The sequence below is a fragment of the Peromyscus californicus genome, unplaced genomic scaffold (genome assembly GCF_007827085.1).
Source record: "Peromyscus californicus insignis strain IS unplaced genomic scaffold, ASM782708v3 Scaffold_20__1_contigs__length_68692818, whole genome shotgun sequence".
NCBI classification, from domain to species: Eukaryota; Metazoa; Chordata; class Mammalia; order Rodentia; family Cricetidae; genus Peromyscus; species Peromyscus californicus.
In genome coordinates, this window is record NW_026294503.1 from 1,634,648 (window position 1) to 1,706,736 (window position 72,089).

The 72,089-nt window shown below is 40.4% G+C and overlaps 1 protein-coding gene across 5 annotated transcripts; it reads left to right on the top strand.

Annotated features, from left to right (window-relative positions):
* Nucleotides 1–5,426: 5,426 nt before the first annotated feature.
* Mtdh (metadherin) lies at nt 5,427–58,553 on the top strand. 5 transcript variants are annotated; one of them, XM_052747585.1, is made up of 13 exons: nt 5,431–6,084; nt 22,930–23,031; nt 32,222–32,306; nt 33,002–33,178; nt 34,550–34,615; nt 35,827–36,063; nt 38,965–39,054; nt 41,697–41,795; nt 48,650–48,774; nt 50,596–50,703; nt 52,551–52,691; nt 56,117–56,273; nt 56,854–58,553. In XM_052747585.1, exons 1-13 carry the CDS (start codon nt 5,707–5,709, stop codon nt 56,922–56,924), a joined length of 1,836 nt encoding a protein of 611 aa, XP_052603545.1. In that variant the 5' UTR covers nt 5,431–5,706; the 3' UTR covers nt 56,925–58,553. The 5 variants fall into 5 exon arrangements, with proteins under 5 accessions (XP_052603547.1, XP_052603548.1, XP_052603545.1 ...); XM_052747587.1 differs by lacking the exon at nt 52,551–52,691 and having other exon boundaries at nt 5,427–6,084; XM_052747588.1 differs by lacking the exon at nt 33,002–33,178 and having other exon boundaries at nt 5,430–6,084.
* The last annotated feature ends 13,536 nt before the right edge of the window (nt 58,554–72,089 follow it).

Consider the following 72,089-nt stretch of genomic DNA (forward strand, 5'->3'; position numbering starts at 1 on the left):
TCCTGGCTTCGCCAGGTGGTCATGGTGCACACCTTTAATCCCAACATTTGAGAGGCAGAGGCAGGAGGATCTCTGTAAGTTCAAGGCCAGCCTGGTCTGCAAAGTGAGTTCCAGGACAGCCAGGGCTATACAGAGGTCCCTTGTGGTGATATATTGTGTACCCCAATAAAGTTTGCCAGAGGATCAGAGGACAGAGCCAGCCACTAGATTCGACATAGAGGCCAGACAGTGGAGGCACAAACCCTTAATCCTATCACTCAGGAGGCAGAGATTCATTTGGATCTCTGTGAGTTCAAGGCCACATTGGAAAAAGAGCCAGGCAGTGGTGGCACACACCTTTAATCCCAGTACTGGGAAGCATACACGCCTTTAATCCCAGGAAGTGATGGCAGGGCAGAGAAAGGTATATAAGGCGTGAGGAAACAGGAACTAAGGCAGTTCAGCTGAGATCCTTTCAGGTAAAGACTCAGAGGATTTCAGTCAGAGGATTCGTGTGGAGTTGGTGAGGTAAGAGGTGGTGGTTGTGGTTGCTCTGCTTCTCTGATCTTTCAGCTTTCACCCCAATATCTGGCTCTGTTTTTTTTTTTTTTTTTAATTAAAAGACCTTTTAAGATTCACATGACAGTCCCTGTCTCAAAAAAACAAAACACAAACAAACAAAAAATTTTACTAGCTTCAAAGAGTATTTCTTCAGGCTCTTTGAAACAAACAAAAAATTGAAAGAAAATTTTCAAACTAAAAGCATTTAGCTCATTTTTAATATACTACTGCTTAAGCATTACAGTGCCAGGAATTCTACCCTCAGGGAAGTAATGATGGATATTTATGAAGATTTAGTTGCAAGCATGTTCTGACAATTATATTTGATGGCGACACAAAATCTATAAAGAGTCTGTCCGACAATAAGAGTGTATACAATCACAGTAGAAGGTGCTAGAGACGGCCAGCAGTTGAGGGCACAGGCTGCTCCTTCAGAGGACCCTGGTTTGTTCCCAGCACCCAGATAGTGGCTCACAACCGAACACCTGTAACTCTAGCCCCTGGGTACCTGGTGCCCTCTTCTGGCCTCTGTGGGCACTGCATACACACGGTGTACTTAAATACATGCAGGCAAAGCAGAACTGGACTGCAGGTTGGTGGCCCTGCTGTGGTTGCCCTGGGGATGATGCTGAGACTCTGGTTGGGAAGTCTGGGTCTTCTGGGCTAGGTTGGGAGGTTCTTGACTAGGCTGAGGGCTTTACTGATTGTCAGGTGACTGTGGGTGAAGAGTGCTTGGCCAGAGGAACTAAGGTATAAAACAGCATGAAACAAATAAAATGAAAACAAATCTTTAAAAAAAAATCACAGAAGAGATGGACAATATAACTTCTTGCCACTCAGTTGACAGCTGGAGGCCAAAAGAGAATAATTCTTTTTTGAGGTTGTTCCCACTGGTAGTTTTCCCATGTTTCAGTGGATAGCCACACATCCATGTGTTGTGGAATATTAATGAGGCAAAGATGTGTTGCATTTGTTTATGCTGCAGAATATTACTTTAACTGTGTAAAGGTGTGCTTTTGTTTATGCTGCATTTGTTTAATGATGTAACGATGTGTGTTTAATTATGTAAATAAAGATGTGCTGCATTTGTTTCACCTTCCTGCCTAAGGCACCTGATTGGTCTAATAAAAAGCTGAACCGTCAATAGCTAGGCAGGAGAAAGGATAGGTGGGGCTGGTGGGCAGAGAGAATAAATAGGAGAAGAAGAAGAAAAGAGAAACAAAAAAGGAGAGAAGGAGGCAGACACCATCCAGCCAGACACAGAGAAGCAGTGAAAGGGAAATACACAGAAGTAAGAAAGGTAATCAGCCCTGAGGCAAAAGGTGGATAAAGGCTCAAAGAGCTAGCTAGAAACGTGCCTAAGCTAGGCTGATCATTCAACCAGTAATAATCAGTCTCAAGTCATGATTTAGGAGCTGGTTGGTGGCCCCAAAGAAAAACCTGGTACCTCTATGTATATATGGGCAGCATTAGTGTGCTGTGGGATATTTGATCACACTGTGAACCCCAAGACTGCATTAATTAAATAAAATCAATAGTTAATAAAATAATAACAGAAAATAATCATAGAGAGTCAGAGGGAGTTTGGAAGATGGATAGAGACACACAGGAGGGAGGGACTTTGAATGTGGAGGTCTTTTTTGGTACAGGGCAGTGGAAGGATACTCTCTTGCTGGGTCACTGGCTAAAGAGGAAGGCCAGCTGGTTCCTTCTCAGCCTCTCTGAGTTAACAGGTATTCACCCCAGCATCTGACTCCGAGTCTTTATTGGTAAATAGAACAATAGAGATTTAGTTAAAAACTACACTTGGGGGCAGCAGCAAGAGGCGGTTCCAATGGGACACAAAAGTCCCTCCAGGCCTCCACTTGAGCATCTGGGCAGGGATTGCAGAGCCACAGTCAGTGGCTAAAACAGCAGTAGATTCAGGTGCAGCCACAGTACCGGTGATAAAACAACACTAGTGGGATACACACACACACACACACACACACACACACACACACACACACACACACACACATACACAGTGGGAGAAATATATAGACATGACGTTGGGGGGTACATGCTGAGAAGCAATATGAGGAGAGTTAGAGGGAACTGGTGAGTAGATTATGATTATATTTCATTGTATACATGTATGAAATTCTTTAAAGACAAATTTTAATTAAAAAATCTTGCCATTAAAATTTATAAATTTTATGTGCATATTTACTTCATATGACGATAAAATTGCATGTGCATTATTTACTATATAAACCTATAAACTATATAAACCTATGTTGTCTCCATAATAAACAATGGTATAATGTTGAGAAAGTGTTCTTGAAAATCATGGGTGGGAAAAAACTTTGCTTGGAATCCCATTTTTGTAGGACCTGAGCTGAGTTTTTGCTTGGTTTGGGAGGGGGTTGAATGAGAAATGTTCTCCATTCGCATTTTAACATTTGGTGGTGCTCCTTAGGGAGGTTATGGAGCTTTAGGCTGTGGAGCCTTGCTGGAAGAAGCAAGCCACTGGGGGCAGGGGTTGAGGGTTCTAGCCACCCCACTTCCAGTTCCCTCCCTGTGATTCTTGCTTGTGGCTGAAGACGTGATCTCTTAGCTTCCTGCTGTCATGACCCCAGGCCATCATAGACCCCGGCCCTCAGGAACAGGAAGCCAAATACATTTTCTGCCACAATTTGCTTTTGGTCAAAGCATTTTATCACGGCTATAAAAATTGTGTGAGTTTTTGTTTGTTTGAAATGGGGCTTGGTTATGAAGCCCAGACTAGCCTGGAACTCTGACTCTGTTCCTAAGTAGCCACTGATTTGTTGTCGCTGTAGATCAGTTTTCATGTTCTAATTATACCCCAACGGAATCATACACTATGTACTTTTTGTCTGGCTCCTTTCATTCAGCATTAACAGACACATTCATGCTGCTGTATGAGTTTATAGTTCATTCTTTTATATTATGAGGGACAGGCCCTTGAATAGGTCACTCTCAGAAAAAGCACTCCTTATTTCCGACGGAAATCTTCTAAAGGGTTTCAGACACAGTTTACATTGTATCTTTGTTATTCACAAGGAATTAGGACTCGTTGTCTACTTAGACTAGAGCTGGTATTCCATCACAGGCAGCTGTTTTGCCTTGATTCTCTCAAAGTATTGCTTCATTTAAATTTTAATCTAATCTCTGTGCTGTTGTAATTAATAAACCTAACTTTCTGGAAGTACAGTTACATTCTTACAAGTTTTCTTAACTGTCAGGAATGCTCACAGCTACACTGAATGCAAACCAGTAGGATGTGACTCACTTTTCTGTTTTTAAAATATAAATGCATGGTGGGATAAAGAAATAGTTCAGTGGGGGAATGCTTGTCTACGATGCTTACATCGTAAGGCTCTGAGTTCAATCCTCACCAAGACCACAAAAACAAAGTACACATACATGTGCATACACAAAGAGAAGAAGGAAGGAAGAGAGGGAGATATGATATGTCCCTAATATCAAATACAAAAAAACAAACAAGAAAGACAATATAATCTTACTAAATCATATTTACTTGCTAGACTGCAAAAGGGACTAGAATGCTCGCCTACAATTACTGTAATCATTTAATTCATAAATCTACAGGTGATCTAGAATGATCATACAACTTCTTAGGAAAACCATGACTCTGTGTCTGGAACCAACACGAATATGTGGGGTTATAGATCTTATTCCAAAAGTATGAAGGGAATTTGTTAATGTTTAGAGTTCACGCAGGCCCCACTCTAAGGTTCTGGCCTTTATAATTTAGTCCGCAATTATAAGTCTGCTTAAAGCTTAGCCAGAGCAGTTTCTTACAAAACTCCATTCCAACCATTAATCACAATACTCATTACAGCACTGATGCAAAGTAGGTCAAAATACATTAATAGATTTTTAGTTTGTATTTACTTCATTTGCTTACATGCTAATTATCATTTAATGATAGACACTGTTTCCTTATAGCAAAGTCAAAATTTAAATCCTAAGATAGCCTCCAAGCATTTTTATAATTAACAACTGAAGAAGCGCCTCATTTATTTATTTTTGGTGCTGGGAATCTAAGCCAGAACCTTGCATATGCTCAGCAAGCATGCTCTATCACTGAGAACATTACCCAGCCCACCTAGTTTCCTTCAATGCCACATTCAACTGTCGGGCAACACACGCAACTTTTTTTGTGTTGTATGAAAGCTTAAAATAATATGCTACAAGGAAGCTTCCTCTGCATATATATACAACCTAATGTGCTTCGTCTCAATATTTCCTATTAAGGCTACAAATTAGCAGGAAAATAATAGTGCCGCCCACGGGCTTGCCGACTTTTTAATTCTGGAGTCTGACAACACGCAGTAGGAGTGAATGAGCGAACGGACGCAAATGTTGGCAAATGTTAATGCTAGTCCGCCCCGAAGAAACACTCAATTGGGAATTACACGTGCCGCGGCCTCAGACTCCACGGAGCCCCCTCTGGAAGCATCCAACGGACCGGCGACCTTAGGGAGGAAAAGCCGCTCCACTGCACGACCACTGCAGGAAAGCGCGGGGAAAGCCTGCTCACACTCGGGACGGATTCGCCGGGTCGCTCGCGCGCACGCCTTACACCTGCGTCCCTCCCCGCTCCCAGAGCGCCCGGGCCCGCAGGGCTTCCGCAGCCAGGCCGCTCGCCCCCCGCTCCCGAAGCTCCGCGCCGCCACAGGCCGCCAGTCACTCGCGGCGCCAGGGAACCCCCGAACCAGATACCGGCAGGCCCCGCCCACCGAGCCCACGTGACCCCGCCCCGCCCACAACATCCACGTGACTCGCGCCGGCCTCCGCGCGCGGCGTGTATCGCAGCCCGAGCCGCCATTGTTCCGCCGGGGGAGGACAGCGGGGCCTGGCGCTGGCGCCCCGACGCCGCTTAGCGGCCGCCTCTGGAGACACTCTGTCCCCGCCGCCCCCTGTCCTCCTGGCGGCGGCGGCGTGAGGCCGGCTGCGGGGACTGGGAGCCCCTTGGCCCTCCCCGCGGCGGCGGCCGCCAATCCCCCGCTCCGGCGTGAGGGGCGGCCGCGATGCGCTCGGCCTGAGGTGTCGCGGCCCTCGTCGCCTCCCACGGCTCTTCCAGCGGCGTCCGTGCGCCCCGGCGTCATCCCGCGAGTGTCTCTGACGGGAGGGAAGATGGCTGCACGGAGCTGGCAGGACGAGCTGGCCCAGCAGGCCGAGGAGGGCTCTGCCCGGCTGCGGGAGTTGCTCTCGGTCGGCCTAGGCTTTCTGCGCACCGAACTGGGCCTCGACCTGGGGCTGGAGCCGAAGCGGTACCCGGGCTGGGTGATCCTGGTGGGCACCGGCGCGCTCGGGCTGCTGCTGCTCTTCCTGCTAGGCTACGGCTGGGCCGCGGCTTGCGCCGGCGCCCGCAAGAAGCGGAGGAGCCCGCCCCGCAAGCGGGAGGAGGCGGCCGCGTCGGCCCCGGCCCCCGAAGACCCAGCCCAACTGAAGACTCTCAGAAGCGACGAGCAAAAGAAGAAGAACCGGAAGAAGCTGCCAGAAAAGCCCAAAGTGAGTAGGGACGAGGAGCCGGGTGGGCAAGGGGGGGCCAGAGCGGTTAAGCGAGAGCTGAGGACGAAGTGATAGGTGAGCACGTTCCTTGAGTAGGGGATAGTCGGAAAGTGTAAGAATCCGTAGGAAAGTCGAGTTTCCTGGGTGGAAATTAACTCTAGGGGTAGGAATAAAAGTGCCCAAACTTGAAGCCTTCATCTGGGAACCTTGGCCGCACCAACTGCATACCCTTCCTAGAGGCCTGTAGAAGTAGGCTGCATGTGGAGGTTAGTGGAACCTTACGCTGACGTTGGGAAGTTCTGGAAAGACTGCCTGGGAGAGAGATGTCTATCTCTGGCCACATTGAGACTTGAGACCGTAGCTAGTGGAGGATATACGGTGACCTAAAAACTCTGGCTTAAAGAGGATTAAAAGGGTCCAGATCTAGACATACTTCCACCTTAGTTGGAAATGTTAAAGGGAAGTGGTTGCTCTGTCTTGATTTGGTGGGGGTGGAGGGACTGGCACAGGAGCTGAGCACAAAGGATCTGGCTATCTAATATTCCTTTGAGATATATGACCTGAGCAAAAGCTAAGGCAAGTTCAGCAAAGTAGTCTGTAGTACAGTCCTGAGTGGAGGCTTTTTTTTTTAAATGAAGTAAAAGGGGGTAATAGATTAGAAAGCTGAAGTTGAGAGAGGGTCCCAGTTTGCTGGACCACGTGTGAAAATGCAAAAGGTAACCTATTTTTATCAGGCCTTAGTGTTTTACTAATGTATTCTGTGTTGCCATTTCTCCATCATACATATAATTTTTATATTTCTTTGTTGGGGAGATCTTGTGCCATGGCACGCATGCGGAAGTCAGTCCTGTTGGAGTCGGTTCTCTCCTTCCACCACGTGGGTCCTGGGGACTGAACTCTAGTAGTCAGGATTGGTGGCTAGTGCCTTTACCTACTCAACTGTTTTACTAGCCGGTTTTACATTGGGGCGGGGGCAGGCAAGGGTGTTTCCGAGACAGAGTTTCTCTGTGTAACTGCTCTAGCTGTCCTGGAACTCCCCTTGTAGACCAGGCTGGCCTTGAACCCACAGAGATCCGCCTGCCTCTGCCTCCCCAGTGCTGGAATCAAAGAAAGGTCTGCGCCATCACGCCTGACTGGTTTTACCTATTTTTAAAATACTTTACAGTTGAGAATATAACAAATGTACAACATGAGAACGATCTATTAGCAGCATGTAGTGGCATATGTGTTTAATCCCAGCACAGGGGCAGGCAGGGACAGGCGGATCTCTGAGTTTGAGGCCAGCCTGATCTACATAGTATAGTGAGTTACAGGACAGCCAGAGCTACATAAAGAAACCCTGTGTCAAAAGAGAGAGAGACAGAGACAGAGGGGGAGGAGGAGGAGGAGGAGGAGGAGGAGCAAGGAACGAAATACTTCCTGTTTTTGTATCATCTGAATGTAACCCTTAACCTTTTTAGAACAATTCAGTAAGCCAATACCAGGTTCTTACCATGTAGAGATGCACTCTGATATGTTTAATGAGTGGTGCAAGGTGTGCACAGAGGAGTTAGTCAATCATGGGAGCTAGTGTGGGAGACAGATTCATAAATAGTGTATTCATGGGCCCTCGGTTGCAAAATAGAGTGTGAACACATGTTGGTGTGATTTGGACGGTAGAGACTAATTCCAGTTTGAGAAGTTTAGGGAAGTTAATTCAGGAAGCTGGGTTTCACTTCAAAAAAGAATATTGTTAGTAACAATACAAAAAAGACTGACAGCTCATCTCCTAAGTATTCATGTTTTGCTTGGTAAGTAAAAAAATAGGATAGGAAAGAAATGTAGAAGAGTATCAGTGTAATAATACTTCCTTAGGTTCAGAGAAAATAACCCACGTAGACTATGCATAATTAAAAGTTCAGAAAACAAAGGATTAAGTAATGTTCTGATGAAAGTAGAACATTTGGCTTCAGAGTAAAGGTGATCTTGAAACAAACCACATACATTAATCCTAAGGCCTGTGTGGATTGTGGCAGGTTATGAAAATTTCAAAGCCTCTTTAGAATGTTTAGAATTTCAGATGGACTTGAGTTGAGAGACAGGTACTCTAAGAGTCCATTTGAACTGCATCATGACACCAGATGACTCATCTGAAGGAGGAACACACTTCTGTGAAAAATGTACATCTTATTTGAGATTTGGCCCATCATCCTTTTCATTTGTTTGGTTTTTTTTTGTTGTTGTTTGTTTTTGGTTTTTCGAGACAGGGTTTCTCTGTGTAGCTTTGCGCCTTTCCTGGAACTCACTCTGTAGACCAGGCTGGCCTTGAACTCACAGAGATCCACCTGACTCTGCCTCGAGTGTTGGGTTTAAAGGTGTGCACCACCACCGCCCGGCATCCTCCTTTTCATTTGTGTTGAGGAAGGGGAAATGGATAATAAATAAGTCTACTGAGATCTTTGAGGAGTTGGATCATTGAATGTGAATTGGATGAAATGGGTAACTATTGAAGAAGTTATGACCTTAAAACTCGACTACAGCTCAGAAATATATTTTACATTCCAGCACAGGCACAAACTTACTTTTCTTTAAGCAGTTTGTGACCCACAAAATTGGCTTTTTGTTTGATTATAAGGCCTAACACCGCTCCTGCCCTCCCCTTAAAAAATACTGCTTTTTAGGGCTAAGTATTAACTTCATTACTTCCTGTTCATTATATTCCTTCCTGTTCATTATATTCCTTGTACTGTGCTACGTTTTTACTTAGGGGAGGAAAAAAACAAGGCCTAGTTATAAGATGAAAGCAGGAAAAATGAGTGTTTTATGTCATACTATGAAGGGGACACAAAAGTAAAAAGCTCAGTGACTTCTCAGGGAGCTTTATGCTCGTTATGGAAGATGTCTGTACATATCCACTCCTCGTGTGTGCTCTGCTTTCATGGATTAAACCAACTAAAGATCAAAATTTATTTTTAGGGACTGGTGATGTTGCTAAGTTGGTAGAGTGCTTACTTGGCATGCATGAATCCCTGGAATCAGTGGCCAGCCCTGCATAAACTGGGGTCTTGGCATATGCCTCTATAATCCCAACATTCAAAGTAGAGACAGGAGAATTAGACTTTCAAGGTCATCTCCTACAATTTAAGGAGCTTGAGGCCATCCTGAGACAAATGAGACCCCTACCCTCTCTGGAAAAAAAAAAAAAAGCAATGATTTTTTAAAAACTGCAGCTGTACTAAATTAGGTAGAGACTTTTTCCTTGTCATTCCTTAACCTATACGGTATAACAACTGTGTACATAATATTTACTTTGGACTAAGTATTATTAATCTAAAGATGATTTCAAGTGTATGGGGATGTGTGTGGGTGACATACCAATATAGCATTTTATTTTATAAGCTACTTGGCATCTGTACATTTTGGTATTCTTGAGAGTTCTGGAATCCCTCCCCAGTGGATACTGAGGGACTTTATCAAAACATTAACAGTACAGCCCCACTTTGTTCCCAGGGGGCACCAAATGCCTGATCACAGTGGTTGATTTTAAAGTAAGAGGTTGAATCGAATTAATGGAAAAGCCTGAGAGATTCCTGAGCCATGTCTCAGACCTTTAGTTCTAACTTGAGAACAGAATCCAGAGAATCTGCTTTCTTGTACCTGACTGTTCAAGCTGAACTTGGAACTCCTGGGCTCAAGTGGTCCTCCAACCTCTGCCCAAGTTTCTGGCACTGCAGATGTGCCCCACTGCTTGGCTTTTTATTTGTATCCATAACAGATTAATTTGAAAATCACTCAGTGGAATAGAGCTATAAAGTTTATACTATAAGTTTTTTTTGTTGTTTTTTGTTTTTGTTTTTCGAGACAGGGTTTCTTGCGCCTTTCCTGGAACTTGCTCTGTAGAGCAGGCTGGCCTCAAACTCACAGAGATCCGCCTGCCTCTGCCTCCCGAGTGCTGAGATTAAAGGCATGCGCCACCACCACCCGGCCTATACCAACTTTTGTTTTTCTTCTTTTTGTTTGTTTACTTGATTAGAGACAAGGTCTCACTATGTAGCTCTGGCTGTCCTGCCTCAAATTCAGGAGTCCACGTGACTCTTACTCTGGAAGGCTGGGATTAAAAGTGTGCACCACTATATCCAACTGACCTTTTTTTCTAAGCTAGTTAGAGTGCCACATATTTGTATGTAATGTCAGTATTGAGGCTGGAGAATTAACTGAGATTAAGGCTAGCCTGGGCTACATACTGAGGTCCAGGCCATTTTTGACTATGGTGTGAGACAAAACACAGTAAGGATCTTTCTAGCCAGGCAGTGGTAGTGCACCTAGGGTGCAAGCAGAGGCCCAGGGACCTTGACTTTGAGGTCACTCTCAGCTACACAGCAAGACTGTCCAAAAGACTCTTTTTTTTAGTTGAGCCACTTACTCAGGTGGATTCTGTGATATAAACTACTAGTTTCTATGACTCAGCATTCTATATTTCAGGATATTTTGCCTACATATAATTTTACTGTTATTGTTTCATTCCATTATTAATTTTCTCTTAAGTCATGCAACCCCTATTTTCAAAATGCATTGTTTGTGTGAATATGTGCATGTATGAGTGTAGAAGCCAGAATCAATGTTGGATATGATATCTTCTTCAATCTCCTCTTTCTTTTTGTCCTAAACATTTTATTATGTGTTTGAGTGTTTTGCCTGCACGGGTGTGCACACATTGACACAGAGGAGAGCAATGAATCCCTTGGAACTGGAGTTAACAGATGGCTGTGAGCCATCATATTGGGTACTGGGAATTGAACCCCATTAGAGGAGCAGCAAGCACTCTAAACTGCTCCTTCAGCGCCCCCCCCTTCTTTTTCTTAATAAGTTAATTTTCTTTCTTTTTTTTTTACTGGAGCTAAAAAGCGCTCTACCACTGAGCTAAATCCCCAACCCCTTATTTTCATTTTTATACAATATATTTTGATCACATTCCTTGCCCTCTCCAACCTCTCAGGTCCTCCCCACCACCCTACCCACCCAACTTCCATATTCTCTTTCATTCTCTGTGCTCTCAAAAACAAAATAAGCCAGGCAGTGGTGGTGGGTGGTGCACACCTTTAATCCCAGCACTCAGGAGGCAGAGGCAGGCAGACCTCTTGATCTCTGGATTTCAAGGCCAGCCTGGTCTACAGAGTGAGTTCCAGGACAGCCAGGTTTATACAGAGAAGCCCTGTCTCAAAACAAAAAACAAAGAACAAAACAAAACCAGTAAGACATACCCACATACATACATACATACCAAAACAAAAGGTGTACGAAAAACCATGAGTCTGTTTTGTGCTGACTAACTACTCCTGAGCATGGAGCCCGCCTTGGAATGTGGTTATTATACCTGGTAACACTCCACTGGAGAAAACTTTATTTCTTACTATATTATTTTTGCTTATTCTTTGAAACTTCATATATATATATATATATATATATATATATATATATATATATATACACACTTCATATATATTATATATATAAAATGTATTTTGATTATACCCATACCTACTACTCTCTGATTCCCTCTAAGATGCCCCCAACTTCACATATGCTCTCTTTTTTTCAGTGACCCACTGAGTCCAATTAGTGCTACTTTTATGTACAAAGGTACGAGGGTATGGAGCCATCCCATCCACCTTAATTTAGGTAACCTACCAGTAGTCACACCCCAAAGCAAAATGACTCCTCTCCCAGCTGCTGTCAACTATTAATAACTGCTTAGCTTAGAATGATTCCTTGTGAATTCCTGCCCCATCCATGAGGGACTTTTGACTAGCTTGATCTTGGCAGCTGTTGGGCAGGTAACACAGTTGCTGTTTGTTTTTTAGTACAGTAGCCATGTTGTGTCCAAAAGATGGCATTTCGCAGTGCTCATCCTCATCCTCATCCTCCAGCTCTTACGTTCTTTCCTCCGCATCTTCCACAGTGTTCTCTGAGCCGTGCGGGGGGTGTGTGTGTGTGTGTGTGTGTGTGTGTGTGTGTGTGTGTGTGTGTGTGATATAGGTATCCCATTTGGAGCCGAACATTCCTGTTGTAATTGGTCATGAGTCACTTCGTTAACTACTGCCCACTGCAGAAAGCTTCTGGCCAAGGTTGAGAGCAATACTGATCTATGGGCATAAACATACATTTTTAGAAAAGCAGTTTGGATATCATGTTCATTTAAGCACAGTAAGAATAGTAACTAGCCCCCCAGCGCCCCCTGCTGCCAGGGTTTTAACTAAATTGTGTAGATGTATCCAACCTTCCTATTAAATAATAAACACGGAACCAATGCAAAGAAGAAAGCCAAGAGGTCAGAGCTAAGAGCCAAAACCTTCCTCCTGCGGTGGTCCTACCTCTCCGAACCAGAGCTACCCCTGTGTTAAAGTCTTTATATAGAGTTCCTGTCCTGCCTTCTCATTGGTTGTAAACCCAACCACATGACCGCCTCCTCACGGCCTATCTGTATAGGCCTCCAGGTTTTCCATGATTGGTATTAAGATTAAAGGCATGTGTATCCAATAATGGCTGTATCCCTGAACACACAGAGACTTACCCAGCTCTGCCTACCAAGTGCTGGAATTACAAGCGTACGCTACCACTGCCCTGCTTTCCTATGGCTTGCTAATAGCTCTGACCCCCGGGCAACTTTATTTATTAACATACAAATAATATTTTAATACAAATAAAATATCACCATATTTCCCCTTTTCTATTTTAATAAAAAGGAAAAAAAAGAAAAAGCTTATAACTAATATAAGAAAAACTATATACAAAAGTACAATAACTATATACAATATATACAAGTAATAAATACCTAAACAATGTCTAGTCCATTTGTATTTGACAAATTCAGAGAAAATAATTTCATTATCTATCCTATTTTGGTAAGTCCAAAATGTATCCTAATAAATCTTCAACTATAACTAACTAAACTTCAACTATAACTAACTAATCTTCAACTCCCTCAGAGACCCAAGAAGGAAATAATACTAGCTAACAAAAATAAAAACAGGAAGTGCACATAAGCAACTTCCAAAAAATTTGTGAGTTGACAGAAACAGACAGCTGTCTGGACAGCCACCTGAGGTTTCTCCGAAGTGCTGGGGCATCATCTTCAGCCTATAGGCTTAGCATATCTGACAGACTCATTTGTGAAGTAGGATGTACACAAGGTCAACAGTTCAACCTCACATTGAGTGAGAGTAGTCCATGTTCCAGTACCAGAAACACCTGAATTCCACTAGTGTCATGTCATGATTCAGGATTTTAAATTCTGGAAATTGTTGATGGTTTTTTAATTCAGCTGTCCATTCTTCTTGGCTGTGTATATATGGCTTCATCTCAGCATCCCATTCTTCTCCATATCCCTCCATCAAATGCCAGTCTACTATTGAGAGGCGTGAGCTTAGTTACTCTTCAAGAATAACTGTTTCAGCTACTGTTCCATTGCACATCAGAAGCCAAGAAAAGGGCACTGTACCTTTTTCGAATTGCGAAGGCCACTTCAGGGATGGTGCCATATTGTCCTGGCCTCTGAAGATGCCTTTTGATAAAGCCATAACCACACTTGTTTTGGCAAGAATCAGTAATCCTTTGTTTTATGTCCTGTCTGTCCATTTTGTCCTGTTGATTCGAGGATACTTTGTTGTCCAGTGGCTAACTTTTGCCACAATGAAAGTTAACTCCATATGCAGTTTCTTCAATGCCCATTTTTTCTCTGAAGTAGATTGGTACTGCCAGGAGCCGACATGTCTCATAGTCATAACAAAAAAGAAAAAATTTCTAAGTTATTAAAACATTTTAAATGCCATATTCTGTAGATCTCTGAAGGGTTTGAAGATAACCTGTCTATCTAAAATATATCTACTCAATCTTGAAAACATACCTAATATAACTACAAGTTCTATTATAATATCTAACTACTAACTTTCATTTCTTTATATCCTAATAATTGGTAATAACATTCAAGGATCAGAAAATTGCATTACATTGTTAGATGAACGGTACAATTAGAAAAATATATATAACATTTTCTAACAATATCAATTTCAATATATATAATTTGTATGCAATATAAAACAATCCAATCCAATGTAAAGTATTTACATTTTTCTTTTCTTTCTTTCTTTTTTTTTTTAATAAGAACCTTAAATCTAATCTCCTTTGCTTAGCCTTTTTCCTAACCCTTGACAACAACTTGTAACCAACCCCCCTAATCAATGAAAATTATCCCAGACCCAAAACCCATTAAAAGACCAAAAAAAACCAAACGCCCCACAAAATTGTCTTACTGGTTTTATGTTTTGATTTTCTTTGTTGTTTTGTTTTTAAGAGAGTGAGAAAAGGAGAAAGAACATGGGTTGTTTGGGTAGGGAGGTGGGGAGGATCTGGGAGGTTGGAAAGGGCAGGGAATGTGATCATTTTCCAGCCGTGGGCTTGGGATCAGGTTTACAGTACCAAGCGTAAATTCTCCCCAATTGTTACCCCATAACAATCATTCCACAGGGGCACCAATTAGCACACATTGCCTGGCAGGTGGGTATTGTAGCATGAAGGGTAGGTTGCTAGGTAAGATCATTGATATTTTTCCTCTCCCAGGGCTCTACACAGCACCTTTCACATTATGGAAAGCTCCCCAAATTGATATATGTCTGTCTTATGATGTACCACAGTGAATGTACCTGATTTCATGTGATTTTTCCATGTTCTGCAACCAGTGTTCCGCCTTGTTTTTTGAAACAGGGTCTCTCACTGAATGTAGAGCTTATCAGTTGTCTAGACTAGTTGGCCAGCAAGCTTCAGGGATCCCAGCCTGTCCGCACCCCAGTGTAGGAGTGACAGATACAAGTAGCTTTCATGTGGGTGCTAGGGAGCTGAACTCCTGTCCTCACGCTTTTATGACTGGTACTTTAACAATTGAGCCGTCTACCCAGCACCTGAAGATTTATTTTAAAACTTTGTTTTTATTTGTAGAGTGGCTATATTGAGTCTTTTAAAAGATTTTTTTTCAACCTATATATTTTTAATATATCAGTTTGATTTTTATCCTCTGATAAAACCTTGCTTTTAGGTGTGAATTGCAGGTGCTCTATCTCCAAACCTGAGAGGAGGGGCACTTTTTTCTTTCCTTCATTCTTTTTCTCTTCTATTGGCATTTTTTAAAAATTTTTTTTAAATCTTTTTTTTTATAAGATTTATTTATTATGTATACAGCATGTATGACTGCAGGCCAGAAGAGGGCACCAGATCTAATTACAGATGGCTGTGAGCCACCATGTGGTTGCTGGGAATTGAACTCAGGACCTCTGGAAGAACAGCCAGTGCTCTTAACCTCTGAGCCATCTCTCCAGCCCATTCTATTGGCATTTTTAAAAATCATTCTTTTATGTGTTTTCCATCATGCTCCAGGTCAGTTCAGGTTTTAAATTTGATCCTTTAATCTGAGTAATGATTTAGAAGATTGTAGGATTTTAGGTGAGTGATCTTTAACAGTTGTCACTTTGAGTTTCAGTTAGAAGCACATAAGAATTAACTTCAAAGAAAACTCATTTTAGCTTTATTTACTATAATTAATGCATTAACATTGAAGTCATAGCTGATGGTACTGGAATTTATATCTGAATGAAGTTTGTCTAATATAAAGTTCAGTTGTGACCTTTTATAAATCACTTGTGAAGGCTAGACAACATTTCAGCTCCTTGGTGTGAGGCCTTTTTAAACAGTGAAATCACTAACAGAAAGCACAAAAGTGCAATATAAGTGGTTCAAGTAGGCCTTAAAGGGATACTTGTTTCTAATGATGAGAACTAAAATACAAGGCACAATATTACATTGACCTTGGCTAAGAATGTGCCTATGGAGCAACTCAAGTCTTTTGCAGATCCATGACTGCCCTCAGACTGCATGACTGCTGAAGTACCTCAGGTACTGATTCTGTGGCTATAGTTCTTGTGAGTGGGCAAGATCACCAGTGCAGGATTTATGAATACTAAGGATCAACTTCGTGTCAAAGTCTGTCCTTTCTCCTATTGAAACCTGGTGTTTATTTTCAAGCATTAGCATCTCCAAAGCAGAGCTCAGTTTCTTGCCCCTCTCCTAGCTTTCCCTATTTCTGTAAAATATAAATCACCATTCATTTAATTAGTCAAACTAAGGCTTGACAGTCATCCTTAACATCTGGGCATTTTAATCCCTTGGGAGGTGGTGGCTAGAGACTCAGGAGTTTGAAGCCAGCCTGTGCTTTCTGATACTTTGCCTGAAGAAAACAAACAAAAATCATCCACTCCAGTATCTAATCCATCAGCAAAGGGCCATCAGTTTTGTCTACAAAAAGTTTACTCTGTCTTTTGGGACTGCAACCTTCAAACTCACCTGTTGGAGCAATACTCTCCCATTGGCTGCTTCCAGTAATTTCTCAACACCTTAGTAAGGAGTCTTTGTTTTGGGGTTTTGTTGTGTGTTTGTTTTTAGGTTTGTTGCTTTAATTTTTTTACAGAAAATTTTGTTTGTGAGTGTTTTGCCTGCATGTATGACTGTGTGCCACATGCATGCTTGGTACCCAGGGAGGTCAGAAGAGGGAGTCAAACCCCCTGGAATTGGAGTTATGGATAGTTGTGAACTACCATGTGGATGTTGGAAATTGAATCCTGATCCTCTGCAAAAGCAGTAACTGCTCTTAACTCAGTGGTTCTCAGCCTGTGGGTTGTGACCCTTTGGGTTTGAACAACCCTTCCACAGGAGTCACCTCACATCATTGGAAAACACAGATATTTACAGTATGTCATGACGGTAGCAAATGACAGTTATGAAGTAGCAATGAAAACAATTTTATGGTTGGGGTCACCACAACATGAGGAACTGTATTAAAAAGTCGCAGCATTAGGAATGTTGAGAACCACTGTCTTAACTTTAACTGCTGAACCATCTCTCCAGCCCCTATTTTTTGAGATGGTCTTTCTCGTTAGCTCAGGCTCACCTGTAACTCAGGAGCTTCCTGTCTCAGTGTCAGTATGGTATTGGGTGTTCTGACTCTGAGTGCTGTGATTTCAGGTATGTGCCGCCAGCTTAGCTAGTAAGGAGTCTTTGAAACAATAAATCGCCATCCTGTCCTAAAACCAGCACTTTGTAGTTTTTGTACTCTGAATCAAAACCTCTTTCCACAGCCTATGTCACCCAGCGCCTGCTTTCTTTTCAAAGCCAGCTGTTAGCTTTTTCTTATTTGTTACTTTAAACTACACTGGTGGTTTGTTGTTTGGGGTAGTTTGGTTCTTCAGAAATGTTTTCATAGTTCATTTTTTTACTTGAACAAATGTTAAAGCTTCTAGAACAGTCTTTCTCCATTAGTCTTATCAGTCTTTAGATCTTACCCTAAAAATCACCTTAGAAAGCCAGACATGGTATCTTATGTCTGTAATTCTAGCATTTAGGCAGTGGAGGCAGGAGTGTACATACTTGAGGTCTTAGACCAGAGGAGTTTTCACAAACAAAACAATGTCCAAATTTGCAGCCTAAGAAGGTCGTGTTGTTTCTACTGTACTTCTGATTTCCATGGCATTTTCTAGGATATTAAATTGCATTCATAGAACAAACCCAACTACCCCAGTTAAGTTAACATTTTTATTGCTTTAGTTTTAGAATTAGAAGTTTCTACTGAAAAAATAACTTTCTAAAAGTGTCTTAGTTAGGGTTTTATTGCTGTAAAGAGACACCATGACCATGGCAACTCTTATTAAGGAAAACAATTATTTGGGGCTGGCTTAAGGTTCAGAGGTTTGCCGGGCGGTGGTGGCACATGCCTTTAATCCCAGCACTCGGGAGGCAGAGCCAGGCGGATCTCTGTGAGTTCAAGGCCAGCCTGGGCTACAGAGTGAGTTCCAGGAAAGGCACAAAGCTACACAGAGAAACCCTGTCTCGAAAAACAAAACAAAACCAAAAAAAGGTTCGGAGGTTTAGTCCATAATTGTTATGATGGGTGACTGCAGGCAGACATGGTGGGAGAAGGAGCTGAGAGTTCTACATCTTGATCCTCAGACAGCAGGAAGTGAACTGCGACACACTTCCTCCAGCAAGGCCACACCTCCTAATAGTGTCGCTCCCTATGGACCAAGTATTCAAATACCTGAGTCTCTAATGGCCATTCCTATTCAAACTACCACAAAAAGGCTGCAGAATGTTGGCTCCATTTGCTTATGTGACAAGATGTTTTCATCTTTTTACTTCATACTGCCAGAGGCCTAGGATAAGAAGACTATCAATAACTAAGTTCTTCTTAGATACCAAGAACAGATGAACCCTTTGAACACTCGTGTTTGTTCTATTTAACAATATTGATCAGTGTTCTACTTCTTGAGTAAGAATGCCTTGGATATATTTTTAAGTTATTATTCAAGCAAAATAGGAAGTTGTAAGTTTGTGTTATCTGGAGCGTTTTTTACATTTCCTGTTTTCTGTCCACCTCTACTAATAATTTTGAAACTGATACACAGAATGCTAAACTTCTAGAAGACATCATCAGGATCTAGGCAAGAAGTACATGGACATATGTCTACTGTGTTCTTTATCTCAGTTCTCATTGGATATCAGATTGGAGCAGGTCTTTGAAGTATTTGAAGATTACTTATCTATCTGAAATATATGTATACCTAGAAGACTTAACTAACATGACTACAAGTATGATTATCATAGATGACTAATTATTAATTTATTTTTAAATTATCCATTACAATTTTAAATGAGTTGTACAAACATAATACCTTAAACAAGAGCAGAAATATACACACAGCATAACAAAGTTAACTTTAAATTTGTATCAATAAATTAAAATCTATACCGATGTAAAACATTTAAACAAGTTGTTGTTCTTTAAAATAGGTTCAGCAAGCCTATACTATTTTTAGCCTTGGAGAAAAAATGTTTACCTATTAGTTGTAATTTGTTGACTTCTGAAAGAATTTATGTCTGGAGCATTGGGTCTGTTGCATGTCCAGGACCTTTTGACCACCAGGTCTTAATTTATTTTGAGATTGATAGTATAAAAATGACCGTAAGTCATTGTATCATCAAGTATTTGAATATGAGGTTAGGGCACATGGGCATCATGCCTTTGAAGAGGAAGGGATAATAGAAGTGAAGAAACTGTTTCTTGAACAGGTATGTTTTCATGTACTCCCATTTGATATATTCTAACAAGAACCCTAGAAGATAGGTACACAGTTTCCCATACTGACAAATCATGAAGTTAAGGGTAAAATCAAGAAAAATGCTTTAAAAATCAGTGATTAGGACTGATAAGAAAGCTCAGTGGATAAAGGTGCTTGCTGCTAACCCAGTGAGCTTTGTTCAGTTCCCAGAATCTACACAGCATAAGTAGAGAACCAACTCCCAGAAGTTGTCCTCTAACATCTACATTCACTCTGTGGCACACACGTGAAAAAGTACTTTTAAGTCACAGGGATTAACTGTAGCTGTTGCATCTTGTCCTAGTTAAGGTTTCTATTGCTGTGAAGAGACATCATGACCACGGCAACTCTTACAAGGAAAACATTTAATGGAGTGGCTTACAGTTCAGAGGTTTAGTCTATTGTCATCATGGTGGGAATGGTGGCATACAGGCAGACATGGTAAAGATCTTTCAGTTACATAGGAAAGTGGGGCAGGCTAAGTGCAATGGCACATGACCTTTAATCCTAGCCCTCTAGAGGCTAGAGGCCAGCCTGGTCTGTATAGCAAGAGCCAGCAAGAATTATACAGTGAGACCTTGTCTTGTGGGAAGGGTAAGTAGAGGAAGAGGAAGGAAGGACAGGTCAACCACAGGAAATGAGAACAGTTAAGTTTGGCTAGAGATGACAGTTAATATGAACTGAAAATAGTCTATGATAGTTGGATGTGGTGACTTTTCCATATAGGCTTAGTTTCCTGGGAGGCTGAAAGCAGGAACTTTGCTTAAACCCAAGAGTTTGAGGCCAATTTGAACAACTCAGTGAGATATTGTTTCTATTTTAAAAGAAAAGGGAGGGCCAGGCAGTTGTGGCACATGCCTTTAATCCCAGCACTTGGGAGACAGGGACACGATGATCTCTGTGAGTTTGATGCCAGCCTGGTTTACAGAGGGAGTTCCAGGACAGCCAGGGCTACACAGAAAAAGCCTGTCTCAAAAAACCAAAAAGAAAGAAGGAAGGAAGAAAGAAAAAGGAGGTCAAACTAGTAGCACACTCTTGAAATCCCACACCTCAAAAGATGGGTGAGAAAGATAGTGAGTTTGAGGATAGCCTGGGCAACATAGCAAGATTTCACCTCAAAAACAAAAGACAAGAATTAAAAGAACTAGCATATGAGAATAGCAAGTAAGACTGAGGTTGGGAAGTAAAACCAGCTGGTTCTGAGTACCTGATGTAGAAGTCCCTAAGTCTACTTTACCTTCTGAGATTTCTTACCTTTAACCAAAGAGCAGTAAAAACAGCACAGAAGAAAGAAAACCAGATCAAGAGTGAGGAAACTTGGTTTTGGCTTTCACTGTCCTATTTTAACAGGCTGCTTAAGATCCAGCAGATTAAATGTTGATTAATTAGACATTTATGCAGCTAAGAAAACAGCTTTTGTTTTGATTTCCTGCCACAAATCTTTGGAAAACTTACAAATTGAGTTTTAAAATGGAAATGGTCTCTTTTCCCAGCTTCATTAGCCTGATATTTTTAAAGATTTATTTGTATTTTATGTGTATGAGTTTTGCATGCATACATGGAGGTCCATCATGTGTGTATCTGTGTCTGAGTCTGTATGAGTCTGTGTCTATCTATCTGGAAGGACAGACGAGAGTATCAGATTCCCTGGAATTGGAGTTACAGTTGTAAGCCATGTGGGTGATGGAAACCAAACCTCAGTTCTCTGCAAGAGCAGCAAATGTTCTTAACCACTGAGCCATCTCTCCAGCTCCTGTTTGATTTTTGGTTTTTCAAGACAGGATTTTTTTGTGTAGTCCTGGCTGACCTCGAACTCAGAGATCCACCTGCCTGCACCACCACTGCACAGCTTGCTGCTTGATTATTTGTAAAAATGCATGTAAAATCACTTTATAGACACTTTTAAATTTTTAAATAGATTATTCTATTTAAAATAGATAAATTCTGATTCTGATTTCCCCTCTCCCAACTCCTCCCAGACCTCCCCCCCCCCCCCCCCACATACTTCCCCAGCAACCCAGATCCACAACTTTTCCCCTCCTCTCTCATTAGAATATAGACAGGCATCTTAGAAAAAAGAAAAAAGGAGGGGTTGGGGATTTAGCTCAGTGGTAGAGTGCTTACCTAGCAAACGCAAGGCCCTGGGTTTAGTCCTCAGCTCTGAAGAAAAAAAAAAAATGAAAAAGAAAAAAGGAAAAAAATTTAGAAAGGTAAATTCATAGCAAGCCAGAATAGGACTAAACAAATGGAGTGGGGTGAAGAGCCAAAGAAACATATAAGAAACACATATAGTTTCAACAATCTTTTTTTTCCCCCTAGTACAGAGCTGCACCATAATGGGCAGTTTGAGAAAAGTCTAATTTGCAGATATTAGAAGCAAATATTTTGAAACTAGTACATTAATTTACTGACTTTAATGTGTCAAATATGAGAGGAATGAATAAGTGAGAAGTGATGGGATTCAGAAAAAAGGGTAGATGGATAACATAGGCCCCTTTTATCAAACTCCTCAGTCTACCCATTTCTGTTAATGGGGCACAGAATTGTTTAAATGGAGTGAAAACAGTAGGAACAATCGTGATTACAAAGTAGACTTGGGGATCACTTTGATTCTGCCCACAAACACCTAAGTGTGGTCTCTTTAGAAATGTTAGGAACACTGAAGTAACTGTTTTGTTTGTGATTGTGGCAGTGGGTTGTAAAATTAAAAACAACACTAGGGTCTTCTAGCATGTATTCATCTGTATATCATCTTTGGCTGCTTTTTTGCTGCTATGGAAGATTTCAGTAAACACTATTATGGATGTTTTCTATCTGGCCTGCTACAGAAAAGGTTTGCTGAAGGGATGGACAAACAGATCACTGTTTAAGAACATGTACCACTCTTGCATTTGGTTCCCAGCATCCACATCAAGTAGGTTACAACCAGCTTGTAACTCAAGCTCCAGAAGGTCTGACATCCTCTTCTGGCCCTCACACTCACATGCCCAGTTACACATGTACACATAATTTTAAAAAAAGAAAGAAAGAAAAACTTTTAAAAAAAAAGTTTACTGACTCTTGAATGGAGCCAAACTCATCTTCTGTGGTACAGAAATAAAATCCAGAGATGGTGAGATGCTCTCAGATTACTCAGCTAATGGTCATCACAGAGTATACACTTCAGAGCACCTTGATACTACCTCTGTTTCGTTTCTTTTATTAGAGAAACTAATACCTGTGTGTGATCAGAAAATTTGTGTATGGAATTTTGTTATGAGTTCATTATAGTGGGAGAGATGGCTCAGTGGTTAAGAGCACTGGCTGCTCTTGGAGAAGACCTGGGTTCAATTCCCAGCACCCACAGAGGGGCTCACAGCCACATTTAGCTCCTGACCTCCACAGGGACCACACACACACGGCCAAAATGCAAGGCAAAACACTCATACAATAATGAAAGTAAATATATTTTTTTTAATTAATTCATTATATCACAAAACATTCTTTTTTTTTTTTTTTTTTTTTTTTTAAAGTCCATTGAGATTTAGATAATATGACTATACAAAAAGAGCCTTATTAGTTTGGGTCAGAGAAGAACTTGATTGTTGTATGTGTTATTTCTCAGGTAAAAATCTTTGGTCTGGCCAGCTAGCCAGTTTGATGATATGGTGTTTTCTTGTTACCTCTGCAGCCAAATGGACGTACTGTTGAAGTAGCTGAGGATGAAGTTGTTAGAACTCCCCGAAGTATAACAGCAAAGCAGCCACCAGAGACAGACAAGAAAAATGAAAAGGTAAGCTTGGGAACATATGACATTGTATGCAAAGTTTTTCATAAAGAGAGGGACATAAAAAAAGTGATGCTTTCGTGTTAAGATTTTTTGTGATAGGACTATGTGTCTTCCATTTAAGGAAACCCCAAAATCTAAAATCATACTGGATAGGTGGTTAAGGTTTCAAAGTCATTTTTAAAAGAAAACTATGTTACCAAATATTTTTAAATATTACAGTGGTATTATTAACTGTTCATTATGCCAGAAGTAATTTATGACTTGAGTATTTTTTTGTTTGAGTGAGTTCTGGCTTTATAGGTTATTTCTTATACAAAAATAGAATCATGTTACTCATGTTGATATTGTAATAGAAAAAAAATGCTTAGCAAAACTGTCAGATGATATTGTTTAAGTAGACTTCCATTGTTAGGGAAATTGAATCATCTACCTATTAAGCAGTTAACTTTATTTATAAACAAAAGAATTCTATACTGAGGTCATTTAAAAGGTTTGGGGATAAGGATTGACAGCATGACTAAGCAGGTGTAAAGGCATTTGTCACCACACCTGAAGACCTAAATTCTATCCCCAGAATCACCATGTTAGTAGAAAAGAAGTGACTCCTAAATTGTCCTCTGACTTCCACAAGTACGTGCATGGGTGTAGACCAGAGGAAGGTATTGGATCCCCTGGAGCTGGAGTTACAAAGAGTTGTGAGCTGCCCATTGTGTGTGCTGGGAACTGAAGTCAGGTCCTCTGGAAAAGTAACTATTGCTCTTATCCACTGAGCTGTCTCCAGCCCTAAGAAGCATGGTTTTTGTGCAGGGAGTAATTGTTTCTCAAGTTATAATATTGGCTACATTTCTTGTCATTTGAGTAAGCCTTATAGATAAAACTTGATCTAGAAAAGGAAAAAAAAACATATACATACATATATATTTTATATATAAAGTGCTAGAGTGAGCTTAAGTGTATAAAGCAGATTAAACAGCCTGCCATAGTTTTCTAGGTTGTTTGCTTTTTTGTTTTTTAATATATTTTAATGTCTCTGTTTTTATAGCCCAGACTAGCTTCAAACTTAAAATCCTCCTGCCTCCACCTTCATAATGCTGGGATTACAGCTGCATGCCACCACATCTATTAGTTTTTTAGATCTTTGTTTTGATACGGAGGCCAATCAGTGCCTCATTGATGTTTCTAGTAGAGATCATATAGGCACTGTGCTAATAATTACTGAAGGGGTAGAGAAATAATAATGTTTTTACCCTCAGAAAGATTACAGTCTAGGTAAGGAAAGGCAAACAGAAGCTATCTGGTATAATAGGGTATTTGGTGCTAGGTATTCAGTGGAGAAAGGGAATCCTACTTGGGTAGCCAGAAAAGACTGATTTGCTGGGCATGGTAGTGCTGCACACCTTTAATCTAGCACTCTAGGCCAAGGCAGGTAGATCTCTGTGAGTTCAAGGCCAGTGTAATCTACATAGTGAGTTCCAGGCCAGCCGGGGCTACGTAGTGAGACCCCCTGTCTCAAAAAAAAAAAAAAGAAAATACTGTCTTAAAGATGGGTGATATTTCAGTAACTGGAAAGGGGAAGTCAGTTTTACAGGGGGAGAATCAAATGAACATGGATGTTATTCAAATGAACATATTCAGACACACTTAAAGGAGAAAGCCTTAAAGTCATTTGAGGGATCAAGCAAGATTGGAGAGGCATATGTTTTGTTTGTTTTTTTATTGATGTATATGTAGAACCAGGTAAATTCGTGTGTCGGCAGCATTTATGATTAATGAATCCATTTTGTATCTAGGATTATAAAGATCTAAACTAAAGAGGAAAATCTGAAAGTTGCTAATTAGAAAACCAGTAATAAGCAAAATGTATAAAGGTTGGTTACTATTAGATTGTTAAAAGATAAAGTCAATTGTATCCACTGAAATCCTAGTATCATTCATTATAAGAAGTAGTAGTATTCAGAGAGCAAAATATTTTCACATCACTTCATCCTAACAAGCAACAGTGAGGGGGTGTTTTTATTTATCTTGAATAGCTGAATACAATATTTCTTCAGTTTCTCTAGGGTAGCAGTGCTCATTTTGGTTAGTGAGTCCTGAGAAAGGAGCCCTGGGGACCCTTTGGTTAGTCCCTGAAAACAAAACTATTTGTATGGTAATGAAAACATTTGCCCTTTTTTACCTTGTTGATGTTTGCACTGGTGCTGCCAAAGCAGGGGGTGAAATTGCTGACTCTACCATGGTTCAAGACAACAGCACTGAGCTACTTGCTGCTCTTCGTCCTTACTGCTGTCAGCTCCATTTTAGAAGAGTGCTTTATCAAGAATAATTGTGAATCTTAATTCTATGTATTTGTTAGCTTTACACACACACACACACACACACACACACACACACACACACACACACACACACACAGTATCCTGTCTGCACCACGCATGCCTGCACGCCAGAAGAGGGCACCAGATCTCATTACAGACAGCTGTGAGCCACCACATGGTTGCTGGGAATAGAACTCAGGACCTCTGGAAGAGCTGCCAGTCAGTACTCTTAACCTCTGAGCCATCTCTCCAGCCCCCTTACTCTGTATTATTTGTTACCACATTTATTTTGTGTATGTACATATGTGGGCACACGTGGTCAGGATAATTTGCAGGGAGGAATCCATTCTCTTGCTCTGCCTTGTGGGTTCTAGGGATTGAACTGAGGTTGTCAGACCTGGCAGCAAGTACCTTTACCTGATGAGCCATCTTGCCAGCCCTAAATCTTAAAGTTCTTGATTTTTAACTATTCTGCATGGTGAAATGTGACTGTATAAAGGTATACTGCATGCATACTGAGGAACGATTATCTTAAGGAAAAACACTTGTACAATGAGCTGTACAAGTTGTTCTGTTTTCCTTTGAAATATTGATTGATATACTGCATTGGCTTTTCAGACTTGGGTATCTGTAGGCATTTTCTCAGGAATAAACAAAATGATCCCATCATGTCAAGGAAAACAAGAGTGTGTTTATTCCCAATGATAAAAGGACTTTGTTGTCAAATAAAAATTAGAAATTTGAAAGATTTAGATTTACTACCATGATGTTAACTTACAGTACTTAAAGAATTTACGATGACATCACTAGTGGTATTATAAATATGACTTTTTAAAAAAAGAGTCCAAAATGGTGAATATGGTGGTTTGAATGTAATTGGCTCCCATAGGTTGGTTCATAGAGAGTGGCACTATTAGGAGGTGGCCTTGTTGGAGAAAGTGTGTCACTTTGGGGATAGGCTTGAGGCCTCATATGCTCAAGCTACACCCAGTGTGGGACACAGTTCACTTCCTGTTGCCTGCTAATCAAGATGGAGAACTCTCAGCTCCTTCATGGCACCTGCCACAGTGATAGTGGAGTAAACCTGAACTGTAAGCTAGCCCATTTAAATGTTTCCTTTATAAGAATTGCCATGATCGTTGCGTCTCTTTACAGCAATAGAAACCCTAACTAACCAAGACAGTGGAACATATTTTTCATGCCAGAATTTGGGAATTGGAAGCAGAGAATCAGAAATTCAAGGGCAATTTCACCTGAGCTAAGTAAATAGTTCAATTTGAGCCTAGCTTAAGCTACATGAGACCCTGTCTTGGGGGCGGAAAAAAAAACCTATGATGGAATATCTTAACATTAAATAAAATTTGTAGCCAGGCAGTGGTGGCGCACGCCTTTAATCCCAGCACTCAGGAGGCAGAGCCAGGTGGATCTCTGTGAGTTCGAGGCCAGCCTGGTCTACAGAGCGAGATCCAGGACAGGCACCAAAACTACACAGAGAAACCTTGACTCGAAAAACAAAACAAAACAAAACAAAAGTGTGTAACTTAACCATTATTTTGTAGTTGACCAACACATATATTACAAAGTAATATATAGGCCAGGTATGGTAGTGTAAACCTTTGCTGGGCAGTGGTGGCGCACGCCTTTAATCCCAGCACTCTGGAGGCAGAGGCAGGTGGATCTCCGTGAAGGCCAGCCTGGGTTACAGAGCGAGTTCCAGGAAAAGCACCAAAGCTACACAGAGAAACCCTGTCGGGGGGGGGGGGGGGGGGGGGGGGGGGGGGGGAGGAACCACTATTTGTAATAGCCAGAACCTGGAATCAACCTAGATGCCCATTAACTGAAGAATGGATTAAGAAAATGTGGTACATATACACGATGGAGTACTACACAGCATAGAAAAACAATGACAGCATGAAATTTGCAGACAAATTGATGGAACTAGAAAATATCATCCTGAGTGAGGTAACCCAAACCCAGAAAGACAAACATGGTATGTACTCACTCATAAATGGATACTAGATATAAAGCAAAGAACAATCAGACTGCAACCCACAGAACCAGAGAGGCTATATAGCAGGGGGGACCCTAGGATGACTGTGGCTTATAAGTTTTGGTTTTACTCAATTACTGGGCAAGCCTCAATGAAACATTTCACTATCACTATTAGAATAAGAATTTATACTGTATCAAGCTGATAATAGAAAAATAAATAAAAATGAAAAAAGAAATCTCACATCTTAATAATTATTCATTATTTCTCTTTTCCTTCCAATCATTTCTAACCGTGGAAACTTATCTAGTGGAATGCCAAGGGAGGATGCTCAAAATTGTTTGCAGAGAGAAAATTTCCCCTCTGTTCTCCATTGGATATATCTCTGTGTGGGCCAGTGATATAGCTCAGTAATAGATCATTTGCCTATCATGAACAGGACCCTGGATTTAACCCCCAGCACCACAAAATAAAACTTAACACACATATTTGTGAACATCTCTGGATTTTCTTCATGTGCCACAATCAAAACAACTTATCTCAAGAAGTTGGACAAAGAAGTAGATAGTTAAATTAAAGATATTTGAAATATATATAATGCTGTTCTCACAAACGTCATTTTGTTTTGAAAAATATTACTATGTAGATATAATTATGTACATAGATAGTTGTGGTTGTTTTTTGTTTTTTGTTTTTCGAGACAGGGTTTCTCTGTGTAGCTTTGTGCCTTTCCTGGAACTCACTTGGTAGCCCAGGCTGGCCTCAAACTCACAGAGATCCGCCTGGCTCTGCCTCCCAAGTGCTGGGATTAAAGGTGTGCGCCACCACCGCTCAGTTGTGATTATTTTTAAATGCATTAGCATAATTAAATAAGTAATACCTTAGTGTCTAAGAGTATTCTCTGACCAAGAGGTTTGAGAATGTCACCAAACAAAATAATTCCAAAGCAGCATACATTGAAATAAGCATCAACTAGAACAACTTGTAACAATGCTGAATGCCTCCTGAATGCAGAGTGCCTCCTGAATGCAGAGTGCTTACTTGCTTACATTTGTGGTTTTCCTTGTATAATGCATCTTAGAAATTATAGTTTAAATCAGAGCTTTACAAGTCATAGCTGTTTTTCAAATGTATACACACTTTAAGTTAAGTAAGTTTACCTGGATTTACAATTGAATGTTGAAACTACTTGTTTGCATATTTTGGGTAACTCCTAAGGAAATTTTTGAAACCAAAAAATGTGTTGCTAGAAAAACTGACTACTTGCACACAGAAAGTTAAAGCAATATTAGAAATCAGGAGGGTGCCAGGCTTTTTCTTTTGGGCCACCACCAGCTCTTATTAGTTTTGAGTGCTCAGCCTAAGGCCTGTTTCTGGCTAGCTTTTTTAACTTAATCTGTTTCTCTTTATCTACCTTTTGCCTTGCGGCTTATTACCTTTTACTTCTGTATATCTTTTACTGCTTCTCTATGTCTAGTTGGCTGGTGTCTGCCTGGTTTCTTGCCCTGGGCATGTCCCTCATTCCCTCTTCCTCCTCCTTGTTCTCATTCTTTTCAAGCCTAGATTTCTCCTATTCATCCTTTCTCTGCCTAGCTATTGGCCATTCAGCTCTTTATTAGACCAATCAGGTGTCTTAGGCAGGCAAGGTGAAACAGATGCAAATAATCTTTACATAATTAAACACATATCCTTACATCATTAAGCAAATGCAGCATAAACAAAAGTAACACACCTTTACACAGTTAAAGTAATATTCTGCAGCATCAACAAATGTAACGCATCTTTGCCTAGTTAAAGTAATATTCTATAGCAGATGGCCGAGTTTGTAAATACTTAACAGATAGACTATTTTATATATTCAGAAAACAGTAAAGGTCCTGAAGCCAATCCTCAGCACAGGTGATGGGTTGGAGGCCCAGGGAGAATATGACTGTGGTGGGGGATGTAATGGAAATGGAGCAAATGAAGTGGAACTTGAGCTGTGTCCAAAAGTTAGTACAGGTATCTGACATTGAACATCAGGAGACAAAAACAGTCACCCTAACACTAGCTTTAACACTTTGTTGAGATTCATGCAGCTTAGACAAAGACAAGAATGTTTGTAAAAATAAGTCTTACAACCAGATATTTGTATGTGTGAGTAAAGGACTAGAAATGCAGTTGAAATCTCTATAAAAGGCCTTTTATATATTATACAAGGAAGCTGGATTTTGCAGGTGGTAGAAAACATCTACATATGTGTGTTTGCATGCATGTATGTATGAGTACATGTATTCTTGCCTGTGTGAACATGTATGGAGACCAGAGGTTGACATTAGGATGGTCTTGTTCGATCACTTTTTCTCACTATTTTTTTTTAGGTATTTATGTATATTGCATATTTGCTTTTATGAGTTTATGCGCACCTTGTGCATGCAGAAATTCGAGGATGCCAGAAGAGGGTGTCAGATCCTCTGGAACTGGAGTTCAAGGAAGTTGTGAGCTTCCGTGTGGATTCTGGAACCAAAATCCAGATCCACTGCAAGAGTAGCAAGTACTCTTAACCACTGAATCACCTCTTAGCCACTCCACTGTATTTTTTGATGCAAGGTCTCATTAAAACTGGAGCTTTCTGTTTGGCTAGATTGGCTGGGTAGCCAGCTCTTGAGGTCTGCCACATGCCATTGCACTCAGCTTTTACCTAGGTGCTGGAGGTCTGGACTCGGGCCCTCATGCTTGCATAGCAGGCACTTTACCCACTGAACTCTCACCCAAGCACCACGTCTGTAGGTTTTTTAGAAATGAAGGTGAATGCTCTAGTATAGATTTGCTGGGAGATAAGCATTTAAAAAGTAGCCCCTACTCTTGAGTCTGTAAACAAGTAGGTCTCTTGATTCTTAAACCTTCTCTTGGGCTCTTCCTTCTGTTGGTTTGTTATGTTTTGTTATCTCTTAAAGCCTGTTCTTTTCTAATGAGAGACAAAGGGAATGGATCTGTATGGGAGGGGAAATGAGGAGGAACTTGGAGGAGAAAAGAGAGAGGAAACTAATCAGGATATATTGTATGAAAAAAATATTTTCAATAAAAGGGAAAGGTAGGCCTTGACGATGAGAATTTCTCCTAATATCTGTTTACTTGTGTATTTCACCCATTAGATTTTGGCACAGCTGATGTCCACTGAAATCTTTATTCAGTTCTCTAAGCTTCCAAAATAACATGTGACACTTAGCAAATAGCTTATAAATCTTGGTTGTGTGGAGACTATTCAAGAAAAGGCCGGTTGTTTTTTGTTTGCTTGTTTTTTTATTGACATACAATATTTGTACTTATTTGTGGAGTTGAATAATATGATCCAATACACATATGTAGTTGTCAAATCAGAATAATCAGCATCTTCCATCTTTTTAAGTATTAGCATTTCTGTCTAGTGAGAACCTTCAATCTTTTCCAGAAGTTGTTTTGAAATACATAATCAATTGTTGTGGACCTGTAGTTACCCTTCTGTACCAGAGAACATTAGAGCTGTTGTCCCCAATTCTGTGTGCCTGCTATTCACACTCTTAACATCTCTCCTTACCCTTCCTAGCCTGTAGTGACCTCTGTTCTAATTTTTATTTCCATGTTACCAACTCTTAAAATATCACAGTGAGTGAAAGCATGTAGTATCCCCTTGATAGAATGATTTCACTTCCTTGGATATATATCTGATCAGAGTGTTGCTGAGGATTGGATTCAGGACCTTTATTGTTTTCTGAATATGTAAAATAGTGTATCTGTTAAGTATTTAAAACTCACAAACTTGGCCATTTGTTGTAGAATATTATTTTAACTAGGTAAAGATGCGTTACATTTGTTATGGACTCTCCGTAATGTTTTTGGTATTGGCTGTATCAGTCTTCATTGACTAGCTAATCTCAATAAGTAGCTAAATGAGTGACTACAAAGTATGTTTAACTAGCCATTTAAGGCTGGGTGTGGTAGTTGCACAACTATAATCCTACTGTGCCTATGCTGTAATCCCAGTACTCTGGAGGAAGAGGCAAGAGGCTTAGGAATTTGAAGTCATCCTCAGCTATATTTGAGGTCAGCCTGGCATAAAGGAGAGCTTATCTCAAATAAAACCAAGTACCAAACCTTACTATAATTGTTAATGTTGTTTCTTTTCTGGAGACACCTATCTAAATGCAGAAATCATGTGGAGTTTTTGACAAGCCTTTGAAAGAACAATATAAAATCAGCAGGAAGGAATTGGAAGACTATTCCAGAATTTGTATCTTGTGTTGCTATTTTTATCTCTATTAAATTGTTAAACATACACAGTCTGAAATATTTTTTTCACATTGCTTTGAAACTGACCAAATTCTCTGCTTTATACAATTGATAGGTTGATTTGTTGTACATAGGGTTTGCCAGCAGTGCACCTTTATGCAATCAAACCATTATTTGGTACATAATTTTCTTCTGAAAATGGCAGTGGGCTTTAATTTTATGGCTCCTAGAGCCCCATGTTACAGTATTTTACTTATAGTATAAAACACATTATGTGTAAGAGCATAATGTGGTTTTGGAGCCAAGCAGACCTTGAAGTTTTAGTTTATTTACTAATTTAATGTGACCCAGTGGATCTTGTGTAATATTTAATTAATATTTCTACCTCTGTTTTCTCATCTCTAAAATGGGGTAATACCTTGTGTGAGTATTTTTAAAGAATAAATAAGAAAATTGCTGTAATTAGCACAAAGTAACCACTCAATAAATAACCTCTTATTGCCACTTAATATGCTGTTTTTTAAATCAAACTTAAATTTTTTAGTTGTCAGCATCTTACATTTCATTATGTATTTTACTGACAACTGCCTTTTCAAAAGCATAGCAAGATAATAAGTAACATTCTATTTTGCTATTTCAGTCAAAGAAAAATAAGAAGAAATCAAAGTCAGATGCTAAAGCAGTGCAGAACAGTTCCCGCCATGATGGAAAGGAAGTTGATGAAGGTATTTGAGCCAGGGAAGGCCTATAGAAAATATTTAAATTTTTTTAACTGAGGTGTATGGTATATATAAGCTGCATTTGTTTCACTTAATCTTGTATGTAGCTCTTTTTAATTGCCATAAATTTTAACATAAAGATCTGTGATGTTGTTAAGAAACACTTTGGTTATCTAAATCATTTAAGCATCCAATGGTGCTTATCCTTTAAATTTATGTTTGCTCAATATTCTGAGCAGTTGAGAGGCCATTCATCTTGTCTTTGTTTCCTAAAAATATGGTTTGGAGTTTCCCATTTTTCTTAAATTTACCATTCCTAAAAGGCTGTGTGCAAAATTCTTGAATAAGCCATTTATTATCATCACACCCTAAACTCATGTATTAGTAGCAGATATAACACTCTCCTGTCACTTCTACCCAACAGGATAAAAAGATAAGAGACAATTCCTTTCTGTCACTTTTTATAAACCATACTCAAAAATTTTATTAAAAAAACAAAACTAGAATAAAAAGTTTTTTTGCCTAAAATAACATGAGATTAGAATAAATTCTTAGGGCAAATTAATATAATCAGCACTCTTGGTTTTTAGCATAATATCTAAATTTATTATATTTGCCCCATCCCATATTTTTTTTCCCCTCAAAACTACTTTTTTGTTTTCCCCTTACTGAATAACATTTTTTTTCTCGGGCTATGTCAGGAGCCTGGGAAACTAAAATTAGTCACAGAGAGAAACGACAACAGCGTAAACGTGATAAAGTGCTGACTGATTCTGGTTCATTGGATTCAACTATCCCTGGGATAGAAAATACCATCACAGTTACCACCGAGCAACTTACAACTGCATCATTTCCTGTTGGTTCCAAGAAGAATAAAGGTATATTAGTGGAACATAAGAGTGGTACATCACATCAAACTCCTTTAAGTCAGATGTACAAATATTATGTCACAATCTATTTTGATCTGCTAACATCATTGTGCTGATATACCCTTCTTCATGAGAGTATTGTGAACCACATCCTGGTTTACCTCATAACAGCAGTGTTATTATTGCCTAATGAATGGCTTATTAAATTAAAATTTGCCTTTCTGCCTTGAGTCACATTAGAAAATGTTGTTGCTTCTTTCCCTCGTGTGTGTTGCTTTGCCCTAGTCCTCTTGCATCTCCATTTCTTAACAGTGAATAAGACATTGGTTAAATGGAATATTTATCACCATTCTGCATGTTGGGCACTTTCATTCCAACATGAAACAAGCATGTTGTGGTTAGTGCAGGTTCTGTCTATCCACCCCAGTTTTTTGTTATTGTTGTTGTTGTTGTTTTGGTTTGGTTTTTGTTTTGGCAATTTTGTAAGTATTGATAAAGCTAGACCAGAACTTCAAAGATGATTGAGCCAATGTTCTTCCTACCAAGAACTCAGCTGTGCAAACAGTATTGACAGCTACCTGAAGGTAGCACTTTGCATTGCTAGTGACCTCCCTGTTTTCTATTCCTTGGTTGTTAGCAGATCACCTTCTTAACCTTGTTGTTTTTACTTTTGTTCTTTGCTTGCTAATTTACTGAGATTTACTGCCATAGTACAGCAGTGAGTTCTCTTTATCCATTCTGCTGTCAAATAGTAAAAATAGTTATAGTATTTTTGTCGGTGACCCCTTTTTTCTGATTTGGGCATGCCTGCCTTGCTTTCGCCCCTCGTGTTTCATAGATGTTTTGAGTTAATGTGGTTTGGTTTGGGTATATTGTGATAATTATGCTTATTTTGTGCCGGAGAATTGGAATTTTTATGTTAGAACATATAATTCTCATTTTTTGCCATATTTCCTGTTATAATCCCAAATCTGGCAATGCTATTCTTAAATTGACATGCTTGCTTCTGGGATTATTGAAAAGGCAGCTCATGTTGAGATGAGGCAAAGTTGAATCCAATTTCAGAGCTCAATTCTCCAGTTCCTACCTAAAAGAACCTTCAGAATTTCGAAGCATTGCAGAATAACAGGCAATGCTTATAATAACTTATAATTAGGCAATTTTCCAGGACTCAGACATTTAAATTGACTAAAAATATGGTAACTAGAGACTTGGTTCCCGGGGGACATGTGAAATACATTTTAAAATCACTTTTTTCAATGTCAAAACTGGCACTTGAAGGAGCAATTTATTATAGATAACAATTGTATGTTCCTCCTGATTTAATGTGTATAGTGGCCTGTTTAGTATTAAATAAATCTTATTTCTATTTCAACCCAGGTGATTCTCATCTAAATGTTCAAGTTAGCAACTTTAAGTCTGGAAAAGGAGATTCTGCACTTCAGGGTGAGAGAAATTACATGTAACTTAAACTGAAGGCCCATCAAAATAGAAGCTTGTATACATGTCTCTTTCCTTACATGAATGATGTTGAAGGAAAGAAAGGGGGTTAAACTTACTTATACTTTCTACATTAATATGATCATAACCCAAATATTTTGAAAAATGGAAAAGGAAGCTCACTCACACTCTGGTTTTAGTATGTTCTAGCTCCTTCCCTTCCTGTATATAAAAACATTCAGTAATAATTTATGTGCAATTTTGGTTCTTGCTTACATCATTTAAACCAATACAGAAGGATCTTTGTTGGACATGAGTGTAATATGGACATAATGGGATAAAAAGTCTTTAATCTTAGAAAGTGTAGCTCTTATAAATTTTAACTGCTTCCTTGATGGTATCAAACATTTTGTGATAAATTAATATAGTTTAAAGTTATTGGGTGTTTCACAAACAAAAATAACCTAATTCACTCATTTCTCATCACTGAAGCAAGCAGAGCAGCGTACCAGCCTAAAGCAGAAGTGTCACAGAAAAAGAGAAGCATCTTCTCATTTCAGGCTTGTTCTTAACACTTCCTTAATGCCCAAACATCTCAGTCCTGGCTACACATCTAGGAAGCTGTCCACACACAGACTCTGTCCTCAAGGTCCTCACTTTAATTGGTATGGGCCGATGCCATGGAGTCTATTTAAACTTCTTAGTTGATTCTGACATGCGGACATTATACATAATATAATATACAAAAGTATATTTAAAGAAAGAACGTGTAACTAAGAAGTCTTCATTTCATAGTGGGTGAGTATTCAGAATATACTCAAATACATGTTTTCAGTTTGTCAGTTTGCCATTGAGAACATCACTAGTGTGCATGTTACATTTTAACCTTCTGTTGACTCTTAATAATAAATGATCTTTTAGTCAGGTATTGTGGTGCATGCTTGTAATCCCAGCACTATAGAAGCAGAGGTAGGAGAACCATGAAACTAATATGAGCCTACATAGTGAGACCCTATCTCAGAAACAAACTTTACAAGGGTCTGTGTCAGATCTCTGTAGTTTACTTTTTTTTATACTCAAGCTCCTTAAAGGACAATAAGAAGGAAGAGAGGACTTAAGCGTAAGCCGAGTTATCATAGAAACTTGAAAATGTTCTGTTTTTTTTTTTAACAAGAAATCATGTATCTATTTTTAATCTTTACTTTTTTTTTTTTAAGTTTCTTCAGGATTAAATGAAAATCTTACTGTCAATGGAGGAGGCTGGAGTGAAAAGTCTGTAAAACTCTCCTCACAGATGAGTGCAGGTGAGGAGAAGTGGAACTCTGTTCCACCTGCTTCTGCAGGCAAGAGGAAAACAGAGCCATCTGCTTGGACTCCAGACACTGCTGATGCTAATGCCAATGGGAAAGACTGGGGAAGGAGCTGGAGTGATCGTTCAATATTTTCTGGCATTGGTAAGAACTTTTAGGGGAAATTTTTTATTCATTTGAAATTGGTAATCTGAGACATCTTGGATTTTTCAGGATTGGTGACGGAAAGCAAACCATCAATAGAAGTATTGCTAAGCTGGGCAAGGTAGTGCATGCCTGTGATCCCAGCACTTGGAATGTGGAGGCTGGAGGATCAGGTCATCTTCAGCTGCATAATGAGTTAGAGGATAGCCTGGGCTACGTGAGATCCTGTCTCCTCCTCCCCCGCCCCACCCCACTCGAAAAAAAGGAGAAATAGTAGTCCTGCCATGCAGAAGTTATAGTGATAATTAAGTTATCTCAGACTCTGCATAGAATAAAACAAGTTGAAACTAGCATGAATAACATCATTTACTCTATATAGTGTTTTCATATTCTCTGTCATATTTTTTCCTCGGTATGGCTAACTGATGTAATTGTATATTCTTAGTGATGTCATAAATGCAATATATGAGTAGATGTGATAGATTTTAGTAGTTTTATTGAGTGTAAATAAAAATAGTAAATAAAAGTACTAGACAAGTTTATAGCATTCATATTATTTTATAGTCTATTAAAATGACTATTAGATGTATTTTTTTTCCTTGAATTTTAATGGCAAAAATTAGTAGTTTCCCTTTTGAGAGGCATTGCGTTTTAAGCAACATGTGCTTATATGTTATAGGAAAAGAAATCTTTATTAAATATAGAAAACTGCAAATAGGTAAGGGAAACATTATCACACCACCAAGTGGCAGCTATAATCAGTCTTTGTATTTACAGGGTTTTTCTCTACTGCATATAGTTTTTGGTTTTTACATAAACTGAATTGAATGTGCATTTTCGTGTTCCTTTCCTCATCGCCTAATTTGTAAGGAAAGTTTTACCTGCTCTTAGGAGCATGTTTACTTAATGGCCTAGTGTGCTGTCTTATTTAATAGCATAGTTTACAGCTATTCTGTATTATTGGAGACTGACTTTTTAAAAACTATTTTAGGTAATGTTACATTTAGTGTATTTGTCTAGGATAGATTCTTGGGAATGAGTTGGGTTAAAGAGAACATGAGTGTCTTCATCATATCGTCAGTATTCTCATACTCTCACCCACAGTGTAAGTGCCAATTAATCGTATTCTTACCAAAGTTGAGCTTTTTTTTTTTTAAATCTTTGATTTGATAAGCACAAAATGCATGAATTGTTTTGTTTGACTTTTAAATCACTGATGCAATTGGAAATTTTTCCATGAATTAATTGATCATTTCTGTTTCTTATACCAGTTAATTTATTCTATTCTTTGCCATTTGTCTAATGGCCTTATGCTGTTTTGTTGACTTTATAAAATTGATTTATAATTCATCATATAGTAAAATAATTGTTTCTTTGCTTTGGGGGTTTGGTTTTGGTTTTTGTTTTCTCAGAGTCTCACTATGTAGCCCTAGGTGGCCTAGAAAACTCTGTTGATAAGGCTGGCCTGGAACTTATGTATAGTTCTCCTGTCTCTGCCTTCTAAGTGCTGGAAATACAGTTGTGACCACCATGCTCTGCTTAAACATGCAGTGTTTTGTTTTTTGGGTTTTTTGTTTTGTTTTGTTTTGTTTTTCTGTTTTACTTATGGCAGGTATTTTTGATAACTTAGCTTAATTTGGGGAGTATTGGATACTAGGAAGTTCTTAGTTTGCAAGAAAAAAAAATACAGCCTCTTCTTTTACTCCTAGCTTTCCAACCCCTTTTAAAGACTAATGCCCTCAAGAAGCAAACTGCAGTTTATTCACTAACACTGTTGTTCTGAGTTTGCTCTCCTCCCCGCTTTGATGTCCAAAAACTGTAGAAATATCACAATTTGTTCAAAAAGATAGTCCCTAAATTCATACCATCATTTTCAACAGAGAAATTACTATACTAAAAGTTGTATTCTCTCATATTTAGTAAAAGGTCAGGTCTTATGGACTAGTAGTGGGAACACTGACCTTGTAATATATTTTTAGTTTACTTACAGAAGCTATGTAGTTTCACTATTAGAACATAGATTAGGTGGTATTTGCCTAGTGTTGTTACAGATAGTTAAGCAGGCAATTAGATGCATGGGCTTCCCTAGCTGGATTCAAGATTTTTTTTGAAATTGAAAGAGAACTGTATTAAATTAAGTTTGCAATGGATTGTTAAGGAAAAACGGCTATGACTGAAGACATGAAGAGGTGTGTGTGCTCCTTAGAATACAGTCATGTCGAGTAACAAGGCATCTTAAAAAGTGCATGCTAGGTGATTTGTCATTATGTGAACATGTACTTAAACTAAGATACCTAGGATGTAACTAGGTGAGAAAGTCTCATAGAGCCACACATATATGTAGGCTGCTATAGACCTAAGTGTTGTTCTGTTTTTAGAGAAATATCTTGAAAATAATAAAAAGGCAGCATGATGAAGTAGAATAAGGATAGACTAGTTCAGACAGACCTATTAGGAGTTTATGGACATTTAGTTATGTAACCCAAATGAACCTCATTTAAGTAATGTGACGATTGATTGTAATGAATTACTACTACGTTTGGTGTCTCATCTGGAGTAGTTGCTTAAATCATGATAGATAATGACATAGTTTTTATGGTGGAAAGAGTAGGCTTGGAAACTGACTTTAAGTTCCAGTTATAGCAGTAGTTTTCTAAGTATTAGTAAATCATTTGCTAGCTCGAAACCAGCCTAGCAGGGTTGACAGAAGGATTAGAACTCAGTGTATAAGGGAGCCACCCATATAGTAGACACTCAGTAAATAATAGCTATTGCTATATTAATTGGTTTTTTGTTTTTTTATGATAATCTTTAAGTATTGCTATCATAGTTTTAAATCTGTACATCTTTCAAGTTTCATTGCAAATTGAAGGTTGCAAGTGACGTTCTTTATTTTGCCAGCTGCTTGGTCTAGTGTGGCTAGGGGGATGAGTGCCTCTCAACAGAACTCTGCTTCTTTTGCATCTCTCACACTTAACTCTGCTGTCTCTGGTATGTGAAAACAGTCTTTCGTTCAGTTAACCAAAACATTTCTGTTTACTTTTAGCACTTGTTATTTTAAAAATTGATTAGCATCAAATATTGCTATCAACATAATTAATTTATGAAGTAACAAAAGCCTTTATGTTGTAGGGGACACCCAAGTCCTTATGTGCCAGTGACTTAGATTCTGTGGTCCACCACTGACAATTTATTAGCATAAATACTCCTACAAGGCCTTCCCCTTTAGGTTAGGACAGTGGTTCTCAACTTTCCTAATGCTGTGACTCTTTAATACCAGTTCCTCATGTTGTGGTGAGCCCAATCATAAAATTATTTTCATTGCTACTTCATAACTGTAATTTCACTACTGTTATGAATTGTAATGTAAATAATCTGTTTTCCAGTGGTCTTAGGTGACCCCTATGAAAGGATCGTTTGACACACACACCCAAGGAGTCACAATTCACAGGTTGAGAACCATTTGATTAGGACCATGCTCTTGTTACTAGTGCACCCCACCAAACTTCTGGTTAAATTTGCCATGTTTCTATTCATTCCTACTCATTATGAGTTTATAATTAAGCTTTTCAGATAATATGGACACACATACACAATAATGTTTTAGGACCTATTGATGCATATTATTCATACTGTCAATCCAGCATCCCTTAAATGGATAGGTCTTTTATTAATCAGCAAAAGCTACATATATTAAACAAATATTACTTAAGTAGGAGGGACACTTTCATTTATACTACTTGATTCATATAGCTTCCCATGGACTTCATTTGCTAATGATGTTATTTCATGGTATCTAGAACATTAGCCTAGAATGGGGGCCAGCAGACTCTTCCTGTAAAAGCACATAGTGAGTAGTTTATGTTTTTTGGGCCATACTGTCTCTGCTATAGCTATTAACTCAACTGTGCCATGATAACAAGAAAGCAACCAGAGATAATACATAGGCAAATGAGTGTTCTGACTTCAAAACACGATTCATTTGACTTTTTTCAACCATTAAAAATATGAAATTCTGCCGGGCGGTGGTGGCGCACGCCTTTAATCCCAGCACTCGGGAGGCAGAGCCAGGAGGATCTCTGTGAGTTCGAGGCCAGCCTGGTCTCCAAAGTGAGTTCCAGGAAAGGCGCAAAGCTACACAGAGAAACCCTGTCTCGAAAAACCAAAAAAAAAAAAAAAAAAAAAAAAATATGAAATTCTGTCCAGATGTGGTGGCGCACAACAGCACTTGGGAGGTAGAGGCAGGCAGATCTCTGAGTTTGAGGCCAGACTGGTCTACAGAGCGAGTTCCAGGATAGAGAGAGTTGTTACACAGAGAAATCCTGTCTCAAGGGGAAAAAAACAAATAAATAGATATGAAAGTCTTAGTTCATGGGCCAATCAAAATCAGTGGTTGGACTTGGCCTACAAGATGCAATTTGTTAACCCATGGTCTCATCAACCACATTTCATTTCCAGGAGTGCAAGTTAATTGCTTCCTTCATTTGATGACTATATAACACATATACATACATTCAGAGAAAGCAGTAGGGGCTACTGGAGATAAGTTTATGTTTATGTAGCTGATTGGCTAATATATATGCTAAATATTACCATATTTGTTGAGTAATCTGCTAAATTTTACATTGAAATATATTACTAATTTGAGTATATAATGAGACAGTAATCATCAAAATGCTAGCAAGCTCATCTATCTATAAGCAAGTAGAAATGTATAAATTAGTGAAGACTGTGAGGGGGAGAAATGATTGTTATTTTTATTTATACTAACCAGAGACCTATGCTTCTTAACCAGTTTTTTCTGTCAGTGACTCTCAATCCAAAGTGAATATCAGAGTCACTTAAGGACTCTTTACACACATGAAATTCTGATTCAGGTCTTCTGTGTAGGTGTTTCTGCGCCTGATAGAATGCTTTCATTTGCATTCTCAAATTAATTTGTAGCCGTAGAACCATGGGTTTTGACCTTACTTCCATGAACTATTATGCCCCAAAATGTATTTAAATTTTTACATAAAGTTCTGAACATTGGGCCACCACTGCTTTCATCAGGTTCCTAAGAGACCTTGTAACCCCCAACTCTCATCCCACCTATTCCTTCTCACTTACCCTCTAAGAAAAAACAACCAACTTAGAAAATAATATTCTGTTCTTTTAAATGTACCTGAACTTAACTCTCAACTTCGAGCAGCTCTTGTCTCTCTGACTTTTCTCTGTCTCACCTCTCTGGTTAATCCTGTTTCTTTAACTTTCTATGGCCTAAACGTTGAGCAGACTCAAACATTTTCTAATCATTTTTCTCAGGATGTATGCATACTCTGAAGCATCTAGCATTAAGATTTTGTGCTTTACTGCTTACCTTTAAGCTTGTTTTCAAAATTTTGACATTTACAGATAACAAAAATCAGACTCTGATTGGTATGAGTGGTGGTGTTGAATTAGATCTAGTTATTATCATACTTAATTTAAAATTGCCCTCAATTTTCCTTTTCCTTTTAATTTAACTCTTTTGCTATGTCTGAATTTTTCCTTTTAGGAGAAATAAGGTCCATGTGCAAAGTATAGAACTATTGTTATGAAACATCCTTAGGAAATTCCATTTTTAATTTTGTTGCATTCGTTTTTCATTTAAGGGTCTACTGCTGAGCCAGTTTCTCAGTCTACCACTTCTGATTATCAGTGGGATGTTAGCCGTAATCAACCCTATATCGATGATGAATGGTCTGGGTTAAGTATGTCCTTTTAAATTTTTTCAGTTACTTTCCTCAGAATTTTCTTTCTAGCACCCTGAATTCATGCTTTGTGTCTTAGTTCTAATCCTAATTTCTCCCCTTTAAAGGTCATAGTAATGTAATTTAACATCAGCTATACTACTTGGAACTTGATTCTGAATCCCTATGGAATTAAAACTAACTTTCTGTTATGACTGAGGCAGTTTTTGTTTTCTCATAGTTTTGGAGGATTCATTTTTAAATTTCACTGTTTTAAATGAATAATTCTATTTCTCTGGTTTTATTATAAAAGAAGGGATAGACTCTACAGCAGTGGCTTTCAATATCTGTGTTGTGTGCACATTTTTGTGCTAGTAGACAACCACTTTCATAGCCCAGTTTGCAATACAAACATAAATTTAAAAGGAAGAATCATCTCGGTGGTGGTAGTGATGGTGCCCCCTTTTAATCCCAGAATTCAGGAGGCAGAGGCAGTCAGATCCCTTGAGTTTGAGGCCAGCCTGGTTTACAGAGCGAGTTCAGGACAGCCAAGGCTACACAGAGAAATCCTGTCTCAAAACACCAAAAAAAAAGAAGAAGAAGAAGAAGAAGAAGAAGAAGAAGAAGAAGAAAGAGTAAGCTGGAGGCACTGTGCACCAGCCTTCTGCCAGGAGGCTGAGACAAGTCTGAGCTCTGTGAGTTCAAGGCCAGTCTGGTCTGTGTAGGAGTTCCAGCCGGACAGGGCTACATGCAAGACCCTGTCTCAAAAATAAAAGTAAGAAAGGGGAAAAGAAAAAGAAAATAGTCTTTGTATTGAAAAAGCCCACCATCTTCATTTAAAATTACAAACTTCTAAGGCTTCCCCCCCCATAAGTCCAATTTTCGGAATTTATTCTTTCCTCTGAATTTTTATGTCACATTCTTTCCTACCTTGTTTCCATCATTTTAGTCTTTGTTTTAGAAAAGAAAGTATAGATTAAATGTTCTTATTTTTAATTTTTTAAATTATCTTCTGGGTTTTTTTTTTTTAACTTTGACCTTATTTTAATAATTTTTTTATTTGAGTTGAAACCTCCAGAAAGAGAACGTTGATTACTCTTATATGTGCAGTACTTTGTTGTTGTTTTTTTTTTCCTTTGTGGGGTGGGGGGTGGGATTCTGACAAAATAACCCTGGCTAGCCTAGAACTCAGTGATCCACCTACTGTGCTTCCCAAGTACTGAGATGAAAGGCGTGCACCTTCATTCCCACTACTGCAGTTCTTCTCAGAGGGTTTAGTGTGATGTGTGATGAAAGTAATGATTTAGTAGTGATGGTGATAAAGGTAAACACAGACTGTCTGCCCGCGGCTGGTCTCAGGGTTTTGCACAGTGTCACCACACTTAATACTTGAAGCAGTTGCTGTACTCGTTCTCTTTAATCCCTGTGTGGTACAGTCACAGTGATGATAGTAACCATGGAGACAAGCTTTGTGATACAGTGACTGAAGCAGAGTCCGGACAGATTAAAGGAGATTAGGTGAAAGGTGATTAGAGAGGCCCATGTCTGGACATTAAGACGGTCAGAGCTAAGGCTGTTGGACTTGGTTCTGTGTTATGTTGGTGTTCTTTTAAACATGGTCTCACTTTGTAGCCCAGTTAGCTTTGAACTCTCAGTCCAACTAAGGCACTTGTTTGGAAAGTTTAGTTTTAGTTCTAGGTCTAGAATATGGTGTTTCATATGTCTTGAGCTTTATCGTATTTATCGTATTTTGGAATCTATATTGAATTATAAAACAGAACAGAATCCATTCTGTCTACTTTGAGTAGTTTTGAGAAAGCTCTATAAATTATAATGTATCAAGATGTGTACGGATGCAAAAGCATGGGTTTTAAAGAAAATTTGTCTGTGTTGCTTTTAGGACAAATAATCATCTCTGCAGTGCAGAACTAGGAAAGCAGCAGTAAGGGATCTGGACTGCTGAGAGTTAAGACCACTGAGCCAGTAGCTACAGGCTGTCCTGCTGGACATTTTACCGTACCTGTCTGTATGAGGGTTTTCTAATAGGAAAACCGGTGTTGACTGCTAAAGAAATAAAAATTACATATAAAAGTGTGTTGGTGAGACTCTAGATATTTAAAGCCAGGTGTATTCTGGCAAGATGGGTTAGTGGGTAAGGGCACTTGTCTCCAAGCCTTAGAACCTGAGTTTGATCCCGAAAACCCACGTGATAGCAAAGAACTGGTTCCCACAGTTGTCCTTTGATTTCTCCATACATACACATGGGTCCGCACACACACAAATGAATACATAGGTAAGTGTTAATTGTATGGGGGTGGTCCTGGTGGATCTAGAGACATGGCTCAGGGATTAAGAGCATTTGCTGCTTGTATGGGAAACCTGGGTTCAGTTCCAGCACCCACATGATGGCTCACAACTATCTGTAACTCCAGTTCCAAGGGATCTGATACCCTTTTCTGGCTCCATGGACATGGCACACAAGATATACACAGTGCAGGTAAACGTGCATCACATAAAATTAAAATGTAGAAAAAAAATGGTGGCACACACTTAATCCTAACACTTGGGAGGCAGAGGCAGGCAGATCTCTGAGTTTGAGGCCAGCTTGGTCTATAAAATGAGTCCCAGGACTACACAGAGAAACCCTGTCTCAAAAAACAGAACGAAACAAGTATTTACACACACATAAAGCAAGGTGTGGGGGTGAATGAGTATAATCCCAGTACTTGGGGGTTAAAGCACTTGAAGAGGCAGGAGGTTCAGGAGTTCAAGATCTTTCTTGACTACATTGAGTATCAAGTTCAAGGCTAACCTGAACTACTTGAGACCCTGTTGTGAGAGAAATTCTGTACTTATTCTTATATATATCTATAATTATAAATATATACATATATATATGTATATATATATATATAAAGAATACCATATTCAAGTTTGCTATGCCATATTAACAGCCTTCTACATCCAAAATTTGTTTTTAATTTATTTTGCCTGAATTTTATTTTTGTGTATGTATATGTGTATCATCTTTAATGTGGTCTTGGTTTGGATTTTTTGCTTGTTTGTTTTGGAAGGGTGTACTCATTGAATTTATCACTCTTGAATTTATAGAATGCATTGCATAGTATATTATGGTTACTTTTAATATCAATTTGCCACAAATTAGAATCAACAATAGCTGTCTCATTGTGGGACAACACCTGGTAGTGACTCAGTCCATAAGGCAGAGTGCTTCAGTAGTCGGAGTCTGCTGCTTAGAATGTTGTAGAGAACCGCCGGTAGTCCATAATGATAGAAACATGGAGTTTGCCGTGAGAGAAGGGACCAGCAGCAGAATGGGGCAGATTAAGTTGGTGTCAAGAGGGAAGGTCAAGCGAGCAAAAGGCTTCTCAGTGGACGATTGAATCTGTGTTTAAATGCTGGAGAACAAAATTGTTTATAGAAGTTTTCTGATAGAAATAGCTGATCCCTTGCCAGATAGACATAGTGGCACTCATCTTTAATTCCAGCACTCAAGAGAGACAGAGAGGCAGGCCGATCTCTGAGTTTGAGGACAGCCTAGTCTACAAAGCGAGTTCTGAGACAGTCAGGGCAACACACAGAAAGAAACCCTGTCTCAGAACAAAAAAAAAAGAAAAAAGAAATAGCTGATCTCTAGATTCAGGTTAACAGTGCCATTCTTGAACCTGAAACATTATTCCACAAGCAGATTAAATGAAGAAATAAATTCCTTATCCATATAATATATATTCATATATATTAATGCAGCTCTGTATTAAAAAGCATTGGCAGACTCTTGTAAAAATTTGGGGGTGGGGAAATGGCTCTGTTTAATAAAAGAATAAGACTACACTATCAGTCATTTTCAAGAAAACTATGTTTAAGAAGTTCATTAGGGCTGAGGATATAGCTCATTGATAGAGCAAAGCCATGTTCAAATACGATCACTACTAAAACAGACAAAAACTACATAGTTTATTAGCACATTAAACCTATGAATCTTAAGCATTATTCATTGGAAAATCTCTGCACAATTATGTTTTTAAATTATTAAGTAGTTTTTATTCAATCCCAGTTAATTAAAAAGTAATCTATTCAGTAATAAAAAAATAGCATAGGGTTTTATAGAGTCTGTAAGCACAGATTTGTGCTTCTGTTAATGTTTTTACAGAAATTAAACCAGAGAGGACAACTCTTTCTCAGATTTGAATTCTCTAAGTATTACACTAGATTTCTGTTCCTCCCCACACACCCTATAGTATTCATTAAGAAAGTGGACTTGTGTTAGTATGCTGCATATAAACTCTTTGTACTTGGTAGTCTCTTTTCTGGCAGTCAGTCTTTTTTTGGGTGTGTGGGGGGGGAGCTGAGGATCGAACCCAGGGCCTTGCGCTTGCTAGGCAAGCGCTCTACCACTGAGCTAAATCCCCAACCCCTGGCAGTCAATCTTAGAGACATGGCTAATGGACAAGTTTCCAGAGCTTTCCATCAATGAGTTTCCTCACAGTGAAGCTCTTACATTTGAAATCCTCTTACAATATTGTTAACAAATGTTTGGTATAAGATGAGAAGTTAGCTCCAAACATCTACTGGATCCATTTGTGCTTATAAAAATGACTCTACATTTCTGTATTTAAGATGTATCAAATATATTGGAGCTGGGATGAAGTTCATTGAAAAATACTTGCCTGTCATGGACAAGGCTCTGAGTTGAATCCCTAGCATTTAAAACGAAAGTGTATCTCATGGAGATTTCTCAAAAATCTATCAGTTTTAACAGTTTCATTGTCACCACTGAGAGTAAAAGCAGTAGCTTCCATTTGTTGAGCGATTACTACATTGCTGTGAGCTACTGCTGTAAGTGTATCTTACATCATCCTGTCAGAACTGCATGAAGTTGGTATAGAGCCAGGTGTGGTGGTGCATGCTTTTAATCCCTATCAAGGCAGCCTGGTCTACATAGCCAGGACAGCCAAGGCTACATAGAGACCCTGTCTCAAAAAAAGAAAAAAATAGCCAGGCTTGGTGGTACATACCTGTTATCCCAGCACTTGGAGGCAGAAGTAGGCATATCTGAAGAAAAATGAAAGGAGGGGAATTAAGAAGTATTGTGTCACATTAAGTGATAAAGGGTTATTAATGGACATTTGTTTGACAGTAAGGCCCATGTTCTTAAACTCTATATTAGTGCTCTGGAGTACTGACTGAACATCATATCTGTCTGCTTCTGAGACATGATGATAAATTTTGAGTCAGGAAAGGACAGCCTTTTATGTAGCATACTTCACACTTGTATCACTTGTTTCATATTTTCCTGACTAGAAGTTCTGCTTATTTTTGGCTCTTCCTATCGTATTGAGACTTAGCCCAGCCCACCCTGGGCCACAGTCCCCTATGGTAGAATGTGTCACTCTTTTCTTCTTGTACTTACTTATCTCCACTGAATAGTTAGACTCTTAGCTGCATATGACAGTGGCTTCTACACACTTACTTTTAACTTAGGACTTAGTTAACTCAGTTCTATTGCGTGGTTAGACCTTAATAAGGAACTGCCTCATGAGTAGATGAACTTCAATTCTGAGAAGATATACTTACTATTAATATGTGTCTTTCTGACATAAATTTGAAATCATGTGCAAAAGGTTTTGTCTGTTTGGGCTTTTTCTGTTTTGATTTTTGTTTGTTTTTTCCTGTGAGCATTCTCTCAGATCATTCTTTGGTCTTCTCAAATGTGTATTAAAGCTTTTGTGAAGATCTATAGTGTTTCTTCTGAAAAAGTAAAAAGTTGATCTGGGAAAATTAAAATAGCAGTAAGCATAAAACAGGCAGATTTGCCTCCTTGATCCTAAAATGTATGTCCAAGTTATGTTTGGCATCACCCTGGGAGCAGGTCAGTGGGACAGATTAGAAATCCCGGAAGCAGTGAAATGTATATGAGAAAACTTAGTATTTGGTATTAGTAGAATTAAGACATTATGGAAATTGCTGGGCTTATTTCAGTTAAACAAAGCTAGGAAGGCTTCCTGACCATTTGGAAGTAAAGTATAACCTCTGTCATCTTAAATCAAACTTGGCTGTAAGTAGATACTATAAGAAGGGATGTGGGAGTGAGTGGTTTGCAGGGAGGCCGGGGAGAGTCAGCTCTGGGAACTACTTAGCCAAGGAGAATTGAAGGCCTGTGCTCCCCTCTAGCAGTGACTAGTGATAGCTTCCAGAGTAAAATGTCAGTGCCTTGGAGCGAAAGACAGAAATTCAGAAAGTCGGGGCGAAGCTGTTTTTTTTTAGACTAGGGTGTTCAAAGCCCTGCAAGTGGCTCCAGTACGTTTAGTCATCAGATAAGAGGCACTGAACACTGGGAAGTGTTAAGAGGCTACAAGTTGATTGTTAGAAGAGGAATGAAAGTGCTTACCTAGTTGGTCATGATTTGGTGAATTTGAAGAACCTAATCTTGAAGAGCTTATAAAGATGTGAGGAAATGTATTAGGAGGTGACAAGAGGGTGTAGAATTTTGGTACTATGAATGAAGCTTTAATTCTGTGCCCTAGAAAACAAATTGATTACAAAAATATGACCAGACCTTAGGCTAGGTTAAAGATGGGCAGAGGGGAAAAAGTGCAGATTTAGAAGACTAACAAAGGAGAGTGGCATTAATAACTAACAAGTGTCTTCTGGTGTGTCTAAAAATTCTACTTAATCTTGTGCCTAGCAACATTTGGACAAAGGCTACCATGTTTCCACCTTTTGCTAGCTCTTAAAATATGCTTGGGGAAGAATAGTTTAAAATTACAGCTTAATTCAGCATAAAGAATTTTTAGTGTTTGAATTTTAGCTTCTGACAGAATGATGGATAACTAATTCACATTGTTAACTTTTAGATGGTTTGTCTTCTGCTGATCCCAGCTCAGACTGGAATGCACCAGCAGAGGAGTGGGGGAACTGGGTAGATGAAGAAAGAGCTTCCCTTTTGAAGTCCCAGGAACCAGTCCTCAATGATCAAAGGGTAAGCATAAGGAATTAAGAGATAATTATTTGTTAAAGAGACTGATCCCAGCACTTGGAAGGCAGAGGCAGGTGGATATCTGTAAGTTCAAGGCCAGCCTGTTCTACAGAGCAAGTCTCTGAACAACCAGGACTGTTACACAGACAAATCCTGTGTCAACCCTCCCTCGCCCCTCCCCCCCCCCCCCCAAAAAAAAAAAAGGAAGAGAGAGACTCAGGAGAATTCTAGGCTACAGAGGTAGGGACAATTGAATCTCAGGAAGGAGGAGGTGTTGAGCAGCATAAGAAACAACAGAGTGGTTAGGGACATTAGGCCTGGAGATTGTCACTGTATTTACTTCCTGGGAATTTAGATCATTTTCATTACAAATTTTGGAATCGGGGTTAGGGGTGTAACTCTGTAATAGAGCATGGACTTAGCATGTACAAGGCCCTGGCTTCAAGCCTCATCATAAAAAAAAAAAAAATCTTGGACTAAAAGCCGTATTTCAGAATGTTGAATGGTTAGGAGATTTGTTTTAGGAGGCTGGAGTGATGGCCCAAGGTTTAAAAACACTGGCTGCTCCTACAGAGGACTGGACTTGATATTCAACACCCCAGGCACAAAACACAGCATCTGGTGCACAGACAACCAAAACACCCATACACATAACTGATGTTTTGTTTTGTTTAAGAGAAGTACTAGCAAATAAAAGGTTCAGGGAAAAAATCAGTAGATAAGACTGGAGGAGAGGCAGTAGGTTACAGCAGTCCACAGTAGGGGGAGGGGGATGTGATAGAGATTTTAACACGGGTGGCAGAGACGAGTTAGAGAGGAGCCATAGAGACTGATGTGACCCTGTGCTCAGCAGATGAGTTTAGACAGTAAAGAGATGAGCGTGGTTTGTACACACTGGTGTGGGCAGGGCTGAGGAGGGGCCTGGTAAAGTGCCGACTGCACAAGCATGAGGACCTAAGTTCAGTCCCACACCTGGCAGCACAGTCTTTAATCCCTGTGGTCCTGTAGCAAGATGGGAGATGGGGACAGGAGAACCCCAGGAAACCCTGAGTCATCACACAGCATTGAGCAATGAGAAGATTCTGTCTTAAGGTGCAAGACAGCCTGAAGTTGCCCTCTGAGCTCCATGATGGTGCCATGGTACAAGTGGGCCTACAGTCATGCAAACAGATATGCACATGTGTATGTATGCCCCCACCAGGGGGACAAAGTTGGCCTTGACATGGATCATAATTTGGTAGCCTCTGCTTTAATAAATGAGAAGGGTCTAGAATAAAGTTTGAGGGCTAGAGAGAGATGGGGATGTTTGTGCTACTCGGTGTTAGATCCCTTGCCTCATATATATGCAAAGTCCTTAACACTGCAAAGAAAAGGAAAAAAGGGATGAATTAAAGTATGAATAGACACTTGAACTAATCCGTGAGCAAGATCTGAATGATACTGTATATTTCTATAAAATTTTATGTCTTTCATCTAAATTTCTAGGAAATTGAATGGACACAAAATTCAAGGTAGTGGTCCTTTCCTGGGAGGTATTGTAAGAATGGGATCTAGTGTTTGAGAGTTGTTGGTAATGTTGATTGGAGCAGTTTTGAGACAAACTCATCAGCCCAAGCTGGCCTTTAAGTCCTAATCCCCCTATTTCCATCCAGTGAGTTTTTAAGTAACACAAGTTTTATTAAAATTTTGTTAGTCATAGCTTATTCTTACTTAGATTTTAGAAGATAAAGACCAAACATAGTGACTGAAATTATTTCACAGTAATTGTGAGTAATATAAACTTAACCAGTTGGGTTTACTTCAGTATTTTGCTTTTAACATCAGATTTCAGATGATGATAAAGAAAAAGGAGAGGGAGCTCTTCCAACTGGAAAATCTAAAAAGAAAAAAAAGAAAAAGAAGAAGCAAGGTGAAGATAACTCTCTCTCACAGGTAAAGTTCCTGAACAGTGAACATTCATTATGATACACCACTGTGGGTGGTATGGAAAGTGATGTCCAGACACTAAGAATATGTAGAGATAAATGACAGCATGAGAACCATCTATAAAAATGTGTGTTTTGCCTGCATGTGTGTATGTGTACCACATGTGTCCTAGTACCCACAGAGGTCAAAAGAGGCTGTCAGATCCCCTGGAATTGGAGTTATAGGTGGTTGTGAATCACCATGTGGATGATGGTAATTGAGCCCAGTACCCTTAAAAGAACAACAAGTGATCCTGGCCACTGAACCATCTCTCCTGCCCCCTCCAGTGAGTTTAAAATATGAAAGTTGGACATGTGAAAATTAGGACATGTTAGAGAATTGTTACATAGTATTAGTATAATAAAAATTGTATTACCCTGGGTCTGGAGAGATGGCTCAGCAGTTAAGAACACTGGCTTCTCTTCCAGAGGTCCTGAGTTCAATTCCCAGCAACCACATGGTGTCTCACAACCATCTATAATAGGACCTGATGCCTTCTTCTGGTATGCAGGGATACATGCAGAGTACTTAGACATAAAATATAAATAATTTTTTTTAAGAATTGTATTACTGGTCTGTATATTCTTTTGCCTCTTCATTCCCTGAGTCCTGCTTGAACTCTTAGCCCTCCCCAGTCTCTGACTGTTCTTCATAATGAAATGGTCATGTTCATCAAGAAGATAGGCAGGGACTTGAGAAACGTCTCATTTGATGAAGTGCCTGTAATCCCAGCCTCAGCAGAGAAGGATGGGGTCAGAGACAGGCAGGTCCCTGAAGCTCATTTCTAGCCGGTCTCATCAATTGATGAGTTCCAAGTTCGGCTGCATGCTGAACTTAAATTCACATCAGAATTTTGAGTTGTTCTTCAAACTTACTGCTGTCATATCACATTCCAAAGAGCATCAGTATTGGAAGGAAACTTTTTAAATGGCATTTGCTTATGTGTATGTGCTTGTACCTGTGCCACAGCATATGTTTGGAGGTCAGAGGCCAACTTCTGAGAAGTCATTTCTCTCCACTATGTGGGTACATAGTTGTTAGAACAGTCATTAGAGTCTGACATTCTCACACCTTGACATGCAGTAAGTTCTGTGTGTTCTTTTCTGTTAGGAAATACCATCTTTTAAGACAATACAATTTAGTTATGCGCCTACTTAATATTCTAGTGCATATATTTATTATATATATTGTAATGTCATTTAGAATTAGTTCGTTAAACTTTGAATGTCTAAACAATGAACACGGGAAGCATTAAAACTTAAACAGGACCTTAGAAATTTCCTGGGTGAACTTTTATAGTTAAGAGAAAGTAAGAGATTTGTCCCTGGAATTACATGGAGTCATGTCATGACCAGATTGGAGTTCTCTGTATAGCCTTTATAATATGTATATGTGAAAACATTACTCCTTGAAGAAGTCACTAAGTGAAACTCCATTTTTAAAGTCTTGTTTCCATTATCAGCCTCTTTGCTGTGTGCTTCTTGTAAGTTGAATATTAGTTTATTCTTTTTGGGTTGGTCTGTTGATAGAATGGTTTCCATTCTGGGGTGTATTTGTGTTAGTGTATGTAATTTAAGGGGGCAGGATTTGGGACAGGAGTTCACTCCGTAGCCCAGGCTGACCTGGAGCTTGTAGCAGTCTTCCTGCCTTGACCACCAGCCAGGTGTTGGGATTACAGGCATGAGCTCACCATGCCTAGCTTGGACACCTTTTTAAGTGAATTTATTTTCTTAGGATGTCTTTGGGACAACAAAGTAGGTTTTAATCATTAAAGAATGAAGAAATTTAATCTCACAGACAGCTTTCTTCTGCAGGACACAGAAGAACTAGAAAAAGACATTAGAGAAGAGCCTCCCCTGAATACCTCCAAAGCCCGTCCAAAACAGGAGAGAGCTTTTTCCCTGAAGACCATGAGCACTAGTGATCCAGCTGAAGTACTGGTCAAAAATAGCCAGGTGATTTTTTAAAGAATAGTAAAGGTTTCTTGACTTAATAATTACAGAGTAATTAACATTTTGTTGAAGTACTATGCAAGTACACACCATTCTGAGTAGTGTGGTAGAATGTCATGCCATGTAAAGCACCTCCATCTATCACTGGGTACTCGTTGATGTTATCAGATTGGTTGTTAAACTACATTGGTGCTTGTATGCAAATAACCTTTTTATTTTACATAATAAGTCTGTTGCTGATCAAAGAGAAGCTATATGTGTTTCACCATTAAGTGAAAAGATTTTCAGCTCAGAAAAGAATGGGGGAAAAAAGCCAGTAGTGGTGGCCACAACTTTGATCCTAGCACTGGGGAGGCAGAGGCAGGTGGATCTCTGAGTTCAAGTCCAACCTGGTCTACAGATCGAGTTCTAGGTCAGTTAAGGCTATACAAAAAACCTTGTCGCAAAAAAAAAAAAAAAAAAAAAAAAATGTGTATGTTGAGGTTGCTGAGATCCACAGAAATATTGAAAAGAAAAGAGCAATGTATCAGGGTGGGGCACACCTTTGATCTCAGGAGGCAGAGGCAGGTGAATCTCTGGGTTTACGACTAGCCAAGGCTACATTTTTAGACCCTGTCTCAAGAAAAAAGAAAACAAAACACAACAGAAGCATGGGTTTTGGTACTACCTACAGTTTCAAGCACCCACTGCTGATCTCAAAACAGAGTCCCCCAATGTTAAAGAGGATTGCTACACTATACTTTTTCCTCTAAACATCTAGCAAGGCATGTAAAGGATAGAAGACCTAAGAGAAAGTGCTTTTTCCAGCTGCATTTACCCAAAGTACATGCCTTAATACGACCTGTTCAGTTTCCCAAAATGTAACATTTGTTTAAAAACTAGGTAACAATTTTTTGAAGTTTTCTTATTGTTTTGCTTCAGTTTGGTTTTGCTTCAGTTTGATTTTGTTTTGTTTATTGTTTGAGTTAAAGTTTCATATAGCTCTGGCTGACCTCAAACTCACTGTCTAGCCAAAGCTGGCATAAATTCCTGATCCTCCTGCCTCCACATTTCAAGTGTTGGAGTTTTAGGCATGTACCTCTGTAACTGACAATGACATATTTTTTAATCATGTGCTTTTTATGGAAATATTGATGAGTCAGAAGAAACTAGTTTATGAAGGGTCTGGATCAGTGACTGAAACAAAACCCTGATTTCCCATTGGGTAACTTGTATGTGGTGGTTTGAATATGTGCCCCCCATAGGCTCATATATTTGAGTATAGTTATGAAGTAGTAGAACTCTTTGGTAGGATTAGAATGATTAGGAGGTGTGGCCTTGTTGGAGGAAGTGTGCCACTGAGGTGGGTTTTGGGGTTTCAAAAGCCCATGCCAGATCCAGTCTCTTTGGGCCTGTGGAACAGGATGTAGCTCTCAGCTACTGCTCCATCACCATTCTTGCCACCATGCTTCCTGCCATGCTGACTAACCCTCTGAAACTATAAGCAAGACCCCAATTAAATGCTTTCTTTTATTAATAGTTGTCTTGGGCTGGGTCATAGTTGCACATGCCTTTAATCCCAGCACTTGGGAGGCAGAGGAAGGTAGAGTTTGAGGAGAGCCAGGTCTACTCAGAGAAACCCTGTCTCAAAGAAACAACAAAAACAAAAACAAAAAAAAAAAAACTGCTTTTGTCATGGTGTCTACTATAATGTATCCTAGGGGGCTGCAGAGTTGGCTCAGTGGTTAAGAGCACATGTTGCTCTTACAGACCAGGGTTTGGTTTCCAGCACCCACGTGGTGGCTCACAACCATATGTAATTCTAGTTGGGCGCCAGGCACATGATACATATACATACTTGAGACAAAACACTTACACGCATAAAACAAATCTAAATAATTTAAATAAAGTATATTTGAATTACCTGACTCATGCACACATTCAAAACTTGTTGAGGTTTGTGTGCCAACCTCAACAAGTTGGAGGAACTAGGCTACAGCAGTGGGTAAGACAGCATCCCTGTCTGAGAGAACGTGGAGTCAGTGGACCAGCTCTGACAGCAGGACTGCTGAGAGAGGGAGCTCTAGCAGTCCTGTCCTGCAACAGCGACAGTCATATTTCCCACCTAGATTGGATGCTTTAAATTCCTAAGTGTTCTGAGGTAAGGGATGTGATCTCAGTAATGCTCAGAGGTCATTTTATGAAAAAGCAGTTGAGCCTTTTTATGACTTAATGTAAGTAACATGAGAAAATATAAGGGGAAGAAGATGAGAAGTTCTAACAAAGCTGTAGGTGTGATGTAAGGAACTCTAAGGAGGTGTGAGCAACATTAATGTAGATTCAGTACCTTAGAGAAGGAAAGAATGCTAGCAGCTCTCTGAGCTCACATCACTTTTCTTGTGTTCGTGGAGCCAGGAAGAGTAGGAGCAAAAGAAACAGAAGTTCCCCTTGTTTTTGTGTTCTGGGTGATGGTGAGTGTTAAAGCTGACCAGTGAAGTAATCCACTCAACTCTCTCTCACACCCCTGAGTCATTCCAAATAAGCATTCTTAATATTGCACTTACGAATCACACTACCCTAAACTTCTAATCTCATTACTAGACTCAAAAGTCTGAAGATCTATCTATACTGGTTGCTTGAATCAGTAGGATTCTTCCCACGGAGTCTGCTTGTGGAACACACAAGCTGCTGCTCTTTGCAGTATCCCTGCTTGCTAGGGAAGAGGTTAGGTCAGATCATTGAGAAGGATGCCCTAAATTCAAAGCAAGCCTAGGCCAGTCTGGACTAGTAGACTGAAGGTCTAAAAAAATAAACCTAAATAGATAAAAGTAATTCACTATTTTTGTCTTTAACAGTTTTGATGAGTTCAAAGTTGGTGGAAATTGATTGAACTTCTAAAGTACTATTTATAATGAAACAGGAGATTCTTGTTTGAGATTCATTAGCTCTTTTAACTTTTGTTTTCTTTTTCTTTTTTGTGATTTTTCGAGACAGGATTTCTCTGTGTAATAGCCCTAGCTGTCCTGGATCTCGCTCTGTAGACCAGGCTGGCCCCTAACTCACAGAGATCCATCTGCCTCCTGAGTGCTGTGATTAAGGCGTGCGCCACCATGCACCAAACTAAATGGAGAGCCCACTGGGGAGTGTATAGTCTTACTCATTCTGGCAGGGGTCCCAAGTTGGTAGACGTTATTTTAAAAAACTTATCCCCAAAATTAGCTTTTGGTGGTTTTGACTTGTCTATATTTATCTGTTTTATCTCACTGTATTCATAGATGTTGTAGATGATGTTGTGTTTAGTTATGTCACTAGAGGGCAGAAATGAGGTATAGTACTACCTATTAATAATTAGAAACCATTTGCTTGCTGTTGGTCTCTGGATATTGCTATAGTACTTAATATTATATGAAATTTATACAAAATTCTGAGATAATTTTATCCCAAAATAGCCTATCAAGACTCTTCCACCTGCTAACTCTACCGAGCCATCTGTTACCTTACCAAAAGGTGACTCTGACAAGAGCTCTTCCCAAGTGCCACCGATGTTACAAGACACAGACAAACCCAAGTCAAATGCTAAGCAAAATAGTGTGCCTCCCTCGCAGAGTAAGTGCTCTGTTTGTCTTCTTGCATCTTTCTGACATCGTGTAAAGGTTCTGATCTTAGGTGTCTGGTAGGATAGTAGAACAAGCCCTGCCTTCTGAAAGAGCATGGTTCCTTGAAACTTCACAGAATTGAGTTGAGGCCCAGGCTGCTAAGATAACCTGAGCAGTGAAGATAATGAGAAGCTGGCTTGGTGTAGCTGCTCTCTTGGCTCCTTGCCTTTTTCCTTTGCACATGTTCCTGCGCTGCGTGTTACTGTCTTTCCCTCCTTTTCTCCAACTGTCAAGCAACATAATAGTGCCCCATCTCAAAGAGAGATGGGAGGGAGGGGGAGGAAGAGAAACCATTTCTGTGGGTTGGTTGGCACCAGTTGAGTATAAGCAGTCACAGTTAATACCTTGACTTTGAAAAGGAGGGAAGCAGATAATAGCTAACTTGAAAAGATCCAAGACCAGAAAACTTAAAACATAAAATTTGAACAATTAAAAGTTTTTTCATAGTTTTTACTTTTATGTTACTGATCTATGCTGACTAGCCACCTTATATTTTTCTCTGCTCACCCCCTCCATGTTTTTTCTTTTAGCCAAGTCTGAAACTAACTGGGAATCTCCAAAACAAATAAAAAAGAAGAAAAAAGCCAGACGGGAAACGTGAATTTTTTTTTCCTGAATTGGACATGTGTTTACAAACACTGTCTTGAAGATTATGCTGTTTATGCAATAATTTGTGAACATGTACAGAATTTTATATAAATTTAAACCAATTTTTAAAACAAAACTGAACACAACTACCATAAAATGGAATCAAAGGAACATTAATTTATGAGATTAAGAGGTCAACAGAATACATACTACAGTGCTGGAAGACACTTGGGAGAGTCTTTTCAATTGAACAAGAATGATCTTCATTGAAGAATATTATCCTGGTTTTACTACAGTTCCCTGTTTACAACAGATTGTGCCCTGTCTCTTCTGAGCTGAGGAATAGTGGGTTCTGATTAGAAAGAAGGCCGCCTAGAAACCAGTAGGCAGCTCCTTGGATCTTATGCACGAACTTAGAACATTTGAATCTGTTTTATGCTTAAATCAAAGTGCTTTGATCAAATGTGTAATCTGCCATATCTTTACATATTTGTTGTAGCAGTTTGTATTAAAAGAATCACAAGTGCAAATAAAAAGTCATTTATCATTTGTTTAACTAAACTGTCTTGGTTTAGTTTACAGTTCTTAAAAAGTTCTGAAAACATTGAAAATGCAATTGACAAACACTTGTATGGCTTACAAAGTTATTTTTGATAGTCTTACATTACTTGAATTATTCAAAATAACAGTATATTTTAAATTAAGAAAGGTAAACTATACTATTTGTTTGATATGTTTAAGGCTGAGACTAACAAATAATGCTCTTGTTTATGATTTGAAAACTTTCAGGCAAAATCCAACTTAATATTTTTCCTTTCCCTAGCAGTTTTTTCAGTGTCAACTCTTAGTTGCTAGTAATTTTTTTACTTTAAAATGAAGTAATTCACAATTTTTGAGCATATGATGAAGAATGGAAAAGTAGTCAGACAGCTTTAATTGAAATTGTGGAGACCTCCAGTTATCAGGAACACATTTTTTTACTGCCTTAACCTGTAGTGCGTAGAATATGCATCAATTTCTTGAAGGGGATTCATGTTTTTATAAGAATTTTCATGTAACTATTGCAATTGTGGTCAAAAAGGAACGTTTTCTGCTTGAAACTGTTGATTTAAATGATGTGTGATCTGTCACCATTTTCAGGCACTGTGTGATCTCTAGGAAACTGGCAGGCCTCTCTGTAACTGTTAATAGTGCATGCTTGGCCATGTACACTGTAAATAGCCTTTACCAAACGTGTTTGACAAGGACCATGATTAACATCACCTTAGTGAATTGTGATAAAGAAAAAAGCCATGATTTATTGACGTGAGTGGCTTGTTTTCATGTGGCGCCGGGAATGAACCTGTTTAAAAGCTATAACCAATGGTACTGATCTATCCATCAAAAACTGTCTTTATATTTGACTGTAGTTTAATAGTATTTTCAGCTAGGAAAGCTATAAGATGTAAAATGGCTTAGTTCTGCTGAAGACTGGCCTTATTAAAGGACGGCTTTCCTCACAAGCGATTAACATTTTTTTTTTTTTAAATCAGGTGTTAACATCTGTTTCAGGAACATGGCAGTGTGTTTACATGTTGTCAGAAGTTTTGTTTGAATGGGATTTCTAAATTAATTGACTTGTTTAAATAAATTCAGAAATGGATAGCATTGTTTTTATTTGCTTCACTATTGGGTAAATAATAGCTGATATGCCGGGAATGGAGACTTCAGGTGGCTCTGAGCCTCACACTCCCTCAGGGGGGCTGCCACGTTGTGTCATAAGGGGATTTTGATGGGGTCTGTAATTACAGAGTGTGCCAAAAGGTCAGTACTCAGAAGTTTAGTTGAACTCTCTCAACTCTACCTCACTGTTCCTTTCTCTTACAATTCTTTGGGCTAAGTCAAACATGAAACTATTTCTTGTTTCAGTATCTCCCAATTCAATCACTTCCTGTAGGAGGGGCACCTACACCAGGTAGCAACAATCCCTTCTTTGTGAGGAGAAATGTGTCATGGGAGTAGACAAAGCACAGGAGTACTCTGGGTGGGTCAGTGTGGAGATGGCCTCTGTGCCTTCTTTCTCTCTGGCTTAGGAGCCAGGCCATTGGTTTCTTTTTCAGGAGGCAGCTATACAAGTGAAAATTAATCCAGTTCTCTTGACAGTGTTGATTGCCCATTGCATTTTTATAGATCTTTATGTAGCAGGACAGTGATTCTTGTCACTGAACAGAGGAACTGATTTCTGTCATCAACTCAGAAAATACTGAAATCTAGGTAATGGTGATTAGGGGGTGGCAATAAAGAGGGGCTGCTGTTTTGTACTGGCTGGGATGAGGTCCCCTGATGCTGCCTGCCTTCCTGCCATGGGCTCTCTGTAAGGATGTGGTCCTGTCAGAGTTTTTCAACTGTATTCTCCCCATCTGTACCCTAAATTGAGAAACAGTTGAGAGAGTCCAAAAAGAAAGTATTGAAATAAGAGATCTTTAATGTAATTTACCATGTTTAATTTGTGCATGTATTTTATTGTTGAGGGGAGGTTGAAATAATTTATCCAACTCTAATAGTATTTCAAAATAGGCTAATCCAGTTTGTGTTTGAGTTAAAGATCCCAGAGGGTAATGATTAATTGCAGAGTTTAGTTTTTCTTAATTAAAAGCAGTCCTTTACTAATATAGTATGAAATATCAAAATTTAGGATCTGGGTTCTAAGGTGTCTAGTGGCCATCCTAAGGTTCTCCTGTAAACTCATTGCATAAACTGGAATTGGAATTGCTTTCAAAAGACTCGGGGAATGAAAATATGTCATGTGTAAGATGCACTGAGTGTTGTAAATAAAACAAACCATTTTTGTTTTGTTTAAATTGCTTGTTACATTCTCTGCGGGAAGGGACTTTGTCCTTTTACATTGGTCTAGTAAGATATCAGGCCATGCCGGGTGTGGTTGCGAGCACCTTCAAATCCCAGCACTTGGGCGGCAGAGACAGGCGGATCTCTGAGTTTGAGCGCTGCCTGGTCTAAAAATGGAGTTCCAAGACAGCCAGAGCTACACCGTGAAACCTTGTCTCAAAAAACAAACAAACAAAAAGATATCAGGCACTTTGTTCGTAGGTTTTCCTTTTTTCCTTTCTGTTAAAACCATGGTTTCAGGCTTTGCTACCAAGGAGTCAAGTGAGTAATTGCAGCCTGGTTTATATACCTTTAATCCTAGCACTCAGGAAGCAGGAGCAGGCAGATACATCTCTGTGAGTTCAAGGCTAGCCTAGTCTACAGAGTGAGTTCCAGGACAGCCAGGGCTCCACAGTGAGGCTGAATTGGTTAAGTTCCAGGTTTACAGAGACCCTGCCTTTAAAAAGGGTGTGGAGTTATCTAAGAGGACATCTGTTGTGATGCCTGGCTCACACACATACATGCATTACCCACAGAAGGTCTGGGGAAGCTGCCCAAGGCTAGTGTAACAGTGTGGCAGTTGAAGATCCTTCCATGTTGAGGTTGAGGACAGCCCGATTTCACTACACACTTCCTATCAGTACCTGAGCCACGTGGAGGAAAGCATTTCCCAGAGAATGTTCGTAGAAATTACACTAGAGACTTAATTTGCAGAATGGGATGGTAGTGGCAGGGAATAGTTTTTGGGTTTTTTTGTTGTTTTGCTTGTTTTGGTTTTTTGAGACAGGATGTACTACTGTACCCGACCTTATTTTCTTCTTAGTAGATTCTGAAAGAATTTCTGCCACTCAGTGACGGCTTTGGGGCTGGGGGATTGGCAGAGGTAAGCATGAGGTCCTGACTCCCAGCACCTTTCTAAAAAACCAGGAATGGCCACATACCTGCTTGTAACCCCAGACTTCGGGTGACTGACAGCAGGATAATGGGGCTTGCTGGAGGCAGCCTAGTTGCAGGTTCAGTACGAGACTGTCTCAAGGGAGTAAGGTGGCAAGTAATAGAGTGGGACATCCAGTGCGCCCCGCTCTGGATTGTGCATGTGTACATGCCACTGTACTAAATGACTGGTTGAAACTCAAGACAGGCTGAAACAGCGCACACTGCAAGTGTAGATTATAAGTTGTAATAAATGCCTAGCCATGCAAAATCATTAGAAAATTAAACACTACCACTGGCCAGGTGGTGGTGGCACCCACCTTTAATCCTAGCACTGGGAGGCAGAGGCAGGCAGATCTCTGAGTTTTGAGGCCAGCATGGTCTACAGAGGTAGTTCCAGGACAGCCAGGACCACACTTAGAAACTATCTCAAAGAGAAAAGCACTGCTGCTGTTTTGTTCTTTCTGAATATTTTTAACAGGACAGTGATCCTAACTCCAGCATCAAGACATGCATGTGTTTTATTACATTGATGAGGCGGGAGTCGCACAAGTTACTGTGGCACTCATGGGGGTTACTTGAAGAGAAGTCTCTTCTCTCCTTCCACCCTGTGGTCCTGGGGATCAAACTCACGTCTCCAGGCTTGGCAGCAAGCGCCTTTACCCACTGAGCCATCTTGCTAGCCTGACCATTTTATGACTCTGCTTTCCCTTTAGTTTGTACCAAAGTATTCAAAATTAATATATGTTAATCCCAGGGGTGAGATACCAAAGCCAAATTTGAAGCAAGCTTTAATTAAATAGTGGCCAGGTAGATAGGCTTTGGCCAGATTCATACCCAGGTTCCTGGGAAATGGCCCTGAGTCATAGTTTGCAGAGGCTTAAAGAAGAAAACCCATAATTCATTACATTTCCCATCAGGGGCAAGCATTGATGTACCTCCAGCCTACATCCATTCGGGCAAGTAACATACTGACATTTCCTGCCTGTGAACCTCCCGCCCACATATGATAAGCACATCCGGTGCACATGTGTCAAACAGTTTAGGGGAGTGAAAACACATGACTTATTATCCCCCATAAACAATAGCCTCCAGCAGATCAGAAACATTTTTGTTGCATGGATCTCTAAGGCATAGTAATTAAAATGTAACTTTGGCTCAAACAATGTAACACTTCTAGAAACTTGAAAGCATAATAAAAAGGTTCCTCTAAAACCATCACTCTTCTTAAATGAAACATTGCCTGCATGGGAACTTCAGAAGTGAGCTTGGCTGTTGTGTAATGGATGAAAATGGCTACTCAAATGCCTGTTGGGGAGATGACTAAGGATCCCAGGTGATGTGTGCTCTGGTCTCAGCCTTTTCACACAGCCACCCTTAAGACACAGCCTGAGTAAGTTCCTGAGTACTCAGGTACAATGGCTAGATGTGAGTGGTGTCATGGAGGTCAGTGCTCTTCTAGGGGCATGAGAATCATATGAAGTGTTGGCTAGAGATCTGTGAAACACCAAAGGGAGTTCATGGTACAATAACAAGTGCTGTTTCGAGACTTAAGGCAATGGAATAATTACAAATTAGTCTCTTCTAAAGTGCTTTTAATGTGTTAAAATAGGAGATTACTATTATAGCAATTCCCATATCTAGTCGGAATTGAAACAGCCCAAATAATGAAAAGTGAGAGAAAACCTGCCTAAGCACTGGCCTAGCAAAGGAGGCATCCTGGAACCAGTTGTGTCTGTCCTAGAATAAGATTAAGGATGCATATGGAGTTAGTTAAATTATAACACATTCAAGATTGTGACTTTATGCTGAAATGTATTTAACAAAATTCAGTAGCAGCTGGGCGTGGTGAAGCACACCTTAGATCCCAGTAGAGGCAGGTAGAGCTCTTGAGTTCAAGGACAGCCTGATGTGAATAGTTCCAGGACAACAGGGATATGTAGAAAGACCCTGTTTTGAAAAACAATTCAATGGCCATTGCCCCAACCCTTTTTAAAACTTAAGTGCAGTGAAGAGTCATCTCAGCACCTGGGAGGCTAAGGCGGGAGAACTTGGATTCAAGAGCAGTCTGGGTTATATAATGACACTGTCTCAAAGTAAAAGAAGTCATCTCGAAGTCAGCTAGTCAACGTAGTCTTGGGCTTACCGACATTCATTAAAGGAAATCAACAATAAAACATTGAAAAGGGTTATTGATGACTTCCTGATTATTTAATCAGAGAAGATAGCACTAAGCAGACAGCACACTGAAATAGTGAATACATAAAACTCTAGACCCCTGATAGACAAAGTAGAAAATTTCTAGTTATATTAACTAAAATGATTATAAAGAAAATTGGAGGAGGCTGGCTGTGGTGGTTCATGCCTTTAATCTTTAATGCCAGCGCTCAGGAGGCAGAGGCAGGCAAATCTCTTAAGTTTGAGGTCAGCCTGGTCTACAGAGTGAGTTCTCGGACAGCAGAGGAAAGAGAGAGAGAGAGAGAGAGAGAGAGAGAGAGAGAGAGAGAGAGAGAGAGAGAGAGAGAGAGAGAGAATGAGAATTGGAGAGATGACTCATGACTCAGTGGGTAAGACCTCTGTTGTGCTTGTTAGAGGACCCCAGTTTGGATCCCCAGAACCCACATAAAGTCAGACACAGTAGTGTCTTATATGCCTGTAGTCAGTGTTCTTATAATAGGGTGGGAGACAGGATTTCCAGAAGCTTGGTGGGCAGCTAGCCTTTGGCAAAACAAGAGACCTTGACTCAAGGTGAAAGGTAAGGGCTGACAGCTGGGATTGTCCTCTGACCCTCATGCCACAGCACACAGCAGTTTGCACCACAGTGTGTGCTAATACACTAATTGGGGGCTGGAGAGATGGATACATGGTTAAGAGCACTGGCTGCCCTTCCAGAGGACACAGGTTCAATTCCCAGCACTGCTGTGGAATAATCCTTCTGTACACTGTAAATTACACTGTGATTGGTTTAGTAAAGAAACTGACTGGCCAATAGCTGGACAGGATAAGGTTAGGTGGGAAAACCAGACTAAGGACACTGGGAAGAAGGGCAGAGTCAAAGGAGTCGCCATCAAGACAAGGAGAGGAAACAGGAGGTTCAAGAAGAGAGGCAATGCCATGTGGCAGAATGTAGATTAATATAAATGGATTAATTTAAGTTGTAAGAGCTAGTTAGTAATAAGACTGAGCTATCAGCCAAGCATTTATAATTAATATTGTCTCTTGTGGTTATTTGGGAGTGACTGCTGGGACACGGGAAAACTCCACCTACACAGCATCTATAGTTCACAACTGTCTTAAATTCAGTTCTGTGGGATCTGAAATCCTGTTCTGGCCTCTGTGAGCACCAGGAATGTACATGTAGATACACATGCAATGTAGATATACATGCAGGCAAAACATGCATAGATGGAGAATAATTTGTTTAATTTATTTGTTTAATATTTGTTAATTTGTTTAGTTTAAAAACTAAAATTAGTTGAAATTTTAGCAAAGAAGGCTAGGGAGATGGCTCAGAAATTAAGAGCACTGGCTGTTCTTCCAGAGGACCCAACTACTGCATAGTGTTATCCGTAGATCACAGGGGACCCCCAAATACCACTATAGAGATCAAATCCCATATGTAAAAGCAAAGAGCCTTTATTTCAAACTCAGAGCTTGGACTCTCTGTCTGATACAGCAGTGAGAGCAGAGAGCCCCGAGCCCAGGCAGAATGGGGTTTTTATCATAGCAGAGGTTGGGCTGAGGGGATTTCTAGGGTTCAGGACACTGATTGGCTGACATTTGTCTAGGGGCATCTGTAAAAGGGAAATAGGTGTGTGCTAGGCTCAGGAACATCTGGTGATCTTATCTAATCTAAGGGTTGGCACATTTGGGATGTCTGGTACCTCCCCTTAGATGCTGGACCATCCCTGGATGGTGTTAGCTTATGACTTTTCCTAGATCTGGGTATTGCCTGTCAGTAAGCCTGTCACAGAAGCTATGTCTGGGCCTCTAAGCCTGTCATGGCAGTTGTGTGATCAAGCTGTTTTTGGCCCCCCCTCACGTTCCTCCCTTCACAAGTACCAATGCAGGACCCATTCATGAGTCCTGCCTGTTCAGGGTTCAATGGAATGGTATTGGGACCTAAGAACCATTAACTGGATGCTATTGACCCACTCTGGAATGAAGGTAATTAGTCTATTAATAAGGCAAGGGCTAAGTGTAAGCAAAAGGAGCAAGATCACTAAGGGGCCAACTAAGGCAGACAACAGGGTGGTTATCCAAGGGGACCAGTTGAACAAGTTCTCATACCACCCAGCTTCTGAGCATACATTCTACTCTTCATCAGTAATTCGTTGTAGTCAGAAGTTTTCCTGTGTCCCGCCCAGTCCACAGCCTCTCAGACACCAATAAACACACAGCAGCTTATATTAATTACGAACTGTATGGCCATTAGCTCAGACTTATTACTGACTAGCTCTTACACTTAACCCATAATTCCTATCTATGTTTAGTCTCGTGGCTTGGTATCTTTTCTCAGTTTTGCCTTGTCATCTTGCCTCCTCTGTGTTTGGCTGGCAACTCCTTACTCCTTTCCTCTTCCCAGAATTCTCCTCGTCTGCTTGCCCCACCTATACTTCCTACCTGGCTATTGGCCAATCAGTGTTTTATTAAACCAGTGTACAAAAGTATTATCCCACAGCAATCTGTTTTCTTAACAAGGCCATTGAATCACTACCCCAGAATGATTGACATAGAAACAGCATTCTTCCCCCAGAGCAACACATAGACCTCCTTTGCATGAAGAGGAGGTCCAGACCTCTTTGATTTTGCAAGGCAACCTCAGCCAGGGAATCTAAGGAGGTTTCTAATTTGAATATATACTGTTCTATGGTTGTTGTTTTTTTTAATTATTGGGCCTGGTAGTTTCTATCCTGGAGAATTAAGGCTGAGGTGCCCATTCCCACTGCCCTAGCTATGCCCAGTCCTACCAGGGAAGAGAGTAAGACAGTTGTTGCCCCTATGGCCCATTTTGCCCTGGCAAGAATAGGGGATAAGGCCAGTTCCATTTGGACCCCTTTATAGTATTTCATGTTGGGAAATAATTGGACCATCACACAAAAACCTTGTCCTGTGGTAAGGACCATCCCATGGATGAAGGGAGTGAGCCCCAAAGTGCAAGCCCATCATCCAGCAGAGGCCAAATAGTGTTGTTTTGTATGGTGATGGTCTGATTATATAAATCTGCAGGGCTTGCTTTCCAGGGGGTGCCACACAGGTTCCCATACCATTCACCTGCTGTAATGAAATCTTTCCTTGCTTTCCCCAAGGGCAGGATGCTGGGGAGACTGAGGTGTAATCACTGGTTATTGCAACACCAATATAGAAATGGGGTTGTGCATGTAGACAAAGCCAGCATTCTTTTTTTTTTTTTTTTTTTCGTTTTTTTTTTTTTTTTTTTTCGAGACAGGGTTTCTCTGTGTAGCTTTGCGCCTTTCCTGGAACTCACTTGGTAGCCCAGGCTGGCCTCGAACTCACAGAGATCCACCGGCCTCTGCCTCCCGAGTGCTGGGATTAAAGGCGTGCGCCACCACCGCCCGGCTAAAGCCAGCATTCTTTAATCAAATTGGGTTTAGAGGCATTTATCACCTGGAAGGTTTTAGAAACCAAGTCCCATAAAGGGTGTTGGCTATATGAAGAATCTTGACCCTAAAGAGTGGTTCCCAAGGGGACTACTGGTGTCTGGTCTCTTCCTGGGGATTTGGTGGCAGGAACCTCTTGAGGTAACAACTGAATTGTGTCCTATTGCCACTGGGGGTGGTGGTGAAGAGGGCCCCTGGGATCGACCCAAGATAAGGTCCAGGGCCATCATAGATTTGGATACCCCAGGTCTTACCAGTGGTCTATTCCTCTGTCTGATTTTGTTTCCCCCATGAGTAAATTCTATCCTGAGGGGGTCCTGATTTCCATAGGACCCACAACCACTGTCATATAGACCTCATCAGACTGAGATCAAATCGTCTCTTACTGGTGGTGTCCACCATATAGGTCCAGTACTCACACATTTCCCAGAGGGACAGAAGTAAGACTCAACTACTCCACATTGCTGACACCAGGACTTTTCAGTCTTGTGTCCCGGGTATGAATAAAAACCACTCTTTCTCTCTCAGCTGGTCTCTGTTGAACAGAAATAAATCCTGTACCTCAAATTCTAGAGGTGGGAACCAGGTCCCAGGTGGAGCCATAACTGATTCTTGTTTGAGGATTTCTCCATAGGACGTGTCAGTGACAGTCTAAGTGAGTTCTGCAGGTTGATGTGGATTAGCAGGAAACGTGGGTGGCAAAGGATGAGCAGTGCCAGCAAAAACAGAATCTTCATGATGGAGGTTGGTCTCCTGGTCAAAACTTATGTGGCGTGGATGGTGGAGTTGTCTCATAAATGGCCCTCGGGCAAGACCATATGTCCTTATGCACAAGAGCCACAGCCTTGAGGGAAGCAGCCAGGTTAACATCATCAAACACAGCAGTAATCTCAGCTTTTAAGTTAGATAAAATAGGAAGGGACCTCCCAACATGATTTCAAAGGGAGTTAGCCCCACGGTATAAGGTGAGTTTCAAACCCTATAGAGGGCAGAGGGGAGGAGGGCCACCCAGTCACCACCAGTTCCCATGGTTAATTTGGTAAGGGTCTCTTTTAGGGTCCTGTTCATGTGCTCGGTCTGACCTGAACTCTGGGACCTATAAGCACAATGTAATTTCCAATTTGCCCCCAATGCCCTTACCAGGAGCTGTGTTTCCTGAGAGATGAACTCTGGTCCATTGTCTGAACTCAAGAGTGTAGGGAAGCCATACCTTGGAATGATGTCCTCAAGTAGCTTTTTGGCAACCCTCTGAGCAAGCTCATGCCTTGTGTGAAAGGTCTCCACCCACTTAGAGAATGTATCTATAAATACTAAAAAGATATTTGTAAGCATATTTGCCAGGTTTTACCTCGGTGAAGTCCATTTCCCATTAGCAATCAGGTTTGGTGCCTCTAAGTCTGGTTCTAGGATTTTTAGGTTGATTGTCTGCACTGGTGAATTGGCAGGCCAGGTATTTTTCAGCAATTTGTTCGATCTTGTGCTGAAGGTAAAGGATTTTTAAATGGGACTGCCTTTTCAGATCTTCTGTTTTCAGGTGCAGAGGTGGTAGAACGGTGAATGTGTCAAAGGAGGGCTTCAGTCAGCTTTCCTGGCATGATGAGTCTTCCATCACCAGTCATCCACCAGCTCACTGGCCACTGGGGCTGCCACACCTGTGGTAAGTGCTGTATCATGCACAAGTCAGCGGGGGTATAAGCTGAATTTTCAGGTATAAGTCTGGCAGTCCTAGGTCTGGTAGCATCAGGGCCAGGCTGTCCATCGTCTGTTCCACAGTTTTCTTTGCTGCCTGATCTGCCCTCTGATTCCCTCTAGCCATTAGGGTGTCAGTTCTTTTATGCCCAGGACAATGGATAATGGCCAATTTGTTTGGCATCCACAGGCTGTGAGAAAGTCTAAAATCTCCTGGGTTTTTTCCCCCATTTTGTTTGTTTGTTTGTTTGTTTGTTTGTTTGTTTGTTTGTTTGTTTTGGGGTTTTTTTGTTTTGGGTTTTTGTTTTGTTTTGTTTTTTTGTTTGGTTTTTGGTTTTTTGTGGGTTTTTTTGGTTTTTCAAGACAGAGTTTCTCTGTGTAGCTTTGCAAGTTTCCTGGAACTCACCCTGTAGCCCAGGCTGGCCTCAAACTCACAGAGATCCACCTGCCTGTGCCTCCCAAGTGCTGGGATTAAAGGCGTGCACCACCACCGCCCGGCTCCTGTTTGTTTTTGATAGTCTTTCCCTCAGTGATAAGTAGCCTGGGCTCTTTGTAGATGGCCTCATGGACATGGGCCAGCAAAGGCATAGCAGCTGTCTGTGTACACGTTTAGCCTCTTTCCCCAAACAGTGTCCTCTTCTGACACCACAGCCGCCCCTGAGTACCCTTTGCCATCTTGTATAAAGCTGCTCCCATCCATCTACCAGTGAGCTCAGCATCTGCCAAGGGCTGGTCTCGTAGGTCTTTTCTCAGTGCATGTACCTGGCTCAGGATTCCTTTGCAGTCATGTAGTGGGGTGTCCAGATCTAAACTGGGGAGCAGGGATATGGGATTTAAGGCCACACTCAGAAGAAACTGGATGCGAGGGGGATTAAGGAGGAGGCTTTGGTAGTGAGCCATTCGAGCGTTGCTCAGCCCTCGGTCAGGCGGTTGTTTGAGCGCTCCCTCAATGGCGTGAGGGGTGGTGATAAGGAGCTCTTGGCCCAAAGTTAACTTGTTGGCATCTTTGACCAATAGGGCAGTGGCTGCAATGATCCTTAGGCATGGGGCCACCCTGCTGCCACCGGAGTCTCTCTGAGAGGTAGGTCACCGGCCTGTTCCAAGCCTTTGAGTCAGGACCTCTCTTGCTATGCCTTTTCTTTCATCTACGTAGAGATGAAAGAGTTTGGTGATATCTGGCAATCCCAGGGCAGGTGCCGAGAGGAAGGCCTTTTCTATCTAATTGAATGCCTTGTCCTCAGCCTCAGTCCACTGAAAGGGTCGCTTTCTTTTGTTGCCTCAAACAGTGGTTTAGCCAGTTCAGCAAAACGGGATCCATAGGCGGCAGAAGCCGGCTGACCCAAGGAATTCTCTAACCTCCTTCCTGGAAGTGGGGGCAGGTATTTTGAGCACAGTCTCTTTGCGGGCTTCAGAGAGCCAATGCTGACCTCCTTTGAGGACATCCCAGATTTATGTCACTTTAGCTTGGCAGATCTGGGCCTTTTTAGCTGATGCCCAATATCCCAGGCTTCCCAAGGTAGTAAGCAAATTGCCAGTGCTTACCTTATAGTCTTCTTCAGTGTCAGCTGCTGTCAGGAGATTGTCCACATACTGCAGGGGAGTGACCTCCAGTATTCCCCAAGGTCCTCATGTAGGGCCTCGTCAAAGATAGTTGGGGAGTTCTTGAACCCTTGGGGCAGCCTGGTCCAAGTCAGTTGTCCATTGTATCCCTTCTCAGGGTTGTGCCATTAAAAGGCAAACAAGGGCTGGCTCTTTCAGGTTAAAGGCAGACTGAAGATAGCATCTTTAAGGTCCAGTACCATATACCAGGCCCGCATGGGAGGAAGTGATCTCAAAACAGTATATGGATTCGGGACAGTGGGGTGGATGTCCATAACCCTATGGTTGACCTCCCTAAGATCCTGCATGGGCCAGTAATCATTTGAGTTTGGCTTTTTTTTTTTTTTTTTTTTTTGGTTTTTCGAGACAGGGTTTCTCTGTGTAGCTTTGCGCCTCTCCTGGAACTCACTTGGTAGCCCAGGCTGGCCTCGAACTCACAGAGATCTGCCTGGCTCTGCCTCCCGAGTGCTGGGATAAAGGCGTGCACCACCACCGCCCGGCCGAGTTTGGCTTTTTAATAGGGAGCTAGGGAGCATTCCAGGCTGACCAGCAAGGGACCAGAATTCATAGTTCTTTTTTTTTTAAGCTTTTTATTTTTATTTACTATGTATACAGTGTTCTGCCTGTATGTATACCTGCACCCCAGAAAAGGACATTAGATCTCGTCTTAGATGGCTGTGATCCACCATGTGGCTGCTGGGAACTGAACTCAGGACCTCTAGAAAAGCAGTCAGTACTCTTAACTTCTGAGCCATCTCTCAAGCCCAGAATTCCTAGTTCTATGAGACACCTGATATGAGGGGTGATTCCCTTCTTTGCCTCCCAGGACATAGGGTATTGCTGCACCTGGGTAGGGTTGGCATTGGTCTTGAGCTCAGTGAGCACTGGAACTCAATGTTGTATCAATCCCATCCCCTAGTCTCTGCGAATGCCTCTGGATACTGGGCTAGCCATGTGGTCGGTCATGTCCTGAGGGGCAGGTGGCAGCTCCTGGTGTAGTCTGTATTCATCCTCAAGCTGGAGGGTGAGGATTTGTATCGGCTGTCCCTCCTGATTTCTAATTGAGACTCCATTGTTATTGAAAGTGATCTGAGCCCCAACTTTAGTAAGTCTCTTCCTAACAAGGAATAGGGGCAGTTAGGTATGATCAGAAATGAGTGGGATACCCAGCCCATTCCAAGAGCCACTGTTCTTTGGGTAGTCCATGAATATTGGCTCATACTTGTGGCTTCCTGCACCCAAGACTTTTTCTGAGATAGATTTCCTTGGGATTTGGTTAAGACTAAATGTTGAACTCTGGTATCTACTACAAAATCTGTAAGTTTCCCCTCCACTCTGAGTGGACTCTGGAAGGGGGTCTGAACCCCGTCTCCCCTAGTCACTGAAGTCACCTAATTCTGCAACCAGCACATGGCAGGAGTCTCTCCCTGGATCATAGTCCTTGCGCCTGGGATTTTTAAGTCATTCTTTAGCCTATTGTCCCACTTTTTGGCAGTAAGCACATTGGTCTTTCTTCAGCCTGGGGCACTCCCTCGAGTGGGAGTTCTTACCTTGGCCTCTGGCTAGGCATCTCAGTTGGTGCTCCTTCTCATCTGGATCTCCTGCAGTGGCTGCTAGGAGGATTCTTGCCATATTTCGAGTCTGCTCTGCATTCTCTGCTGCCATGACCCTCATCTGTTTCTCTTCCGGGGTTTCTCGATTGTTGTACACCTTCTGAGCTACAGCTAACAGCTCCTGGATGCTCTTGTCTGCAACTCCATCTATCTTTTGTAACTTGCATCGAATATCAGGTGCAGCCTGACTAATAAAGGCCATAATCATAGCTGATCTATTCTCCTGGGCCTCAGGATCCATAGGGGAGTATTCTCTAAAGGCCTCCATAATCCGTTCTGAGAAGGCCGATGGAGACTCTGGCTTTTCCTACTGTACACTACTGATTCTAGCCAAATTTGGCAGCTGCATGGAGACACCCGCCCCCATTAGAACCTGGTAGTAGACCCAGAGCCTCTCTTCACCTTCTGCCAAATTGAAATTCCAATTAGGACAGGTCAGAGGGAAACCTTGGTCTATTAAGGCTGGGTTGACAGTCGGGATTCCATCAGGTCCTGGAACCAGTTTCCAAGCTTCTATCAGAACTCTCTCTCTTTCTTCTGTGGTAAACAGAATCTGCAAAAGCTGTTGGCAGTCTTCCCAAGTGGACCAGTGAGTGAATATAACCAAATCTAAGAGATTAATAAGGGCCCTCAGATTGTCTGAGAAACTGGGGTTTTGGTTTTTCCAGTTATAAAGATCACTTGTGGCGAAAGGCCAATACTGCATCTGTTCATTGCCCTCACTGTCCAAAGGGTGGACCGCCCTCAGGGGGAGAGCAACTGAGTCAACAGCCTGGAGCAGTTCTCATTGGGCTCACCCCTTCCCAAATTCCCTGCATCCCTCTGGGCCCCACTGGCCACCTGATCATTTGGGGGAGG

What these genes read in the sequence shown, in the direction of transcription:
- Mtdh (XM_052747585.1), top strand. Translation starts at nt 5,707, where the DNA reads ATGGCTGCACGGAGCTGGCAGGACGAGCTGGCCCAGCAGGCCGAGGAG. An exon ending in TTCAATATTTTCTGGCATTG is followed by an intron (nt 36,064 to 38,964) that starts GTAAGAACTTTT and finishes TTATTTTGCCAG; the next exon opens with CTGCTTGGTCTAGTGTGGCT. An exon ending in TACTGGTCAAAAATAGCCAG is followed by an intron (nt 52,692 to 56,116) that starts GTGATTTTTTAA and finishes ATCCCAAAATAG; the next exon opens with CCTATCAAGACTCTTCCACC.